Source organism: Benincasa hispida, chromosome 4, assembly GCF_027475165.1.
Source record: "Benincasa hispida cultivar pf3 chromosome 4, pf3_genome.v1.1, whole genome shotgun sequence".
Taxonomy (NCBI): domain Eukaryota; kingdom Viridiplantae; phylum Streptophyta; class Magnoliopsida; order Cucurbitales; family Cucurbitaceae; genus Benincasa; species Benincasa hispida.
This window is the reverse complement of record NC_143481.1, coordinates 53,320,497-53,392,585: the sequence shown is the minus strand read 5'-3', so window position 1 is coordinate 53,392,585 and position 72,089 is coordinate 53,320,497. Positions and strand designations below refer to the sequence as shown.

General features: G+C 36.2%; 3 protein-coding genes across 9 annotated transcripts; 1 reads left to right on the top strand and 2 right to left on the bottom strand.

The window, feature by feature from the left end:
- Positions 1–40,910: 40,910 nt before the first annotated feature.
- On the bottom strand, positions 40,911–45,818 carry LOC150036812 (uncharacterized). The gene is made up of 2 exons (XM_090313241.1): positions 45,525–45,818; positions 40,911–41,024 (listed from the first exon to the last, which is right to left on the bottom strand). The coding sequence occupies exons 1-2, from the start codon at positions 45,816–45,818 to the stop codon at positions 40,911–40,913; spliced, it is 408 nt and encodes a 135-aa protein (XP_090169367.1).
- Positions 45,819–56,033: 10,215 nt separating this feature from the next.
- LOC120076374 (DNA-(apurinic or apyrimidinic site) endonuclease, chloroplastic-like) lies at positions 56,034–57,327 on the top strand. Of its 4 annotated transcripts, none has more exons than XR_016529296.1 (4): positions 56,034–56,310; positions 56,587–56,728; positions 56,821–56,938; positions 57,015–57,327. XR_016529296.1 is itself a non-coding variant. In XM_039030189.2 (4 exons), exons 1-4 carry the CDS (start codon positions 56,261–56,263, stop codon positions 57,207–57,209), a joined length of 339 nt encoding a protein of 112 aa, XP_038886117.1. In that variant the 5' UTR covers positions 56,039–56,260; the 3' UTR covers positions 57,210–57,327. The 4 variants fall into 4 exon arrangements, 2 of the variants coding, with proteins under 2 accessions (XP_038886117.1, XP_038886115.1); XM_039030189.2 differs by having other exon boundaries at positions 56,039–56,310; positions 56,847–56,938; positions 57,155–57,327; XR_016529295.1 differs by having other exon boundaries at positions 56,046–56,310; positions 56,595–56,728; positions 56,847–56,938.
- A 4,683-nt stretch (positions 57,328–62,010) lies between these two features.
- Positions 62,011–65,132, bottom strand: ABCI14 (trigalactosyldiacylglycerol 1). 4 transcript variants are annotated; one of them, XM_039030617.2, is made up of 3 exons: positions 64,811–65,132; positions 63,539–63,647; positions 62,011–63,456 (listed from the first exon to the last, which is right to left on the bottom strand). In XM_039030617.2, the coding sequence occupies exons 2-3, from the start codon at positions 63,583–63,585 to the stop codon at positions 62,448–62,450; spliced, it is 1,056 nt and encodes a 351-aa protein (XP_038886545.1). In that variant the 5' UTR covers positions 63,586–63,647; positions 64,811–65,132; the 3' UTR covers positions 62,011–62,447. The 4 variants fall into 4 exon arrangements, with proteins under 4 accessions (XP_038886545.1, XP_038886546.1, XP_038886547.1 ...); XM_039030618.2 differs by having other exon boundaries at positions 63,539–63,740; positions 64,811–65,054; XM_039030619.2 differs by having other exon boundaries at positions 62,011–63,450; positions 64,811–65,031.
- Positions 65,133–72,089: the final 6,957 nt, after the last annotated feature.

The window sequence follows — 72,089 nt, the reverse complement described above, 5'->3', positions numbered from 1 at the left end:
AGCCCATGTAAGGCCCATGAGAAAACTCTATAAATAGAGACATTATCTCTTCATTTGGGGAGAGGAATTGAAGGCAAAAGCCCTCTGAAGATCTGAAGTCTGAAGCTCCAAGGATCTGAAGAACATAACTCCTCAAAAGTTTTGAAGATCAAAAGACACTAAGGCTTTGAAGATCAGAAGACATATTAAAGCTCTGAAGAACAGAAGACAAAGCTGTGAAGATCAAAAGACATATTAAAGCTCTGAAGATTTAAGCTCCCAAGATCTAAGACTCAAGCTCTCAAGTGTTGAAGACCGAAGCTTCTCAAGCTTCTAAAACTGAAGTTCTCAAATTCTGAAGAACTGAAGATCTGAACTATTTGAAGCTTTAAAGATTAAAGGATTTCAACAAACTGACTGTATCTTCACAACCTACAAGTTAAAGATTCAATCTTCTCAAACCCAAGGGCCAAGCTTAAGCCCACATGTGAACTCTATAAATTGAGAAGCTCTCCTAATTTGGAGGGGTTAGAAATTCTGCATTCCAGAGAGCTTAAAGGGAATTCTCTACAATCAGAAGACTCTTTGACTTCTGAAGCTGACCACACTTGAAGACTGAAATCCTTTGAAGATGCAAGCATTCTAAAGACTGAAGTCCTTTGAAGATTCAAGCATTCTGACCACGCTTGAAGACTAAAGTCCTTTGAAGATACAAGCATTCTGAAGGCTGAAGTCCTTTGAAGATACAAGCATTCTAAACACACTTGAAGACTGAAGTCCATTGATAATACAAATTCTTCCAAGACTCGAAGCTTAAGAACATCCACACGGCCCGCTTCTATACATCAAGCATACACATTCAACCGAGAGAGAATCAGAGGATCAAGCACTAGAGATCAAACCACGTTGCATCAAATTAACATCAACATCAACACCAACTTAAGTTTAACTCCACGAAACAAGTTTCTCCGGAAGTCTCGTGCGAACACTAATCCTCCAAGAAGATCAATAAGCCCGAAGGCCGATCATCTAAGAAGACCATCAAGCTCAAAGGCCGATCATCCAAGAAGATCATCAAGCCCAAAGGCCAATCGTACAAGAAGATCATCAAGACCAAAGGCCGATCATCCAAGAAGATCAAAAAGGCCGATCGTCCAAGAAGATCATCAAACCCAAAGGCCGATCATCCAAGAAGATCAACAAGCCCAAAGGCGATCATTAAGAAGACAACCAGTTTAAAGACTATAGTTTATTTTGAAAGCATCAAAATATTATTTATTAGAGATTGTACTCACTTTCCACAAAATTAATACAAATACAAAGTTCAGTTCCACGAAATAAATTTTTTCTTGAAATCTCGTGCGAACATAGCTCAACAGGGATTAAATGAGAATCAATGTTGGATTAATTTGAATTATTCAAATTAATTGAGGGAATTAATTATCTGTGATATTAATTTAATTTAATTATATATGATATAATTACTATAATGTAGTTGATACATTATAATATAAAGTTTATTTGAGAGGAAATAAATATTTCAATATAATTCAAATATTAATTATATGAATTGCATTCATATACTTAAATTTAGTATAAATGGGATTTATATTAAATACCATGCATTAATGAAAGTATGAAAACTATAGGTTATATTGAATTTTATACAATATTAAACTATATGTTATATGTTATATTTGATATAACATAAAATTTAATGTATATTATATGATAAAATGGTTATCATATAAATATATATTAATGTTTTATTAAAATATATTTTATAATTAATTTAAATATTGAAAAATGATTTTGGGAGGGAGTTGGGACTCCCTCCCCATTTTTCTCTCTACTATGTGCATTTGTGGGAAGGTGTACAGAGGGTGGTTGTCATCTTCTTTCCTTTGGTTTTTACAGTGAAAAATTTACATAAGTTTTTTCTTTTTGAGAAATTAGTTCTTTGTTCTTCCCCTCTCCTTCCTCTCAAACTCAAACTCCCTCTCTTCCTAAATACCAAGAGCCTACAACTTCTTGGATTCTCATGTTAGAAAATACAGAGGAAACCTTCGTGGTAGTGGCCAATTAGGGTTTTAAGTTCGTTGCAATTTTGGAGAAGAGGATTACGCAAAGAAGATTAGATCTTCAAGGGTGAGTTCTTTATCTCATTTTCTTTTTTCTTTTTTCTTTTTTTCTCAATTTCATAATTGGCATGCTGTAGTTGTTGATAATGCATAATATTTGTGTTTGTTTCTATTAAATTTATAGTTCTGTAAAAATTGGGACTTGGGACTAATCTCAACTTTCGCTCCGAATCTTCACCGGTTCTTTCAAACTCTGCACCCTATAGACATATGAACTCAGACCAAATAACTTTGCACCCAAAATATAGACATATAAACTCTACAGATATATGAACTCCAGACATCCGATCTCAACTCAGCGCCTCAAACAACCCCTTAGTAATTTAATTTAAGCGTTGTTTTGTAATCATTTTAATTTTTATTTTTAAAAATTAAGTTTATAAACACTCATTTGAACTCTAAATTTCTTGTTTTATCTATATTCTACTAATGTTTTTTTTTTTAAAACGAAGTCATATTTTGAAAACTTGTTTTTGTTTTTGGAATTTGGCTAAGAATATAACTATAGTAATTAAGAAAGATGTAAATCATGATCATAAATTAGGAAAAATTAAGCATAATTTTTAAAAACCAAAAGTAAAAAATGAAATGGTTACCAAACAGGGGCCTTAGTTGTCAATTTGTATATTATGATTTATGGCTTGGTTTAGGATGAAAATCTGATTGAAAATATCATGTCTATTTATTGAGCATATTTGTATTCATTTAACTTAGATTTTGACTTGGAAAACGAATATTATAAATTTAAAAAAATGGGCAAAATATATTCTTGATCTTTGAAGTTAGAGTTTAATGTCTATTTAATTTTCAACGTTTTGAAATGAACACTTTGGTCTTAAACGAAAGAGATGCCTCCATCTACTCTCTTGATTTTTTTTCCTTTTCTTTGAAACTTTTTATTAGCTCTTCATTGTTTTTAAGAAAACTGAGAGAGTAGATTGAAGCACTTCTTTGTAAAACACATAACTATCTAGTCTTTGAATTTGAACATTTAATAAAAGAATCTTGTGTCTAAGGTGCTACCAAGAAGCAATAAGTTATACATTACTTCAAAAGGGGTTGAACTGCTGACTTATCTTAAAGAATTCCATTCATAAACTCCACATAGTAGCTCTAACTGCATAAGAGTAAAAAATATTATCCTTGTTTTACTTTTTCTTAGAACTCAAGGGCATAGTTATACAACCTATAGAATAAATCCGATTGAAGCAACCAATCTTCCACTCTACACGGTAAGCACATACTAGATATTGAACTCATTTAAAAACCTTAGAAAAGATTTCCCACTATGCAATCAAAACCATTCTTTCTGAGTCATGAATAGAAAGAAACTAATGGAAGTCGATTCCTATGTTTAGGGGTATTTTGTATGGGTGGCCTCAATTTGGAAGTCTAAATGAAAAATGGCCCCCTGTTAAAAAAAGAAATGAAAAGTGACATTTTGCTTACGTCATCCGGGTGCGATTTTATCGCTTCGCCCCTGAGATCCACCCAGCGCACCTGCCACTACCAAGGAACTCGATACTTGATGGCTTGTCACTTGTTCCTCGATGACGAGTCACTCGATAATCAATGCACGATGTATGGTGTCACTCGACACATGCTATATCCACCATACTCGATACTCAATTACTTTATACTTGAGCCTTTTAAACTTTTTGAATTCTTAACTACAGCTTAAAATGTCAATTCATTCCATTATTTCACAACTTCAACTCATTAGCTCAAACTATTTTCACAAGATCTCTCTCGCCTTCTGAGTCTATATCCCTATATGACTATACATCTTGACTCATAATTCTCTCTCGATTCTCTCTGCATCAAGTAACATTAGTCTCTTTGTTTAAATTTTGGTTTAGTGTTCTTTTTTTTTTTGTTTCATTTGCGTGTTCCTCGATACTCGACCCATACAGTTTTTCCCCTTGTTTTCATATCTTGTATGTTTTGCTGAAGTTGGTATTTTTTCCATTTCGATTTCAATAGTTTTGGTATTTCGGACCTTTTAGGGTATAGGGTCTAAGTAACATTAGTCATGAAGGTAGAAAATCAAACCAAATGCTCAAGAATCGACCATCGAGTCACACATAGCATGTATCGAGTAGCATGTATAATGTATTGAGTAATCGAGTATTGTGTATCGAGTAGTGTGTATTGAGTAGCGTGTTTCGAGTACCTTAGCATGCATCAAGTATTGAGTATTTAACAGAATGCTTACTTTTTGGTGTTTTTTTGTTATTCTATGCAATATGACTAGAAAATTCAAGATTTCTCCCTAAGATCATTTCCCAAGCCAAGCGACCAACCTATCCTCTCACATTGGGATGACTAACAAGATAGTGAAAGAAAAGCTTACCCCCACTCACCTTGCCCTCTTCAAGAAGACGATATTTGGACGATTTGTAGTTATGCACATTATCTTTAACAGCCCATCAGTCCACTACATTCTATTAAGGGAGGTTGAAGATGATAGGAAGGATGCAATGATGTTTGATTTGAATGGTACAATTGTAACATTCTCCAAAGAAGAATTCTTGTTGGTGACAGGATTTTGGCGATCATCTAATCTAGTAGTTATGAGGAGGGTTGAAGCACCTAGATCACTACGTAGTAGGTACTTTAGGAGTGATTTTACAGGTAACATTCACATACCTTAGAGTTAGTGTACAACGAGATGGAGTTTGAGAATGACATGGACATTGTGAAGGTGACATTGGTATATTACATTGAATTGGCTATGATGGGGAGGGAGAAGACAAGGGCCAATGTCGACAAGACCTTATTATGTGATGTGGAGGATTTGGATTACTTCAACAAGGTTGATTGGGGAAACATGCTATGAAAGAAAACATTACTTGGACTACAAGGAGAATTGAATGGTAAGGCTGAGAACTACAAGAAAAGGTCCAAGAACAATAAGAGCTACATTTTCAAGTATAACGTATCGGGGTTTTCTCATGCATTCTAGGTAATATCCATTCCTTGGATATTAATTATTGGAGTTTCATCATGACAATATCGATTACTACTTTTTCCTGTTTTATAATTGTTTATTAATTATGGCAGGCATGGGCATACAAGATCATATCGACGATTGTCGGAAAAGTTTCAACCCAATTGAATAGACATGTCGTACCTCGATTCCTATGGTGGGAGTGTACTTACTCACAATCGACCAGAATAATGCAGCAAGACTTTTTTTAGTCCAACGAGGTTAGTGGGTTTTCAAGTCTAAATAAAACCCATACAAAACCTAATGGAATACACAAACATGCAACGGAAGCAAACAGAATTAATAAGTACTCTAATTACATTTAATTTGAGTTCTAAAGCATGCTATTTTAGAAAATCAAAAGTTGGGTTTCAAGTTTCATACCTTTGATGAATTCTCTCGAATCCAAGTTGCTCTTCACGTTAATTCAGCTCCAATAGCCTTGAATTTTAGTGGTGGAACTCGAATTTGAGTGAATTTGTGAAGGCATTTTTCTGGACTTTGAGAGGAAGAAGAAGATGAGTGCAGAAACACTTTTCTTCAGCTCAATCCGCAAACTTCCTCAATCCAACTCGAAAATCAAGAGTTCTATCCACTTATTCAATGCAAGCACTCATCAACAATACAAATTGCGAGCTCCAATTTGTAAACTCTAGTGGAATTTGTGTGGGAATGGATGAAGAACACCTCATGCTATAAAAATGTGGGAAAAACCCACTATCAATTTCCAATATATTTTTCTAATTTCTAATTTAATCAATTCTTCAATTAACTAAAATTTGATTTTGATTAATTCACAATTCATCAAATTTTAAAAACAAAATCCAATTTCTTAAATTGGATTAAAATTGGAAATCAATTTGATATTTAATTAATTAAACACGTTTAATTAATTGATTGATTTAATATCAAATAATAAATTAATCATACAACCTAATTTTAAACATGAATCCTATTCATGTAATTAATATTTAAATCAATATTTAAATATTATAAACTCTCCAATTTCGTTTAATTTCAATAAATTAAACGTTAATTATATCATATATAATTATACAAACCCCAATTCGAATTTGAACCTATTCAAATCCAAACCCTAATTTCATTTGAATATTTTCAAATTGAAATTAAAGTTGAACAATTCAAATTGATATCATTCCAAGTTCACTCAATTTATTAATTCAAGGTGTCATGTTTTACGAGTTAGTAGAGGGACCTTATGGACTTACAGATCATGAGCTCCAATGATTTAAGATTAATTGGCTAAAACTCTTTAGTCCAAATTAATCGGTATTCGTTAACCATCAAGTCACACTACTATAGTTTGATGGTTGCACTCTCCTCACTATAGATGTATTTGTGTCCACGTGATTTAACCACAACCAGTAAGTCGACCTTCACAGGTTGTTCGTAATAACGGTTGGGTCAATATGCTATTTTACCCCCGATATTACGTCTTGCTCCTTAAGTTTCTACTGAACCTCTAATGAATAATTGGTTTATGATCCCATCACTAAACCGGACCCCTCTCGGGCCGGTGAGAGGGTGGGGCTCCTTGTTTAAGACCTGGATTCAATTACTGAAGAGAACAACATTTCTCCTATCCCTAAATCGGGTAGGCGTGAATTCTGCCTTGCACCCTATGTCCCGAGCTATCTATCCAATCTTACCCCTAAAATGGGAGGCTTATTGAGCAAGTGCTGTTGAGCCACCCTCACCCATGCAAATCTAAGGCTAATCCTGAATAAATAGGAGTCATAGTTAGCTCAGGATTGAGATCGAGTTACCTAGGCCATCTAAGCGAAATAGTTAGTCTTAAACTGTAAACAACATTATAAAGTAAGAGTGACTTATTTCTTTGTCCGATCTTATGCAAACTCATTGCATAGGACGCCCCCACTCTTCATGTCAATACATAAACGAATAAGGATGAATTCGTTTGTAGTACCTTTACAATAACTTGTAACCGCTACAGAATAGGCCACATTCAATAGTGTTACTAAAACAAGGCACCCAACCTTATTCGTATACTATAGACCATTTTGGCTATTTACTCGAACTTGATCCATCTTTATGTCTCTACATAAAGTTCAAGTATTCATGTAATAACCATGGATCTTAGTTTATTGGATTTAGACTGTATAGTGCAATTTAAATCGTCAATAACAAATTTATTGAAGAAATGTTGAATAACATCTTTATTGATAATAGAATGTGTTTAACTTTACAAACTGCGAGTTTTAGGACACACAATCTAAAATCAACAACAACTAACCTAAAATATGTAGAAATTGTTCAAAAATTGAACTTACTATGGCTGGTCAGTAGCTCGACGCCCTTCAAAACTCCAACCTAAAACTAAAATACAATGGGCAACAACTTAGTGCCAAAATTTCATGGGTATCAAAGATCCTCAAAGAAAACCCCAAATCTTGCCCAAAATAGTGCCAAAATTCATAAATCTGCAAGGAATGGCCACTACCGATGATTGGTGAGCCTGATGTGGCTACAGATGGTGGGTTCGACGATTGGGCAGAGCTACGAATGGTGAGACGCACGAAACTCGCATGACTGATGGTGCGATTGGTGGACCTGGCGGCACGATGGTGGACCTGGTGACGCAATGTAACTCTTGGTTGACGATCGGTGGAAGAAGAAAGAAGGGAGAGAGAGACAGTGACTCAGTGTCCCTGGGTTTCGCAACTGAAAGGTGCGTCGGGGGGAGGGGGGAGGGGCTAAAGGTCACGTTCATGAGAGGGGGGAAATTTTTTTTTCTTCTTTTTTACTATATGTCGCACGAGGCGGTAACCCTTTTTAAATACAATTCTCCCCGATTAAACCTTAAAACCCAATATAAATATACCACTTTCCCTTTTGCTTATTAATTTCCAAAACGCCTAAATATAAATAAAATGAAATTCTTTTTCTTTTACTTAATATCCAAATCTTCTTTGGACTCTAATTTCAAACACATATACTTATATATATTTCATAACTCTTTCTAAACCCAACTTAAAATTTGTTGGGATTGGTATCCTAATTCTCCCAGAATCTCGTAGTTTGTAAACTGTACACATTGTTATGAATAAAATAAGAGTTATTTTATTTTGCATTTACTCATATCCAATAAACAAAACTCCATGGTTATTGTATGTAAACTTAAGCATATATATGAGATATACAAGTAGATCATGCCTTAAGTGATAACCTAAAAAAGTCTGCAGTATAAGGATTAAGGAGGGATACCTAATCTTGGTGACACTACGGATACGACCCGCTTTGTATAGGTTTACAAGTGTTATGAACTACTATAGATGGTAGATCCTGACCATTCATGTAAAGACTTGTGAGTAGGGGTGTCTTATACAAAGAGTTTGTAGAAGACCAGACCACGAGATGACTAGTCTCTTTATATAGCATCGTTGATACTTGAGACTTACATTTTACCTAAACGACCATAGGTACATGACCTTAATCATGAGTGTTTTGGGAATTCCTGCCTTTGAGGGCGGTCCTTTAATATGGGTGAGAGTGACCAGATTGCCAACTTAACATGCCTACCTTTTTGGGATTTGTCTGATACTCAGTTACACAAGATGGAATTCACTCCTTCCCCGAAGCAGGGGTAAGTAGATAGATTACTCCCTTAAGGGCTGATTTCGGGTCTTGAACATAGTGGCCACAGCTTCTCTTTTGAAGAGAGGACTCAGTCATAGTAAGACTATGAATTATATTCATTAGAGGAATCAGTGGTACTTAAGGAGTTAGATGTAACTACAGGGGCATAACGGTTATTGGCCCAGCTGTACGTACGAGCGATCTATGAAGGGTTATCGTACTGTTGATTGGTTGATATGAACACAAAATATATCTATAGTAAGGAGAGTGTAGCTGTCGGTCTTTAGTGAAGTGCCCGACAGTTAATGGATGGCGGATCTTGTGACTAAAGAGTTTAGTCAATTATTCACGTACCGTTGGAGCTTCAAGCTACAGGTCCATAAGGTCCCCTTAGTAGCTCAATGGATTCAATTTGAGAATCAGTTGTTGGTGTTGATTTGAAATGTTCAAATTGACAAGAGGAAATTCGATTAAATATGATATGATCGGTGTAATGTATGAGATAAATCAACAGGAGGATTAATGTAAATGAGATTTACATTAAGTACCATAAAATAGAAAAATAACTATAGTTTATATGTTTCATGAGATGAAATATTAAAAGTATAGGTTATAAATATAATATGGTAAGTTGGTTATAAAAGTATAGGTTATAAATATAATATGGTAAGTTGGTTATCATATATATTTATAATAGTATTAATTATTGGATAATTATCTATTTTTCTCAAATAATCAATTGAGTGGGAGGTTATTGGTGATTTTATGGTAACCGTGAGATAAAAGGAAAAATGTTTTCCTAAATTTAGTAGAGTTGTCATTCTCGGAAAGTACTCACACAATTGTTGTCAAGTGAATTAGTTTCACTAAACGATAGCTGAAAAGAGACTAAACGATTGTGGAGTGTTACTATACGATAGTTCACTCAGCTGGTCGTAGCTAAACGATCGCATGGCTTTTTCTATACGATAAATTTTCTTCTTCTAAACGATTGAGCATTCATCTATACGATAAACTATTTTCATCTCCCACTTGCTTATCGTTTACACGATTATTATTCCTCCGGTCTCTTCCTCTAACCAAGTCCACACAGAGCCCACACTTCTGGATTCCTACACCGAGAATACCAAGGTAGCTATTGTGGTGGTGTCTGCACTCATCTCGACTGAGTTCAAGGTTTTGGAGGCCGTTCGTTGGGTTCGTGATCTTGGAGATCATTGAGTTCGAGTTTGTTTTTTATCGTGCTGTGTTGCAGTCATAGTGTTTGAGCATTCGTGTGTTGCTGTCTTAGAGACTGAACAAGCGTTCGTGATTGAAGAAGTTTGAAGCATGATTCTTCAAAGGTATGATACTTTATCCCTTGATCTTATTGTAAAACATGTTGTAATTTCGTATTGTGCATGGCTTGTAAGTTTCCATTTCTTGACTGTAATTGTTAGTGTTCAATTTTGAATGGAATTTAGAACGATCATTCCGCTACTCATGAAAATCCTCTTGTCTGATTTCCTTCAAAATTAAATTCCAAATTTTAAATTGCAACTATCTCTCAACAATTTAAATCTACCAATAATAAATCCCAAATAAAATTCCACCAATTGAATTAAATCCTAAAATTAACATAGGTCCAAATTTCCAAATCACTTATCATATAGTTTAAACCCTAAAAGTCAAATTCCATTTTCAATTTCCAACAATAAAATTCCCAATTAATAAATTGAATTTACCTTGAAATTTTGGGATGTTACATGCTTCCCTCCATAAGGACTTTTGTCCTCAAAAGTTCTTACCCTAAAAGAGCTCTAGGTATTGTGTCCACATCTCTTCATCCCATCCCCAAGTTTCTTTCTTACACCGATGATTCTACCATAAGACCTTCATTAGTGCTATCTCCTTATTGCGTATGACTCTCACTTCCCTTGCAAGGATTCAAATCGAACTCTCTTCATAACTTAAATTCTCATTTAGCTGTAAGGACCCAAAGTCTACTACATGGGATGGATCTGTCATTACTTCCTCAACATTGAGACATGAAAAATATTGTAAACTGCAGAAAGAGAAGGTGGCAAGGGTAAATGATAAGCCACAAGGCCGATGTGCTCCAGGAACTTGAATGGCCCTATGAAACATGGATTCAGCTTCCCCTTTCTTCCAAACCTTAGAATACCTTTCATAGGTGCCACTTTCAAGAATACCTTATCACCCACTTCAAACTCCAAGTCTTTATGCCTAACATTGACACAAATTTTCTGTCTACTTTGTGCTATTTGCATCCGAGCTTTAATTTTTGGTATTGCTTCATTAGTAACCTACACCAGCTTAATTCCTAGTAACTTTTGCATCCCAGCAAATGGGAGACCTGTAACTCTTCCTATACAGGGTTTCAAATTGCGACATACCGATTGTGGCCTGATAACTATTATTATATGCAAACTCTATCAGATGTGATTAGGAGTCCCAACTCCCTGAAAATTCCAATGCACATGTGCACAACATATCCTTCAATGTTTGGTTCAAACGCTCCGTTTGACCATTAGTCTGAGGGTGAAAAGTTGTAGTGAAATCTAATCGAGTACCCAATATTGTCTGGAGGCTCTTCCAAAAGCTAGGTGTAAAACAAGAGTCTCTGTCAAATATAATAAACATCGGCACCCCGTGCAATCTTACCACCTCTTTCACATACAGCTTCCCACTTATTCACCGAAAATGTAGACCTTCTAGGAATAAAGTGTGCTAGCTTAGTAAGTCTATCCGCTACATCCCATATCACTATATAACCTTTTGTTATTCTTGGCAAGCCTACAATAAAGTCCATAGACACATGCTCCAACTTTCATTCTAGTACACTCAGGGGTTGCAACAAACCTACAGGCCTCTGTCTTGGGGCTTTCACTTCATGACACACCAGACATTTACAAATAAACTCAGCTACCTCCCTTTTTATATCATACCATCAATAATAGCGTTTTAGGTCCTGATACATCTTGGTGCTAGCAGGATGTATCGAAAAAGAGGAGCTATGAGCTTCTGTCAATACCCCATTCTTAATATCACTATCTATCAGTACACATAAGCGTCCTTGGTATTGAAGACCATTATCTGGAGATATTGAAAACTCACTATCCTATCCTATCTCTACTTAGCAGAATTTCTCAACAAAGTAAGGATCACCTCGTTCAGTATCAATAATTCTCCATCTCAAGGTTGATTGTAATGTCAATTCTGCCAACTATGAAGTGACTTCCTCAACTACTATTGCAATCTCAACTCGTTCACAATCTATACATAGATGGGTCTGTCTAGTAATTAAAGCTATTGAATGGGCTTTTTTCTACTCAGAGCATCTGTCACCACATTGACCTTGCTTGGATGATACAAAATTTCACAGTTATAATCCTTCACTAATTTCAACCATTCGCATTGTCTCATATTCAACTCCTTCTAAGTGAAGAAGTATTTCAGACTCTTATGGTCTGTGAAAATCTATATTCTTATCTCCGTACAAATAGTGTCTATAGATCTTTAAAGCAAAAACTACTGTAGGAAATTCTAAGTCATGAGTAGGATAGTTTTGTTCATGGTTCTTCAACTGATGGGAGCCATAAGCAATCATTTTACCATGTTGCATAAGCACACATCCCATCCCTTTCCTAGAAGCATCACTAAATCACAAAACTTTCTTAACCATATGGTACTACAAGAACCAGTGCAGTTACAAACTTCTGCTTGAGATTCTGAAAACTGTCTTCACAAGCTTTACTCCAGATAAAAGAAACTCCCTTTATGAACAATTGGGTCAAAGAAGTGGCTATGCAAGATAAACCTTTTACAAAATGACGATAATAACCTGCTAACCCCAGAAAACTGCACACTTTGCTAACTGTTGTGGGACAAGGACAATTCGTAACTTTCTCAATCTTCAGTGGGTCCACCATAACCCCTCCTTCGACACCACATATTCAAGAAAGGACACCTATTGTATCCAAAATTCACACTTGGAGAACTTAGCATACAACTTATTCTCCCCCAACGTTTCCAAGACCTTTTTAAGATGTTCCTCATGCTCTATCTAAAGGAACCATGAGGTCTGTAGTAGACGTGAGATCGTTTCCTATTTTAAATATATCATAAAATCAAAATTTATAGAAAATTAATTATGCATCTATACAGTATTTATAACATGTTTATTAGAAAAGAGGGAAGGGGGTTAGAAATTGACTTACACTTGAAGAACCCAAAGTCTTCATGTAATTCCTCCTCTCCTTTCACGAACAACCTTGATCAGGAACCCTTTGAAGATCATGAACAAAAAACCAAAGGGACACCACCAAAAGTGAGCCTTTTGTATTCTCTGTAGGGGACGAAAATCACAGAAGGTGTGGGCTTTGTGATCTTTTGGGTAGAAGGAGAAAGATTTTAGAGAGAGGAAAATTTTCTTACAGTGAGTATTATAGGGAAAACAACCGAGTGTTACCTCTATAGATCTTCTGTGAAGAAGATAAAGTTCTCGTGGAAAAGAAACTGCTCCAATCACATCTAACCTATAGTTTTATATTGTATCAAATACAATATAACCTATAGTTTTTATTTCTCTTAATAATACATGGTATTTTAAAATATATCACATTTTTACTAAATATGAATCATATCCATATAATTAATATTTAAATCATATTCAAATACTTAATTACTTTCAAAATAAACTTTATACTATAATTAATCAAATGCATTTTATTAATTATATCACATATAGTTGATTCAAACTAATTATATCACATATAATTAATTTGAACAATTCAAATTAATTCAAAATTAATTCTCAATAATCCTTGTTGAGCTACAAAGGGGACCTTATGGACCTGTAAATTTAAGCTCCAATGGTACTTGAATAATTAATTAAACCCCTTTAATTAAATTATTCAACATCCATTAACTGCAAGTCACTCCACTAAAGATCAACAGTTGCACTCTTTGCACTATAGATATATTTTTGCGTCCATTGGATATAACTAGTCAACAGTGCAGTGACCCTTCGCAAATTGCTTCTAAGTACATCTAGGCCAAAATTACCATTTTCCCCTATAGTTACATCTAATGCTATAAGTACAACTGACCCCTTTAATGAACAATAAATCATAGTCCAACTATAAACAAACCCTCTCAAGCAAGGAGAGGGCATGGTGCCACATTGTTCAAGCCTCAGAATTAGCTCTTAAGGAAGAAATTTATCTACTTACCTTGACATTAGAGAATAAGTGAATTCCGTCTTGTGTAACTGTGTTCCCAACTCCCCAATCAGACGAATCCCAAAAATGGTAGGCTTATTGAATCGGCGATCTAGCCACTCTCACCCATACAAATCAAAGGACCGCCTTCATATGTAGGAGTTCACAACTCACTCGGGATTCAGGTCATGTCACCTATGGTCATCCTGGTGAAATGTAAGTCTCTACAATTAGCAACGTTATATAAAAAGACTATTCATTTCGTGGTCTGGTCTTATACAAACCCTTTTGTATAGAACACCCCCACTCACATGCCTCTACATCAATGATCAGGATCAGATCATTTGTAGCACTTACCTCAACACTGCATCTATCTTAGAATATACCAAAATATCATCAATAAAAACTATTACTAAAGTGTGAAGAAAATCCTTGAACACTCTGTTCATTAGATCCATGAACGCCGCAGGAGCATTGTTCAAACCAAACGACATCACAATGAACTAAGAATGCCCACTGAATGGAATGCAGTCTTAGAAATGTCACTGTATTTTATCCTCAATGGATGATACCCTGAACGTAAATTGATCTTGGAGAATACCATAACCCCCTATAACTGGTCGAACAGATCATCAATCCTGGGGAGAGGATACTTGTTCTTGATGGTTACTATTGAGTTTTATGTCCTAAAACTCGTGGTTTGTAAACAATGGAACTTATTCTGAAAGTTCAATAAGGTGTTATTGAATAGATGTTTTGCTTATGAGAAATCCAATAAATCTAAAAGTCCCTTGAATATTGGATGAGTACTTGAACTTTATGTGGAGACATAAAGGTGGATTAGGTTCGAGTAAATAGTCAAAATGATGTATAGTATATGAATAAGGTTGGGTACCTTATTCTGGTAACACTATTGGATGCGGCCTGCTCTATAGTTATTACAAGGAGTTGTAAAGTGCTAAAAATGAAGTGATCCTAATTCATTCATGTTGGGACATGAGGAGTGAGGGTATCCTTGTGCAAAAGGGTTTGTACAAGATCGGACCATGAAATTAGTCACTCTTACTTTATAGCGTTGTTTACTGTTTAAAACTGACTATTTCAAAGCGATGGCCTAGGTAACTTGACCTTAATCCTGAGCTAACTATGAACTCTTGTTTATTTGGAATTATCCTTAGATTTGCATAGGTGAGGGTTGGCTCAACAGCGCCGGCACAATAAACCTCCCATTTTAGGTGTAAGACTAGATAGATAGCTGGGGACATAGGGTGCAAGATGAAATTCACTCCTACCCGCTTTTAAAGATAGTAGAGAGGTTGTTCCCTTAAGTGCTAATTTTGGGTCTTGAACAAGGGGCCCCGCCCTCTCACTAACCCGAGAGGGATTCGATTTTGTTGATCGGACCACAAAACAATTATTCATTAGGGGATTAGTGGGGACTTAAGGAATAAGAGGTAATTTTAGGGGTAAAACAGAGATTTGACCCAGCCGTTATTACGGACAACCTGTGAACGGTTGACTTACTAATCATGGTTATATCAAGTGGATATAATATATCTACAGTGAGAAGTGTTCAACTATGGGCTTTAGTGGAGTGACCCATTAGTTAACGAATGAGGGTTAGATCGGTCTAATGAGTTTAGCCAATTAATCTCAGATTGTTGGAGCCCATGTTCTGTAGGTCTACGAGGTCCCCCTACTAGCTCGGAAATGGATTAGCTCTAGAGTAGTGTGATAAGTTAATTTGAAACGTTCAAATTAGAATCAAACAGAATTAGAGAATATATATTTAAATATGATTTAAATATATGAAGATGGATTTGTGTAAAATTAATTTAATATTAGATATTAAATTAATTAGAATTATTTAAATTGTTTAAATAATTATTTGTTAATTTTATTAGAAAATTGATTTATGAAATAATTTGTAAATTAATAAATTTTGATTTTAGAAAACAAATACGATTTTAAAATCAATTTTAGATTTTCGAATTAGAAAAACACAAGAAAGGAAAAATAAGTTTTTCCAAACTTCATCTTCAAAGTATCTAACAAAGAACCCATTATCTTCAACCTTCAATTACTCCAAGCATGAGCTGCATTCTATACAGCATATCTCTTTGCATGATAGTTTGCAATATATTGAAGATATTAGAGTGAAGTTGAAGGGTGGCAACCGAAAGAATTTTTTTGAAAATTCGGGTAGAAGAAGGTATTCTTCATTTTGGGTTGTGCAGTGAGCTTTCTCCAAATTCCCTTTGATTCCAGCTTATTTTGAGTCCCACAACTCAATCTAGAGCACCAAAAGAATAGTAGGGAAGATCTTATGATGGTTTGCACAAAGATTTGGAGGATTTAGCAGCTGAAATTTAAGATTTCAACGATTCTTCAAAGGTATGTCTTGAAATCCATTAAATTCTATTTGAGCATGTTTTCGTTTATGCCAAAATTAATGAATTAGAGTGCTTATCAATCCTTGTCGCTTCTATTGTGTGATGGTACCAATCCAACAGTTACCTTGTTCAACACTTTGTAGTTTATGCATAGGCATAACAGACCATCCTTTTTCTTCATGAACAACACTGGCATACCCCATGGTGACACACTTGGACATATGAAACCCTTATCAAGCAACTCCTGCAACTGGGTTTTAAGCTCTTTTAGCTCTACTGGGGCCATTCTATATGGAATGTTAGATATAGGAGTAGTGTCTGGTTCTAACTCAATAGTGAATCTATTTCTCTGTATGGTGACAATCCTGAGAGATCTTCTGGAAAAAAATCTGGATAATCTCTTACCATTGGCTCAGATGGCAAAGTGACCTTAGAGCCCCTAGTATCAACCACATTGGCCAAGATACTCTAGGTACCTTAGTTAAGCAACTTGTTGGCTTCATAGTAGAAACTACCTTGGGCAAGACCACGATCCCGACCCCTCTAAACTTAAAGCTAGCTTCCACATGAGGGTTAAAAACCACCTTCTTCGGAGAGCAGTCAATACTAGCATGGTTGAAAGCCAACCAATCCATGCCTATTATCATATCAAATCTCGCATGTCCAACACTATTAAAGTCACATTTAATACTTTCAATCTAACATGCTTTATCTTCTCATTTTCTAACATAATTTCTCCAGATGAGTAGAAATTGATAAAATGTAGTTTAAAAGCTCTAGTTCTAGCATAGCATGCTTAACAAACACTAATTATATAAATGAATTAGACGAGCCAGAATCAAATAACACAAAGGCAGAGTGTCCCAAGATTGGGAGCGTACCTGTCACCACTGTGCCTAACTTATCGGCCTCTAGCCGAGTCGTAGTATAAACTCGACCCTACTATTTTTGTCTATTCACATTTTCATGAGGTGTACCCTAAAGGAAATCACAAACAAAGATCTCCATGAGCAGTGGAAGTGGATCATTCCAAATTCCATTCAGATTGAACATAGCCAATTACAGTCTAACCGGACACCAACAGATTATGCACAACTAGAAATTATAGCATGCTATAAGAGAATCAAGGGATAGAGTATGCCTACCTTTGAAGAACCATTCTTCAAGAATCCCTCGAACGAAGTCCAATGCGTCCAAAAATAGCATACGAACGCAACGAGCAGACTGCGACCAACAACACGAACAACTTGATGCTCCTTGAACCCAATCGAGTCCAACTCGATTCACAAACAGAGCAAGGACACCACCACAAGTGTTACCTTGGTATTCTCGGTGTGAGAATCTAGGAGTTGTGAGCTCTATATGATCTTGGCTTGAGGAAGACTGGAGGTATACGATCGATTAAGTGAGAGATGAAACACTGTCTATCGCATAGACGATGTACACGATCATTTAGTAAACTGAAGCCTATCATATAGACTTTTCTACTCGATCGAGTAGCAGCGATGAAAAGAGTAACTATCATATAGTCAACTCTTAAACGATTGTTTAGACTCTGTCAATGCTACCGCTTAGTAAAAAAACAAATTTTACTTGATAGCTTTTTCCGTGAGAATTTTCCAAATGGAACAACCTCTAATTTTTGAAAAACAGTTTTCCTTTTATCTCACAGTTACCATAAAACTTCCAATAACCTCCCACTCAATCAGTTATTAGAGAAAAAAATTAAATATCATATAATTATTATATTATAAATAAATATGATAACCAACTTATCATATTATATTTATAAGCTATAGTTTTAATATTTCATCTCATGAAATATATAAACCATAGTTTTAATATTTCATCTCATGAAACATATAAATCATATTTATATTAATTCCTCCAATCAATGTATCTAATACATCACACTAGTTATGTCACATATAATTGAATTTCCTCTTGTTAATTTGAACACTTCAAACTAACCTAAAATCTGATTCTTAACTTGAATCCATTGAGCTACCAAGGGGACCTTATGGACCTGTAGCTTGAAGCTCCAACGGTATGTGAATAACTGAATAAAATCTTTAGTCACGAAATCCATCATTCGTTAACTATCGGGCACTCCATTAAAGACCAACAATTGCACTCTTCTCACTACAGATATATTTCTGTGTCCATATTAACCAATCAACAGTGTGATAACCCTTCACAAATCGCTCGTAAATACAGCTGGACCACTTTACCGTTTTCCCTTATAGTACATTTAACTCCTTTTAAGTACCACTGATTCCTCTAATGAATAATAAGTCATAGTTCTACTATGATTGAGTTCTCTCTTCCAAAGAGAGGGTGCAACCACTATGTTCAAGACCCGAAATCAGCTTTTAAGGGAGAAGTTTATCTACTTACCCCTGCTTCAGGTAAGGAGTAAATTTCATCTTGTGTAACTGAGTTCCCAGCTCCTCAATCAGACGAATCCCCAAAAAGGTAGGCTTGTTGAGTTGGCAATTTGGCCACTCTCACCCTACTATCAAAGGACCGCTCTCATAGGCAAAAGTTCCCAAAACACTCAAGATTAAGGTCATGTCACCTAGGGACGTTTTAGTGAAATGTAAGTCTCAATTATCAACGGTGTTATAAAGAGACTAATCATTTCTTGGTTCGGTCTTACACAAATGCTTTGTATAGGACACCCCTGCTCGCATGTCTCCATATGAATGGTCAGGATCAGACCATCTATAGCACTTTACAACACTTGTAAATATCTACAAAGTGAGCCGTATCTGTAGTGTCACCAGGATAAGGTATCCCTCCTTTATCCTTATCCTACAGACCATTTAGGTTATTACTTAAGGCATGATCCACTTGTATGTCTCACATACATGCTTAAGTTTACATGAAATAACCACGGATATTAGTTTATTGGATATAAGTAAATGCAAATAAAATAACATTTATTTTATAATAACAATGTGTACAAACTACGAGACTCTAGGAGAATTAAGACACCAATCCCAACATACCCAAAGATTGACCTCCTCCCATCTGAACACTAGGGCATTGGTTGAATGTATGCCTCACTTTCTTACATCCAAAACATGTCCCTGTGCAAGCCAAACAATGCCCTCAGTGGCGTTTTCCACAGGATGTGCATACGGGCCTATCCCTCTAGATCCCTCCGAACTCAGAAGCCTATTGCTTAAAATGCCGCGATGGCCTGTCTAAATTCTAACTCTTCTGTGATGGCTCAAGAGCTTTAAAATCTATCTTCCTTTTCTGGCCCGAGTTAAATTTCCCTACTAATGATTTCAAGAATGCCTTCCTTGATAGGCAACCTACTCGAGCTGCTACAGGAAATGCTGTTGCATAGGTAGTCGGCTCAAAATTTTCCGCATGGAATGCATCCTCCCTAACAAAGATGATGTAACAACTGTTGGGTTTTATGTCCCAAAACTCATGGTTTGTAAACAATAAACTCATTCTGTAAATCAATAAAGTTGTTATTGAAGTTTGATTCAATAAAGTTGTATTGAATATATGAAGTGCTTATTCCGTTTTAGAAATAAATCCAATAGACTGAAAGATCCCTGACTATTACATGAGTACTTGAACTTTATGTGGAGGCCTAAAAGTGGATCAAGTTCGAGTAAATAGTATATGAATAAGGTTGGGTGCCTTATTCTGGTAACACTATCGGATGCAACCCACTCTTTAGTTGTTACAAGGAGTTGTAAAATGTTACAGACGAAGTGATCCTAATTCGTACATGTAGGGACATGAGGAGTGGGGTCGTCCTGTGCAATGAGTTTGCACAAGATTGGACCAAGAAATAAGTGACTCTTACTTTATAATGTTGTTTACTGTTTAAGACTGACTATTTCAAAATGATGACCTAGGTAACTTGACCTTAATCTTGAGCTAACTATGAACTTCTGTTTATTTGGGATTATAATTAGATTTGCATAGGTGAGGGTTGGCTCAACAGCACTAGCTCAATAAGCCTTTCATTTCAGGGGTAAGATCGGGTAGATAGTTGAGGACATAGGGTGTAAGATGGAATTCACTCCTAATCGCTTTCAGGGATAGTAGAGAGGTTTTTCCCTTAAGTGCTGACTCTGGGTCTTTAACAAGGGGCCCTATCCTCTCATTGACTCGAGAGGGACTCGATTTGATGATCGGATCACAAACCAATTGTTCATTAGAGGATCAGTGGGATTTAAAGAACAAGAGGTAATCTCAGTGATAAAATAGCCTTTTGACCCAACGTTATTATGAACAACCTGTGAAGGGTTAACTTACTAATCATGGTTATATCGACTGGACACAATATATCTTTAGTGAGGGGAGAGAAACTCTGGGCTTTAATGGAATGACCCAATAGTTAACGAATGAGGGTTATTTCAGTATGAAGAGTTTAGCCGATTAAACTCGGATCATTGGAGCCCATGATCTATAGTTCCATTAGGCCCTCTATTAGCTCCCAAACAGATTAGCCATAGAGTAGCATGATAAGTTGATTTGAAACGTGAAATTAGAATTAAAAGAATTAGTAATTATATGTGATATAATTACACGTTTAATTTTGGAACTAAACGAAATTAAAGAATTGGTTAATATTTAAATATGATTTAAATATTAAATTCATGAATAGGGTTTCAAGAAGGTGGAATTGGTATTAAATTAATAAAACTAATAAAATTGTTTAATTAATTATTAATTTTATTAGAAAAATTAATTTAGAATTTATTTTTTTAAAAATTAATAAAACTTCAATTTTGTTTTTTGAATTAAAAACTAAAAATATATATTTTTTAAAAATTTTGAAAATAGTTTTCCAGATGAAAAAAAATGAAAAATGAAAAACAAAAAGTGGATTTTCCCCACTTTTGTAACTGAGCACCTTACTCATATTTCCACTTCAATTCCAGCTCAATAATGAAGGTGGAGCTAGAATTCATGCAGAAGGTATGTTGCTTGAATGCCATATAATATTAACTTCAGTTTTAAGTGGAAATCAGGCATGCAAAAGGTTGCAATTTTGCTAAAATCTTGAATTAGAAGTGTTCTTCACACGGTGTAAAACTAGTAACCTCCTCTCCAATTCCCTTCGATTCAACTTTGTTTTCAGTCCTACAACTCAATCTAAGGCTCCAAGAGAATAGTAGGGAAGACCTTGTGGTCGTTCACAACCAAAGGAAAAGAGATTGCAGTTAAAGATCGTGATTCAAGAGGAACTTCAAAGGTTAGTGTTGAAACTCTCATCTTAATTTATGAGCATGTTGAATTTGAAGCCAAAATTAATGAATTATAATGCTTAATGATCATGTTTTCCTTCCACTACTTCTTTCTGTATTCCAACAATTGGTATTAGAGCATGATTTAAGCATTCAATTCGGTTTAATCTTGGTTTGGTGGGTGTTTTTCATAAGTTTTATGAAAATGATGAACTGAATTTTTCTGAGTTTTGGCATTGTTTTCTCTTCAATTATGTTGTAATTCTTGTAATTGGCTCTTGTTTGATGGGCCTTAATGTGTGTTTAAGTGTCTGTAATTTGTTTGTCATCATTAGAGTTGCAATTAGATGTATTTGAAGAAAAAAGTGAAGAAGGTCGAGCAGTAGGAACTGGATTTTCAGCCATTTCCCATTACTCGATGCTCGATGCCCCATACTCGATAGTTTTTTTGTGAAAAACTCGATGCATGATGCCATACTTGATGAGCAACTCGATGGTATTTTGGGAAATACTCGATGTACAATGCCATACTTGGATGGTACTCGATGCTTATACTCAATGGTATTTTGTGAAATACTCAATGCATGATGCCATACTCGATGGTATTTAGTGAAATACTCGATGCACGATGGTGCTTGAGGCCATACTCGATGATCAATGGCATACTTGATGCTTGATGGTACTCGATGAGTTTTGCCCGGTTCAGCCCAATTTTGATCATTGGAGGTCTGGTTCAAGATGTTCGAGTCCAGTTCAAGGCAGTTCAAGCAATCCAGAAGTGTTTTGGAGCCGATTTTTGCAGATTTTTGTAATAATTAGGCCTTTATTTGCTTGAAGATGCCAAAAATAAAACCATATAAGTTTTTATTTAATTATTTAGGCATATGATGTATGTTATAATTAAATAAAACCATATAAGTTTTTATTTAATTATTTAGGCATATGATGTATGTTATAATTAAATAAATCTTGTATGTGCATAAAGTATGTCTTGTAGATTTAAAATCCCACTATAGGAAGCATATTACATGCATTGAAAGTGTTTTATAAAGTGTTATAATATATAGTATGCATGTATAGGGTTTCATATATTTTATTATAAATGTTATATTAAATGTTGAATGCCTTTGATATATGTTATGGATGCTTAGCATGTCTAAAATTTTGTAAGTTGTTATAAAATTGGGTTAGACATTTAAAATCCATAACAAAGATAAGTTGCATGCTCATGTTGTTTTAATAGTTAAAATAGGTCAACATCTCGTAAAATATGGTTACAAACTCAACTGGTATATAATTCTGTCTAAGGTTGGGGGTATTTAAGTTAAAGGTCTACATAACACCCCCTACTTGGGGATTATGGCCGAATAATTGAGTGTTGTTAACCAGTTTTATGAGCAATACATGAGCGGTGTGAGGTTTTAAAACTGGTTTATCACCTAGACATCGGAGGTTAAAATCCAAATATAAACGTTATACTTGGATAAACACTTAGACTTAGGTTGTTTAATTAGCCGGAACATTCCTAAGTAAATATATACCCAAAACAAATGTTAGGACACTTCGTGGGAGTTTAATAGCATATATGATATGTTATTAGAACACTTCAGTGGGAATTTAAGAATGCTTCAATGAGAGATTAATAACACATATGATATGTTATTTTTTGCTCTCACATCCCTAAGAGTTCACAATCGAGATTCATGTTTCGCTTCGTGTCATGCTAGGAGTGACCTCCATTCGGAAAGTGTTTACATGAATCGAGATCTTAGTGAATAGGGGAAGTTGTTCATAGTAAAATCAAAAGTGATGTTTTGATTTTCATTCTCACGTCCTAAGAGTTTCACATCGTGAGATTCATGTGATGCTTTGTGTCACCCATGGAGTAACCTCCATTCGGAAAGTGTTTGCATGAGTCAAGATCAAGGTGAATGAGGGGAAGTTGTTCAATGTAAAATCAAATATATGATATATTGATTTCAACTCTCACATCCCTAGAAAGTTCACACCGTGAGATTCATATGATGCTTCGTGTCACCCTGGGAGTGACTTCCATTCGAAAAATGTTTGTATGGGTCAATATCAAGGTGAATGGGGGAAGTAGTTCATAGTAAGTGGGTGAGAGATATGTGTCAACATATCTTACGATCTCTTCCGTTTGTTTGGACCGTGAGATTCCTATGTTGCGCTTGCTTGTCGTCTTTAAGTCGGCCTTGCTAGTCGTTTAACGACGGCTATCCCCTCGAAGGGTTGTAACATAGGATTTGGAACAACTCAAACTCTAGAAATGGATAGGATTTCTTAGATCATTTTCCAACCTTGACTTTCCAATTCAGTAGCATCATTGGGGCCGACCTCTGAGGTCTGAAAATGGATGGTTACACTTATGGAATTATTAAAGTGTTAGTAAGTTCTAACCAAAAATGGTAGCTAAATGACTATCGAAATATGAGTTATTTGGAGATAGTATTTAGTCAAGAATGCCTTGCTTTAGTGAAGGAGTATTTGACTGCCCCTTGGTAGCACTTATTCTGACTCACTATAGTATCGTTGCAAAAATAATGAATCTTGGGTACGTTATTACTTTGCTAAAACATGACTGGGTTTAAAAGCAATTCATTAATTAAATTTGTTTATATTTTTTAGAATGACGAGTTCTTTAGTATAACTATTGGCTTGTGATAAACTTACGGGGATAACTACGCTACGTGGAAATCAAACTTAAATATAATACTGGTGATAGATGACTTATGGTTTATTTTAACAGAGGCGTGTCCTCCCGTTCCTAGCTCAAATACAAATCGAAATGTTCAGGATGCATATGACGATGGGTCAGGGCCAACGAGAAAGCCCATGCCTATATTCTCGCCAGCATATCTGATGTATTGGCAAAGAAACATGAGAGCATGAGTACTGCCAAGTGGATTATTGAATCTCTGTATGGGATGTTTGGATAACCGTCCTTCTCCCTAAAGCATGATGCAATCAAATATGTTTAAAACTGTCATATGAAAGAAGAGGCCTCTGTTAGAGAACATGTCCTGGACATGAAGGTCCATTTCAACATGGCAGAAGTAAATGGTGTTGTCGTTGATGAGAAGAGTCAAGTTGGTTTTATTCTTAAATCTCTTCCGAAGAGTTTCTTGCAGTTTTGTACGAACGCACTGATCAATAAAATAGAGTATAACTTGACTACGCTTCTCAATGATCTTCAGGCTTACCAGACCATGACGAGAGCAAAAGAACTGGAAGTAGAGGTAAATGTTACTACTATAGAAAAAAGAGAATCGTCCTCTAAAAAGCCTGAGATTGCTTCTTCTTCAAAGAATAAGAGTATTCCAGTAAAGAAGAATAAAGGGAATAGGAAAAATAAAATTACTAGGAGAAAGGGCAAGGAAAATGTTGCAGATAAAGGAAAATGTTTCCACTGCAGTGAAGAAGGGCACTGGAAGAGAAACTGGCCACAATACCTTGCGGAGAAAATACCAGAGAAAGCAAGACAAGGAAACTAGTTCCTTGTAAACTCCATGTTTTGAACAAGGGTGAATTTCTCAGAGAAACCAGTGGGAGATGTAGTTTCTATTAAAAGATAAACTTGTTTACTTTTGTTATTGTAATGAAAGTTATTTTATCTTTTGTAAAGGACATATTGCATAACTTTTGTTATAAATGAAATGTTCATTAGCAAAAGTTGTACCTGCTCTACCCTATGACAACTTCTGTTAGAACCAACCAAGTTAAAAGCCATTTGCAAATATTTAGATATTTAAAAACGGCTAGAAGTCAATAAAGGCAAATAGTTATGTAACCTAAATGATAAGTTTAGAACACTTGGAGAGTTCAAGGTGTATAAAACTTGTTAGGTAAAATAAATTCAAAATACTTCGATTGGATCAAAGTAAAGAATATAGAGAGTTTGAGACACTAGAAGAATTTCGGGCTTTAATGTCGGTTGACAACCGACATTAAAGATAGTGTTATTAAAGCTCTTTAATGTCGATTTTAAACCGACATTAAAGGGCTTTAATAACACTGTCTTTAATGTCAGTTGCAACAGACATTAAAGCCCTTTAATGAAATTTTCAACCGACATTAAAGCCCAGAATCTATCCATTTTATCAATTATTGTCCATTTTTTTAAATTCCATTGCCGAATCCATTTTTTTGGTCAAAAAGTATAACATGACACATCATCATCGAACACTATGACTATGACATATTATTTATGTATGGATTGCAAATCTATTACATTTAATCCACAAATTCTGCTATAAAATTATATTTAAAAGGTCGTACAATAATTCAGCCCTTGAAAACACAAATTACAGGTAATACAAACATTATGAGTTTACTGTCCCTCTCCAATTGGTAAATATGGATCCCTTCATAATTCTTCTTGAACAGACCCCCCAGCTTCAGCAGTGTCTGGTTATAGACATCTTTGTCTGACCACTGTTGTTCAAAGGATCACAAACAAAAAAGGTTTAAGACAAAGGATTGAAAGTGAAAATGTGATCAGAATTCGTATTCAACTAACCGTGTTTATTGGGAATGTGTATAAATATTACATTCAAGGAAAAATTCTTTACTAGAGTTCCCCAAGAAAAAGCATAAAGAGGACATGATACTAAATCTTTACTTCTTTGTTGCACCTGCAAAACAAGAAAACTCAATAGTTGAATAAATGAAAGAATCTTCTTTTTTAAAACTGTGAATCATCAACTAAAACTTATTAAAACTGTGAGTCAAACATTCTTTTAGTGTATTTAATTAGCATAATGCACATGTTCTCAAGCCAATCAATCTTTTAGTTCCTACATCTATCGCTTAGCTCCAGCGTCCCATCGTGTAGCTCAATCGTTTAGTAAATGATCTCGCGCATAGGTTATCGTTTAGCTACCGCACCCATCGTTTACCTCCATCATTTAGCGCTGACGCCTTATCGTCTAACACATTTGCCTATCGCTTAATGTCATCGCCTATCCCTCAGCATTCTGCCTATCATATAGCGTTCATGCCCATCGCAGAGCACCATAGTGTAGTCTATCGTTTAATGCCCGTGCATCTGCTATACGATCGTCCAACGCCCGCCTACACGATCGTCTAGCGCCCGCGCATCTGCTATACGATTGTCCAACGCCCGCCTACACAATCGTCCAACGCCCGCGTATATCTACACGATCGTCTAGCGTATCGCTTAGCTCCGTGCATCTGTTATACGACCGTCTACCTCATCGTTTAGCTCCCCGCATTGCTACACGATCGTCCAGCGCCCGCCTACACGATTGCTTACCTTATCGTTTAGCTCCCCTCATTGCTACACGATCGTCCAACGCCTGCCTACACGATCGCCTGCCTCATCGTGTAGCGCTACCTATTTTCTACACGATCGTCTACCTAGTGCCTTGCGCTCAACATTTCGCTTTCACTGCTCTTGCTCACGCATACCAAATGCAGGAGCAACTCTTGGAAACGCCTCTTGCCAATACTTCAACAAATGTATCATATACAACAAAACCATTAATCAAATCAAATTTCAAAGGCCATAGACACATGAGAGGATAATGGACGAATGAGAGGATCTACACCACGGACGATTGGGTGCGACTTCAGATCCGAGCCAGATCTACACCATGACAGACTTTTCACCCACGATCGACGGACAAATGGCAAGGGTTTGGAAGAGAGAAGTGAGAAAGAAGAGGGTCTGAAGAGGGAAGTGTAAGAATGAGAGGCAAAAGAAAATAGGGGGAGAGTGAAGAGGGAAAATGAAAAAAATGGGGGGGGGGGGGGGGGGAATAGAAAATAGAGGGAGAGTGAAGAGGGAAAAATTAAGAGGGTCTTTAATGTCGGTTTAAAACCGACATTAAAGATTTTCTTTTTTTTAAAAAAAAAAAAAAAACAAAACTAACATTATACATCCGATTTCACTTTTTTCAACCGACATTAAAGCCCAAAATTCTTGTAGTGAGATTTCTAGGGCTATTTTGATAGAACATAAAATCTAGTGAAAACTCTCTACACCTAGTTGCCTTAATTGTTTTGAACATCATTCTAATTTTAAGGTATTTTCTGAAACTCCATATGAGGTATGGAGAACTCATAAAAGTTGTTTAGGATATGGAAAAGATGTTTACATAGCTCAAAAATCTTAAAGAGATCCACATATGTGTTAGTGTCGAAACCTTAAGTATTGGAATATCGTTCAAATAGTATGCCTATTTGTAGGCAACCCAAAATTAGTATATTTTTCAAGAAGATGAAAATCAAGTGTTTGTGTTGGAAAATACCAAATTCTCTGAAAAAACATACGAGATCATCATGTATTATTTAGTTTCCACAAAAAGCAAAGTGTATATCAATAAGAGTTATTGATTAAAGCTGACATTTTAACAAAAGTTGTTTAAACAGGTCATATGCATCTTATTCAAATAGTTTAGCATACCTTGATGTAATGGGAGGAATGTATAATAGCCTAGCCATTATTTGGGTTTAGTGGAAACTCAAATCTTCATGTCTCAGTGATGGTATCGAGAAACAAAGAGTTGTGAAAATAAGATGCATTCCCTATATAGTTTAATAAGAAATCCATAGTATACTAAAGTGTTTACAGCAATCCTCTCGACCAAAGTGTTTGAGGATCACCTAGTGCGACTAGGATTATGAGTTGAATAACATAGGGCAAGCGGGAGAAAAACCCATGGGTATGTGATACCTAAGGATGGGTATGTGATACCTCATTCAAGCAACGATACAGAAGAAGAACGAAACGAGGTGAGAGGCCAGGAGAAAAAGAAAAACCATGGGTATATGATGCCCTAGTTTATTGTATTTCTCCATAAAACTCAAAAACTTGGCATATATATTAATATGTATGTTACCATTGAAGTTTTAGTCTAAATGGGAGTTTGTTGAGTTTTATGTCCTAAAACTTGTAGTTTGTAAACAATAAACTTGTTGGATCGATATGGCAACCCTAGAGGGGGGTGAATAGGGTATGGGAGTTTGTTGAGTTTTATGTCCTAAAACTTGTAGTTTGTAAACAATAAACTTGTTGGATCGATATGGCAACCCTAGAGGGGGGTGAATAGGGTTTAATTAATTTTTTTCTAAATTAACCCAATTAAACTAATTAATATACTTTTTATAAATAATAAGAAAAATTCAATTTATGCAACAAATAAGATGACAAAAAGTATGGTAATTTAATTCTATCAAATTTTAGCAAATAAATAAGAACAAACTAAAACATACAATAAATTGCTTAAATTAATTGAAAAAATAAAAAGGAAAGAGTTAGAGAAGAAGACACCGTAATTTTTTTATAGTGGTTCAGTCAAACTCGACCTACTCCACTCTCCAAGTGCCTCTTGGGAATTTGAATAAAATCTTTCCGACTCTTTTCACGGATTAGAGCCCAACCATTACACCACCGCTCCTTTTACGAGTTCAAGAGTAAACCCGATCCTTTCCACGATTTAAGATCAAACCGTTACAAATGTTGAAATTTTTGAAGAACACAATACAACTCTCACTAGAGTGGATTTATAAGTTTAAGCACTCAACAAATTTATCCTCACAATACAATAACACTCTCTCAAGAATAAGATGAAAAGAAAAAATTGGGAGCTTAGAGAGAGAAACAATGGAGACTTTTGAGTTTTGGAGGATTATGAAATGTAAAATTTGTTCATACAAAATTTGGAGAGGAAGATGGTTTATATAGAGATGGAAAAGAAAAAAACAATTTAGAAACCACAATTAATTTGGACCATTGGATTTTGGAAAAAAAAATCAATGGTGGAGATTTTAAAGTAAACTAGTCGTTAGATACAAACAAAATATAATATTAAACTCCTTTTCTTTTGAAATTCATTTTTTAAAATTAATCCAAAAAATAAAAAATATACCATGTGTCAAAAACTAGCCGTTAGACACAAACATAAAATAATATTAAATTTATTTTTCTTTTAATTTATTTTATTTTTAAATTCATTCTTTTTAAAGTCAATCCAAAAATAAAAAAGCATACCATGTGTAAAAAACTAGCCGTTAGACACAAACATAAAATAGTATTAAATTTATTTTCCTTTTAAATTTCTTTTAAATTTCATTTTTTTAAATCAATCCAAAAATCAAAAGTCCATCATATGTTAATCTCTTAATGATCCACCATTCAACCAATATACTGCCACATGTCTACATGCAAATGGTCTGGTTATGCTACATCATCCACCACGGTATTTTATCTATAGATTTGTTTCGGTCATATCGTCTTTGTTTTAGCTCCGATTTGAGTGATTCAAGAGGTGTTGGAATCGTTGTTCCGAGCTCTATGCTATGGACATATTAAAACACTAAAATTTTTAGTAATTAAAAATTGAGTTTGTTATCATCAAAATATTGATTAATTAATTAATTTGAGATTAAGGGCCAAAAAGCCAACAAAACTCATTCTGTAAATTAATATAGTAGTTATTGAAGTTTGATTCAATAAAGTTGTATTGAATATATGAACTGCTTATTTTGTTTTAAAAATAAATCCAATAAACTAAAAGATCCTTGACTATTACATGAGTACTTGAACTTTATGTGGAGACATAAGTGTGGATCAGGTTCGAGTAAATAGTTTAAATGATCTAGTATATGAATAAAGTTGGGTGCATTATTCTGGTAACACTATCGGATGTGGTTCACTCTGTAGTTGTTACAAGGAGTTCTGTAAAGTACTACAGACGAAGTGATCCTGATTCGTACATGTAGTGACATGACGAGTGGAGGCATCTTGTGCAATGAGTTTGCATAAGATTGGACTAAGAAATAAGTCACTCTTACTTTATAACGTTGTTTACTGTTTAAGACTGACTATTTCAAGATGATGACCTAGGTAACTTGACCTTAATCCTGAGAAAACTATGAGCTTCTGTTTATTTGGGATTATCCTTAGATTTTCATAGGTGAGGGTTAGCCCAATAGCGCCGGCTCAATAAGCCTCCCATTTTAGGAGTAAGATCGGGTAGATAGTTAGGGACATAGGGTGCAAGATGGAATTCACTCCTATCCACTTTCAGGGATAGTAGAGAGGTTGTTCCCTTAAGTGCTAACTCCGAGTCTTGAACAAGGGACCCCACCCTCTCATTGGCTCGAGAGGGACTCGATTTGATGATCGGATCACAAACCAATTGTTTATTAGAGGATCAGTGGGACTTAAGGAACAAGAGCTAATCTCGGGGGTAAAATAGCCTTTTGACTCAACCGTTATTACGAACAACCGGTGAAGGGTTAACTTACTAATCATGGTTGGATACAATATATCTATAGTGCAGGAGTGCAACTCTGGGCTTTAGTAGAATGACCCAATAGTTAACGAATGGGGGTTAATTCGATGTAAAGAGTTTAGCTGATTAATCTCAGGTCTTAAATATTCGAATTAGAATTAAGAGAATTAGTAATTATATATGATATAATTACATGTTTAATTTTGGAATTAAACGAAATTAGAGAATTGGTTAATATTTAAATATGATTTAAATATTAAATTCATGAATAGGGTTTCAATAAGGTGGAATTAGTATTAAATTAATTTAATATTTGATATTAAATTAATATAATTAATTAAATTGTTTAACTAATTATTAATTATTAATTTTATTAGAAAAATTAATTTTGAATTACTTTTCTAAAAATTAATAAAATTATCGTTTTTTTTTAAATTAAAAACTGAAAATCTTTTTTTAATTTTGAAAATAGTTTTCAAAATAAAAAAAATGAAAAATGAAAAACCAAAAGTGGATTTTTCCCACTTTTGGAACCAAGCACCTTACTCATATTTTTACTTCAATTTCAGCTCAATAATGAAGGTGGAGCTGGAATTCATCCAAAAGGTTTGTTACTTGAGTGTCATACAATATAAACTTCGATTTTAAGTAGAAATCAGGCATGCAAAAGGTTGCAATTTGGTTGAGAATTTGAATTGAAGAAGTGTAACACCCCACACATTTTTATTTAATAATAATGTAATTTTCAGTAACTTTATTATTTGGAAATTCAGTAATTGTCCTAGTTGGAGGGTATGTTGGGAATTTTGGATTTGAAGTATAAGTGCGAGAATTGAAGTGTTGGCATAAATTATTCAATTTTGAAATTCAATTTGAAAATTACTGACAGGAATTAATTTTATTTGGAAAAGGAAAGAAATTAAATAGTATAAAGTGGAATAAGGAAATGATTTAACTATAATTATACTATTTTCCTTTTTTTTTATTATTATTATTTTAATAAAAAGAAAACCTATCTCCCTCCCTCACGCACGCGATCTCTCTCTCCCAAAAAAAAAAAAAATTCTTCCTGCCTTCACGTGTCATACCTCCTTTCATTGCCAGATCCGAACGTCGTCGCGCCTCCTTCACTGCCCAGATCCAAACCCCATCGCCGCTCGTTAGCCGGTTTCTCCACCGCCGTCGAACGGTTGGCCCAGCCGATTTCTCCACCGCTGTCGCACCGCTAGCCCAGCCGATTTCTCCACTGCTGTCGAATTGCTCGCCCAGCAGGAGCCATCTAAGTTGCTACTGATCTAGCACTCAAACCACCGCACGCCGTGCCGTCTTCCAATAGCTTGACTTTTAGCTTTTGGGTAAGATCTATTTTTGGTGGTTGGGTTTCTTGAAAGACTTTGGATGCCCACTAAGTTGGATTAAGGATTAAATTAGTCGTCTTATTTAATTTCAGATTTGAACTTGGGAAATTACAGCAGCGACTGTCCAGAGATTCAAGATCGTTCGACAAGAGTGTTGGTAAGAGTTTTGGTCCTTATTGTTGGTTTGTGGGCACGCTTCGGTTACTGAATTAAGTTTGACTTAACCCTTGTATCTTTAAGGTTCCAAGTCGTCGTCCATTGGGATTTAAAATCTGTTAGCAGGAGATTTTGGAGTCAAAATCTTGGGAGTGGTTGTTGATCAAGTTCTTTGGGTAAGCTTTTGGGTATGTGGATTTGAATATGAGATTTCGCAATTATTGTTGGACTGAAATTTAATGGATGTATTCGTATGTTAGGGTCGTTACTTCAAACCGCGGTCATCGTTTGGTTGTCTGAGTTTATCTGTGGAATTTTGATTAAGGTAAGTAATCTTACTACTGAAACTGCCCACGGGCCAGGCTTTAGTTGTATGCTAGCATGATGAGTGTATGTTATGGCAAATGTTAGCATGATAAATGATAGTATGATCTGAACCAAAGTATGTTCTCACACGAGATCTGAATTGTTGAAATATGCACATAGAAACTTGAAGGTTAGTATGAGATGGTATGTGTTTCCATATGATTGTATATGATCTATTGATGTTGGGGCATACATGTATGTTGTAGAACTATGATGTTAATGTATACTTGAATGTTGTAGAGCATGTTGTTGAGGTATATGTGTATGTGGTAGAGCCATGGTATCGAGGATTACATGTATGTCATAGATTCGTACGGTGGTGATTTTGATGTTGAGATCGTGTGACTATCCTTACTGATTACTTAGATGACCCTTTGGATTTTTTGTTTCCTTCGGGATTCACCAGTTTGTGTTTCCTTCGGGATTTACCAGTTTGTGTCTGCTTCGGGATTCACCAGAGGTAGAGGGCATGCTTAACTACAGTAGAATAGGACTAGGTCTCTTTCTTGTTTCATGTGTATATGTGCCATACGTGAGTATCTAGAGGACATAGATGCCCAGCCTGACCCCAGTAGTGGGGTTACTTACTGAGTATTTTATACTCATTCTTTCTCATATTGTTGTTTTAGGTAAGGGTACAGATGCACCGGCAATGGACAAGCGGAACCCGTGATCGAGCCACTGGGACTAGTTTTTTACGCTTCCGCATAAAGTGATTTAATGTTCTTTTCATATTTCCCTTAATGTTAGTTCTGATGTTCGAAGTTGTTAGTAAGAATTGTTTTTCATATTTATTTATTAACCTTTATGATTTATGGGTACGCTAATCTTGTTTTCGACGTTTGCATTTAATAAAGAACTTTTGAACTTCCTTATCTATTTAGCATTTATTTCAACATAAAGGAGTGTAGTTTTAAGTGACATGCATACATGTATTTTAGTAACGGCCTTACTTAAGTCCTAAGGGGTCAGGTCGTTACAGTTGGTATCAGAGCCCATGTTTTGAGTTCTGTAGACTGACTTACTACGTAAGTCTAGATAGTCCCTGTGGCCCAGTAACGGATTCCTCGTCATCGCCAGGTATGTTCTACTAACGAAAGTTTCAATGCATATCTTAGAACAGTAATGTAGTGTTTTAAATACATGATGTCTGAGAAAGACCCATAAATAGTTAGTTAACATACGAATTTATGATAGGACATGGCACAAAAACCTAGAACAAGAAAGATAGTTAGAGAAGAAAAGCAAGCAGAGAGAGTTTAGAGTAGCCAGACTACTTCGGCAGCTCCAAATCCGTCTGTGACCCAAGTTGATGAAAAGGCGATGGAGGCCAGAATTAGTGAAGCTGTTGCAACCGCTCTAATGGGAAAGCTGTAGGAATTAATTCGTAGCACGATGGTAGGGCATCCTGCCCAGACTTAGGCTCAGGAGGAACCGGTGCCACCCGAGCCGTTACGTCAGACCCGATCGCTGGACAAAGACGTGCAGGGCCTGTCACTTGAGGCCAAACATCTAAGGGATTTTTGGAAGTATGACCCCCACCCCTTTGATGGATTGTTGGGGGACCCCATCAATGCAGAGATGTGGCTGTCATCTATTGAGACAATATTCCATTTTATGACGTGCTCGGAAGAGCAAAAGCTTCAATGCATAGTCTTAATGTTGACTGGTAATGCGAAAATCTGGTGCCGTTCAGCAGAAAAGATGATTGATACTGGTGGTGAACTTGCAACCTGGGAGCAGTTCAAGGAATGCTTTTATGAGAAGTACTTCTCGGCCAACACCCGATACAATAAATAAGCAGAATTCTTGAACTTGAGGTAGGGGGTTATGTCGGTGGAGGAATACAAGCAAGAATTCAATAAGCTATCTCGCTTTGCTCCTGAACTAGTAACCACTGAGGCAGCGAGGACCGAGAGATTTATTCGGGGCCTGAGAAGCGGACTACGGGGGATGGTGTATGCCTTGGATCTCAAGACATATGTTGTGGAACTACCGGCCGCCGTGAGGATTGATGTCGACTCCCAGGTGGGAGAGGAATACAGAAGGTCGCTCGGGATTGGGACCTTCGCAAGGCAGAAAAGGAAGGCCGAGCACAGGGCTCCTGGACATCAGCAAAGGAGCTAGAACGCAGTGAATGCTCCATGTTTCCAGGCTGTAACTGGCAGGGAGGACAGGCCGATAGAAGGGGCATATGTCAGATAGATGCCCAAGGAGGAATGTGCCTGAGCATAGGGACCAGCCCGTAAGCTCATTCTAGGGAGGCCCGAGCCGCCAGCAACAACAGGGAAGGGTATTTCTACCACTCGATGTGAGGCCGAGAAGTCAGGCACCGTGGTGGCAAGTACACTTCCCATTTTGGGACACCATGCTCTTGTTTTATTTGACTCTGGCTCTCCGCACTCGTTTATATCTGTTGTATTTGTGAGGAATGCCATGTTAGACTCAGAACCTTTGCCATTTGCATTGTCCATTTGCACTCCATCAGGAGAGATCATGTTAGCTACGGAAAAGATAAAAGCATGTTAGGTAGAGGTAGCCAATCGCGCATTAGATGTAACCCTGATAATTTTAGATATGCGTGATTTTGATGTTATATTGGGCATGGATTGGTTAGCTGCTAACCATGCCAGTATAGATTGCTCCGTAAGGAGGTCATCTTTAACCCTCCTACAGGAGCCAGTTTTAAGTTTAAAGAGGTTGGGACCATAGTCCTTCCCAAAGTGATATCCACATTGAAGGCCAGTAGGCTATTCAACCAAGGAGCCTAGGGCTTTATGGCCAGTGTGGTGGACACCAGAGAGAATGAAGTCACCTTGACTTCGAAGCCAGTAATGAGGGATTTTCCAGACGTTTTTCCAGAAGATCTTCTGAGACTGCCCCTGCAGCGGGAGATAGATTTTGCCATTGAATTGGAGCCAGACACAACCCCTATTTCGAAGGCTCCATACAGGATGGCCTCGACAGAGTTAAATGAACTGAAGGTCTAATTGCAGGAGTTATTGGACGAGGGTTTCATACGCCCCAGCGTGTCACCATGAGGTGCACCTGTTTTGTTTGTGAAAAAGAAGGATGGATCGTTATGCCTGTGCATTGATTATAGAGAGCTGAACAAGGTGACCGTCAAGAATAAGTACCCCCTTCCCAGGATCGATGATTTGTTTGACCTGTTACAGGGAGATACGGTATTCTCTAAGATTGATCTCCGGTCAAGATACCACCAGCTGATGATAAAGGATAGTGACATACCCAAGACAGCTTTCCGTTCGAGGTATGGACATTATGAGTTCATAGTGATGTCATTCGATCTAACGAATGCACCAACAGTGTTCATGGATCTGATGAATAGGGTGTTCAAGGAATTCCTCGACACTTTTGTGATGTTTTTATTGATGACATCTTGATTTATTCCAAGAAAGAGGCCGAGCATGAGAAGCATTTGTGGAAAGTCCTGGAGACGTTGAGGCCAATAAGCTATATGCTAAGTTTTCTAAATGTGAATTTTGGTTGAAGCAGGTGTCCTTTCTAGGGCATGTGGTATCCAAGGAAGGTGTCTCTGTGGATCCTGCAAAGGTTGAGGCAGTTACGGGTTGGGCTCATCCAACCACAGTCAGTGAGGTGTGTAGTTTCCTGGGGTTAGCAGGCTACTATAGACGATTTGTAAAAGACTTCTCTCGCATAGTCGCCCCATTAACTCAGTTGACCCGGAAGGGAGCAGGATTTGTTTGGAATGAGGCTTATGAAAACAGTTTCCAGGACCGAGGCTAGTTTCAGCCCCAGTTCTTACAGTACCAAATGGATCAGGCGGTTTTATCATTTACAGTGATGCGTCCAAGAAGGGGTTGGGATGCATATGGATGCAGCAAGGTAGAGTAGTTGCTTACGCTTCACATCAGCTGAAGAAGCATGAACAGAATTATCCCACGCATGACTTGGAGTTAGCAGTGGTGGTTTTTGCTCTTAAGATCTGGAGAGATTACTTATATGGAGAGAAGATACAGATCTTCACCGACCACAAGAATTTGAAGTACTTTTTCACTCAGAAAGAGTTAAACATGAGGCAAAGAAGGTGGTTGGAACTAGTAAAGGATTATTATTGTGAAATTTTGTACCACCCGGGAAAAGCAAACATAGTGGCAGATGCTTTAAGCAGAAAGGTGGCCCATTCAATAGCTTTCATTACCAGATAGACTCACTTGTGCATGAAACTGGAGAGGGCAGAGATTGCAGTGGTTGTGGGAAATGTCACGGCACATTTAGCACAGTTGTCGGTGCGACCAAGCCTAAGGTAGAAGATTATTGATGTGCAGCGAGACGACCCTTATTTGGAAGAGAGAGTTCGTAGGTTGGAGTCAGGCCATGACGATGAATTCTCAGTTTTAGCGGAAGGTGGCCTCCTTTATCAAGGGTGTCTGTGCATGCCAACAGTTAGTGACATTAAACATGAGTTGTTGTCAGAAGCTCATAGTTCCTTATTTTCGATTCACCCCGGCAGCACCAAGATGTATCAGGACCTGAAACGTTACTACTGGTGGAATGATATGAAAAGAAAGGTTGCAGAGTTCGTCAGTAAATGTTTGGTGTGCCAGCAAGTGAAAGCCCCAAGGTAGAAGACAGTAGGCTTGTTACAGCCATTGAGTGCACCAGAATGGAAGTGGGAGCATGCGTCTATGGACTTCCTCGTGGGGTTGCCTCGGACAGTCAAAGGTTTCACTGTGATATGGGTCATTGTAGATAGACTTACGAAGTTAGCACATTTCATACCTAGAAAGCCCACCTTTTCAGTGAATAATTGGGCACAGATATACATGAAGGAGGTGGTAAGATTGCATGGAGTGCCCGTATCCATTGTGCCGGACAGAGACCCTCATTTCACGTCTAATTTCTGGAAAAGTCTCCAGGCAGCTTTGGGGACCCGGTTAGACTTCAATACAGCTTTCCACCCTTAGACTGATGGGCAGACAGAGAGATTGAATCAGATACTGGAAGACATGTTGCGTGCCTGTGCCATAGAGTTTTCAGGAAGCTATGCTCAATTGCATTTAATGGAGTTTGCTTATAATAACAACTACCAGTCCACTATTGGGATGTCACCCTTTGAGGCCCTATATGGGAAGAGTTGTAGGTCCCTATGTGTTGGGATGAGGTAGGAGAGAGGAGATTGTTAGGACCTAAACTGGTGCGGACCACGAATGAGGCAATACAGAAGATCAGGGCTCGTATGCAAACAGCCCAGAGCAAACAGAAGAGCTATGCTGATGTAAGACGTAAGGACCTGGAATTTGAGACTGGTGTGAAAGTGTTCTTAAAAGTGGTACCCATGAAAGGTATTCTGAGGTTTGGTAGGAAGGGAAAGTTGAGTCCAGGATTCATTGGACCTTTCGAGGGCCTGAAACGAGTTGGCCCTGTAGCTTACCGTTTGGCTTTGACCCCAGAATTGTCTTCAGTACATAATGTCTTCCATGTTTCGATGCTAAGGAAGTATGTGACATACTCGTCCCATGTAGTTAACTATGAGCCCTTACAGTTGAAGGACAACTTGAGCTATGAGGAGAAGCCCATAGAGATCCTCGCCAGAGAGGTAAAAACATTGTGCCGCCAGGAAATTGCTTTTGTGAAAGTCCTGTGGCAGAACCACCAGTTCAGGGAAGCCACCTGGGACCAAGGATGAACTTTCAAGGACGAAAGTTCTTTGAGGGGGGAAGAATGTAACACCCCGCACATTTTTATTTAATAATAATGTAATTTTCAGTAACTTTATTATTTGGAAATTCAGTAATTGTCCTTAGTTGGAGGGCATGTTGGGAATTTTGGATTTGAAGTATAAGTGCGAAAATTTAAGTGTTGGCGTAAATTATTCAATTTTGAAATTCAATTTAAAAATTAATGGTAGGAATTAATTTTCTTTGGAAAAGGAAAGGAATTAAATAGTATAAAGTGGAATAAGGAAATGATTTAATTATAATTATATTATTTTCCTTTTTATTATTATTATTATTTTTTAAATAAAAAGAAAACCCATCTCCCTCCCTCACGCACACGATCTCTCTCTCCCCCCCAAAAAAATTTCTTCCTACCTTCACGTGTCGTGCCTCCCTTCACTGTCAGATTCGAACGCCGCCGCGCCTCCTTCACTGCCCAGATCCGAAACCCACTGTCACTCGCCAGTCGATTTCTCCACCGCCATCGCACCGCTCGCCCAACCGGTTTCTCCACTGCCGTCGCACCGCTCGCCTAGCAGGAGCCGTCTGAGTCACCGCCGATCCAACCCTTTGACCACCGTGCGTCGCGTCGTCTTCCAACAGCTTGACTATTAGCGTTTGGGTAAGATCTATTTTTGGTGGTTGGGTTTCTTGAAAGACTTTGGATGCTCACTAAGTTGAATTAAGGATTAAATTAGTCGCCTTATTTAATTTTAGATTTGAACTTGGGAAATCACAGCAGCGACTGTTCAGCAGATTCAAGATCGTTCGGCAAGAGTGTTGGTAAGAGTTTTGGTCCTTATTGTTGGTTTGTGGGCACGCTTCGGTTACTGAATTAAGTTTTACTGAACCCTTGTATCTTTAAGGTTCCAAGTCGTCGTCCATTGGGATTTAAAATCTGTTAGCAGGAGATTTTGGAGTCGAAATCTTGGGAGTGGTTGTTGATCAAGTTCTTTGGGTAAGCTTTTAGGTATTGTGGATTTGAATCTGAGATTTTGCAATTATTGTTGGACTGAAATTTAATGGTTGTATTCGTATGTTAGGGTCGTTACTTTAAACCGCGGTCATCGTTTGGTTGTCTGAGTTTATCTGTGGAATTTCGATTAAGGTAAGTATCTTACTACTGAAACTGCCCACGGGCCAGGCTTTAGTAGCATGATGAGTGTATGTTATGGAAAATGTTAGTATGATGAATGATGGTATGATCTGAACCAAAGTATATTCTCACACGAGATCTGAATTGTTTAAATATACACATAGGAACTTGAATGTTAGTATGAAATGGTATGTGTTTCCATATGATTGTATATGATCTATTGATGTTGGGGCATAAATGTATGTTGTAGAACTATGATGTTAATGTATACTTAAATGTTGTAGAGCATGTTGTTGAGGTATATGTGTATGTGGTAGAGCCATGGTATCGAGGATTACATGTATGTCATAGATTCGTACGGTGGTGATTTTGATGTTGAGATCGTGTGTCTGTCCTTACTGATTAGTTAGATGCCCCTTTAGATTTTGTGTTTCCTTCGGGATTCACCAGTTTGTGTTTCCTTTGAGATTCACCAGTTGTGTTTCCTTTGGGATTCACCAGTTTGTGTTTCCTTTGGGATTCACCAGTTTGTGTTTCCTTCGGGATTCACCAGTTTGTGTCTCCTTCGGGATTCACCAGAGGTAGGGGGCATGCTTAACTACAGTAAGATAAGACTCAACCTCCTTCTTCTTTCATGTGTATATGTGCTATAGGCCATCTAGAGAACATAGATGCCCAGCTTGACCCCAGTAGTGGGGTTACTTACTGAGTATTTTATACTCATTCTTTCTCATGTTGTTGTTTTAGGTAAGGGTAGAGATGCACCCGCGATGGACAAGCAGAATCTGTGATCGAGCCACTAGGACTAGTTTTTTACACTTCCGCATAAAGAGATTTAAAATTCTTTTCATATTTCCCTTAATGTTAGTTCTAATGTTCGAACTTATTAGTAAGAATCGTTTTTCATATTCATTTATTAACCTTTATGATTTATGGGTACCCTAATCTTGTTTTCGACGTTTGCATTTAATAAAGAACTTTTGAACTTTCTTATCTATTTAGCATTTATTTCAACATAAAGGAGTGTCGTTTTAAGTGCCATGCATGCATGTATTTTAGTAACGGCCTAACTGAAGTCCTAGGGGGTCAGGTCGTTACAAGAAGTGTTCTTCACACTGTGTAAACCTAGTAAGATTCTCTCTAATTCCTTTTGATTCAAGCTTGTTTTGAGTCCCACAACTCAATTTACGACTCCAAGAGAATAGTAGGGAAGACCTTGTAGTGGTTCACAACCAAAAGAAATGAGATTGCAGCTGAAGATTGTGATTCAGGAGGTACTTCAAAGGTTAGTGTTGAAACTCTCTTCTTAGTTCATGAGCATGCTGAATTTGAACCCAAAATTAATGAATTAGAATGCTTAATGATCCTATTTTCTTTCCACTGCTTCTTTCTATATTCCAACAACAACTTCCCCAGTTCGTGCTGCCATTGCCTCCTCATCAACTTGGGCATCATGTGGGGTTGGAGCTATCGGAAAGTTTCGCCTCCCATTGGCTCCACCCTCCTGCCATCCCAACATAGAAGGGTCCTAAACTTGGGGATCCTATGCTTGTGGAGGCGCAGTCATATTCCGAGTTCGGCTTCTTCTTGAAAACCTTGGCAACCCTGACCCAGAAGGGTCACTAGGCAGTGGGGAATTCACTCTAACAAGAATATTATGAACTTCAGGGTTCTGAATCTGGCCCTCATCATTTCAACCACAATTACCTCTTCCTCTAGTACGTACAATTTCCTGATAGCCACCATCAGTCTACATGCAACTATTAAACACATAAATAATGAAATAAGTGCATGATTCACTGGTACAAGAATATTTTGAACTTCAGGGTCCTGAATTTGGCCCTCAGGATTTCAACCACGATCACTATAGTTTTGACCCTTAAATGAAGACATGTCAATTTAAGAAAATAAGTGAAGAAGCAATGTCAAGTCCCAAGGCCTGGTCACGGATTCCTCTTTTCATTCTTCATTATGTCCTTTCCTTCACCTAAAAAAATATAGATAGCAGAGTGAGTATAAATATCCCAATAAGTGACCCACGACTGGGCCCACTAGGTGTATATAAGTTAGTATCCCTACCAAGTATCCCTATCAAGACAAATGTGATCATCCTGGTATAGGCATAGGCATAGGCATAGGCATAAAGGACAAACCTGAAGGCACGCTTTGATAGAAAGTGACTCCAAAGGGACATAATAATATAATTGTAAGTGGCAATCCCATAAGGATGTCGAAACATACTCAAGGGTTGAACATAGTCGGATAGGGGTGCTAACAGCCACCATCAATCTACATGCAACATACATCGTTCAAGTTCATATCAAGCCACAAAAAAATATATAGTAATCATGGCAACATATTTCATGCGTTTTTAGAATAGTCTCAACAGTTCAACCATAGCAAGTTATAGCAATTTAACCAAAAAAAATAGATTCATGCTTTTAGTGAAATCACAATCTTAATACCAATCTGGATTTAAGGGCGAACAGGTAGTAAATTACTTGCCTCAATTAAACCCAAATAAAATAGGCAATTGAATCCTACTCTTAGCCTGGTTAGAATCTTGGATTAGGTCCCTGTCAAAGACCATATTTATATTTTATTTCATCATTTAAGACCCTTAACCATGCTGCAAATTCACCCTCAAGTGATCCTAAGAATTTACCATATCAAAACTTAAATAAACAACTCAAAGGATGCCGAAGCCTTATAACTTACCTAAATCACCAAATTCGCGCAAAGCTTGAGTCTAACACCGAAGGCCCATGAACAATAGTAAATCAACCCATAAGTCAGTGGGTTTTCCAGTCTATATAAAATCCATATAAAACCAACAACAACTAACCCAAAATATGCAGAAATCCTCAAAAAATCGAACTTACTATGGTTGGTCAGTAGATCGACTCCCTTCAAAACTCCAACATAAAACTGTAATTTAATCGGAAACTACTAATTAGTGCCAAAATTCCATGAGTATCAAAGATCCTCAAATAGAACCTCCAAATCTTGCCCAAAATAAACAACCTCTTACCCCAATTCATAAGACCACTACCAACGACTCGTGAGCCTGACGTGGGTACAGGTGACGGCTTCAACAAACAACTCTGCTGGCTCGGCGGAGCTATGAATGTTAAGATGTGCAAACGACTCGCATAACGGGTGACGTGATCAACAGACCTGGCGGTTGTTCGGACTCAAGAATTGATGTCGTTATGCAACCCAAAAATCGAACAAAATTTTAATTTATTTCCACCGATCTAAGACTTATACCACAAACTTAGCAAAGCGGTAAGATCGGGGTCGAATCCACAGGGAGACTGTTAAATCAATCTAGGACAATTTATGTATTAGTTATTTTTTCCAATTATGTAAACTCCTCGACCTATTAGAAATTCTAATTGCCCAATTAGCCAATTTTTGATAAAAATCTAAATCAGCCCTAATTTAGTTAAAAACATTCCCTTCTTAGCGATGCCCAAGTTAAAACTGAAAAGCATTAAGAAAGGGTTCAATTGTTGAGACATTCAACAAGTCGAAAAGCCATATCTTGTTGCATGATTTATTTAGGAAAGATTATATTAGGACCCACATAAACTTCGCCAGAAAAAGTCTAGACCTCAACCATGCGATCCTAATATTTGCAACTTAATCGATCAACAATGCATAAGATAGAAAGATTTTGCAAACATGAAATTTAACAAATCAATTTGTCAGAAAAATTTATTGAATTCAATTAAAAATAAAACAAATCCCCCAAAGAGTTCATAACAATTGAAACTAGATGGCCTTCAAGAATTAAGGCATACAAACTATCCCAAGGAAATAATTGAGCCTCTAAAATGCATATTCAGACTACAATGATAAAAAATAAAAATAAAAAAATAAAAAAAAAGTAAGAATCGAGACTAACTATACAAATTGACTCAATCACTCAAAAACTAAACAAAAACTTTCAATTTCTCTTTATTTGGGCTTATTCTCGAGTGTGTAGTGGCTGCCTTCAAAGCTGACCTTGAGGGTCCTATTTATAAGATCCTCGTAGCGTCTCGACGCTAGGGTCAAGCGTTGATATAATTCGTGTGCGCCCTTGGTGTTTTGTAAATGTTCGCAGCATTGCGACGCTCTAGGAGAGCGTTGTGACACTACACTTTTGTCTTCCAGTGTCAGGCTTCAGCGTCAAGGGGCGTTGCAACGGTGGTGGTGACTCAAATTCGAAGCATCGCGACGCTTTGGACAGCATTACGACGCTGCCCTATTCCTGAAGCTACTTCCTTTCAGCATCGAATGAGTGTTGGACTAAGGCTTGAGATGACTGTTGTGACGCTGGCGCAGGGCAAAATTGTCCTTTTTCAACTCAACTTGATTTAGTGCATTTAGACTCCAGTTTTTTCACTCTTTTGGCTTGATTCTTTGTCTTTTTCATGTGTCGGCTCCATAGGGTTAATTTTCCTACAAAATAAGACAATAGAATCCAAGAATTACCCAAATATAGAAAGTTAAAGGTATAAAATTAGCTCTTTTTGAGAGCTAACAAACACCCCCAACTTAAGATTTTATCATCTCAAGCAAGATAAAATTCAGTCATGGATTTCAATAAGAGAATGTTCACTCTATTTAACAAATCCTTTCTCCAATCTCAACAGTCCATAGGGTCGCATAATAAATCAAACCAAATAATCAGTCAATTGAGACATTTTATAAAAAAGTTATTTTTCAATCAAAACCATGTACAAAGGAGAAAACTAAGAGGATTTTTTTTTCGTTAATCGTAGAATGCCCAGAAAAGTCTTATCCGTTTCCTAATTCATCTTCCCTCTACTATGGCTCGGTCATCAGCTAAAGACATGTTGAAATTGCTAATCAAAGAGTAACACTATCAAGGAATGCCCAAAACTCACGCACACAAAACATAAAAGACATTTATTTTACCTAGAGGGCTAGCTTTCACACTCCACTGCCGGGAACCTATCACTCTTTTCTCACGGACCTTAACAGAACACAACAGAGATAGCTCTTTTCACCTCTATCCATGCACACACACACACTATATATTCTCTTTTTTTTTTTCAGCAGAGAAAGGTAACTAGTATATTTCTCTTTTATTGTTTTTTTCTTTCACACACTAGGCTTTTTTTTTTTCTATCTAGTTTTACTCTCTGGCACTAAAAGTTACTCTCAAGCCAATAGAGAGTCTTTCGAGGTGACAATGAAAATCTGAGATAGATAATCCGTTTCTAAGACTTTAAAGGATTTAAAATCGAAAGAAAATTTTCAACTTAGGTTCATTTTACATGGATCTCATGGAAAAAAAATACTTTATAAAAAGCTCAGAATTATGAAAATTACCCTTTTTAGAACAGGCAACCCATTGAGTGCATCATCAATAAATCATTGAAAGGAAATAGCAAACAAAGCGAACAAAAAATAGGCACACCATGACACAATTAATTTAATTTTTAATCCTAAACATGCTTCGCCAACCCCCAACTTTAAAAATATGCATTGTCCTCAATGCTATGGACAAAAAGAGAAAGGAAAAAAGGGAACATAAAAACTCCCTTGGATTTTTAGGCTTTGGCATATTCATCTTATATCTCAAGAGTCAAAATTGCACATCTCCTATAAAGAAGGGTAAATGTAGTCAACCTATATTTTAAATGAAAAAGAAAATATAAAAGAAAGGAAAGAAAAGCAAATAAAACTCCTGGCTGCCTCCAGGTTGCGCAATGTTTAACGTCTTTTGCTAGACGCCTGGTGATACGGGCTCAAATGATGGTAGGTGGAGCCAACAGGAACTTGCACTAACACGATTGACCTCTCCTTCATTGAAAATCTTTAAGCGGTGCCCGTTCACTTTGAATTCCTTCCCAGTTTCTAGACTTCTGATTTCCACAGCACCATAGAGAAATAAATTAATTACCTCAAAGGAACCAAGCCATTTAGATTTCAGTTTAGTAGGCATAAGTGATAGATGAGAATTTTAAAGTAACACTTTCTGCCCAACCCGAAATTCTCTTCTCAAAAGGCCTCTATCATGAAATAGCTTTGATTTTTCCTTGAAGATCCTTGAGTTCTCATAGGCCTCCAAGCATAATTCCTTCAACTCTTGTAGCTCTAGGAATCTCTGCTCACCGGATTGGGCCAAGTTCATATTACACTGTTTGATGGCCCAATATGCTCTATGCTCAATCTCGACCAGTAGGTGGCACACCTTGCCATAGACAAGCTTAAAGGGCGTTGTTCCAATAGGTGTTTTGAATGCAGTCCTGTACGCCCAAAGAGCATCGTCAAGGCGCATGCTCCAATCTTTCTAGTTGGGTTCACTATCTTTTTCAGGATATTTTTGACCTCTTGATTTGATATTTCAGCTTGTCCGTTCGTTTGAGGGTGATACGGAGTGAAAATAGTGTACTCCATATTTCCTCACGAGTGCCTCGATGGTCCGATTGCAAAAACGAGTACCCTGGTCATTGATTATAGCATGAGGTATACCAAATCTAGAAAAAATATTAGCTCTTAAGAAACCTGAAACCATAACAGCATTATTAGTCTTGGTGGGGATTGCCTCGACCCACTTCGAAACATAGTCAACTGCTAAAAGAATGTATAAGTAGCCAAATGAAGAAGGAAAAAGGCCCATGAAATCCATACCCCATACATAAAAAAACTCATATATAAGAATAGAATTTAATGGCATTTCATTCCTCCTAGACAAAGATCCTAACCTCTTATACCTCTCACAAGATTTACAAAATACAAAGCAGTCAGCGAACAGAGAATTCCAAATCAACCCACTATCTAAGACTTTCCTAGCAGTTCTCCTAGAACTAAAATGCATTCCACAAGCCATATCATAACAAAAGGTAAGCACTGAGTCAAACTCTTCATTTGGGACACACCTCCTAATGATTTGGTCAGAACAAATCTTCCAAAGGTATGGTGGTTTCAAAGCAAAGTACTTTGAATCACTTTTCAATTTGGCCCTTCTAGAACTAACCATATCTTAAGGGAACTTACCTATTACTAGAAAATTAACCATATCTGCATACCATGGAATGGGTGTGTCGATATGGAACAAGAATTCATCTGGAAAGTCCTCACGTAGGGGCATAGGGTCTTCTTCTTGTACTATCCTACTCAAATGGTCAGCTACCAAGTTTTTTGCACCCTTTCTATCTTTGATGGTCAAATTGAACTCTTGGAGAAGGAGCATCCAAAGGACCAATCGGGGTTTTGACTCCTTCTTGGTCATTAGGTACCTGAGAGCAATGTGGTCAGTAAAGATAGTGACAAGAAACCCAAGGATGTAAGAACGGAATTTATCTAAAGTAAAAAAAATGACCAAAAATTCTTTTCCAGTTGTGGTGTGATTAATTTGATTGGGGTTTAGGGTCCTTGATGCAAATCATATGTCATGGCACTTCCAGTCGACCCTAGCACCACTCCCACAGCTAGATTGCTAGCATCACACATGATCTCGAACGACACATCCCACCTTTAAGGTGCCGAAAGCCTCTTGACACTTTTTGTCAAACTTAAAGGGAACATCTTTCTGCAATAATGTCAATAGAGGCAATGCCAACTTCGAAAAATCCTTGATGAATTGCCTGTAAAAACCTGCACTTCCAAGGAAAGAATGAATTTCCCTCACACATGTTGGATAGGGGAGGTTAGCAATAACATCCACCTTAGCTTTATCTACTTCAATTTCTTTTACAAAAACTAAATGTCCTAGCACAACACCATGGGAAGCCATAAAGTGACATTTTTCATAATCTAAAATAAGATTAGCCTTAATTCATCATTTCAAAACTAGACTAAGGTTATGCAAGCAATCCTCAAAAGACTCTCCATAAACTGTAAAATCATCCATAAACACTTCTATGTACTTTTCTATAAAATCTGAAAATATGCTCATCATACTCCTTTGAAACGTACCTAGGGCATTGCAAAATCCAAATGGCATACGCCTGAAGGCATACGTACCATAAGTGCACATGAACGTAGTCTTTTCTTGGTCCTCTTAGGCGATGGGATTCGGTAAAATCTAGAAAATCCATCAACAAAACACAAAAATGGTTTTCTTGCGAGCCATTCCACCATTTGATCCAGAAAAGGAATGAGAAAGTGGTCTTTTTTGGTTACCTCATTTAATTTTTGAAAATCAATGCACATGTTCCATCCATTTGCACACACATTGGCACCATCTAAGGTCCATCCAATGGCCTCTTTATAAGTTTTCAGAATGTCGATCAAGGATTTCTCTTGGGCCGGTGTCAATTCTCTAGAAATTATGACTGGAAGGGTATTTCTTTCTCCCAAATACACATATTTCAAGTGACTAGGGAGAGCTTTCAACTCAGTCCCTTGTACCTGCAAGTCAAGCATATCAAAGTTAGAAGAAGGTTCATCTATTTTGGTAGTATCAACAACAGCAAGAGACAAGTCATGTGAGTCTATATTACATGGAGCAATCAACATGTTTACATCGTTATTTTCATCATGCAATATATCATCTACAAAATCATGTGCCTCAATCAAACATACAGACAAATATTCCTCAAAGAAATTTCATGGCATCATACATGTTAAAAGAAACAACTTCCCCATCAAATTCTACAGATAGTAAAACCCTATCTACATCAATTTTTGTTTTAGCTATTTTCATAAAAGGTCTACCAAGCAGAATTGTAAAAGATAAAGGGAGAACAAATTTCATCCATCCTTAATATGTAAAAAAAAATTGGGAAAATTAAGTTCTTTACTTGCAAAAGTACATCTTCAACTATACCTAATGGTTGGATATAAGATCTATCAGCCAGTTGGATGCACACAACAGTTTTTTGTAAATCATTTAATTTTAGATCTTCATAAACATGATGAGGCATGGCATTTATAAAAGCTCCAAGATCTAACATGGCGTGACGGATTACTCTATTACCAATTATACAGGGCAAAGTGAACATACCTAGATCTCAGCATTTTTCAGGCATATTATGTTTTAGGAGAGCATATATGTTCTTACTTACCACTAGCCTTTCCTTGTCCTTACCTTTTCTCTTATTGGTGCACAGCTCCTTAAGGAATTTAGCATACCTGGGTATTTGTTGAATTGCATTCAAGAGCAAGATGTTAATTTGAACCCTTTTGAACATCTCGATCAGCTCTTCGTCCCTTTGTTCCTATTTTGGCTTTGCTAGCCTGCTAGGAAATGGAGCTTTAGGAATGTAAGATTCAAAAGAAGGTTTAGGAGGATACTTACCCTAGGTGGTTGTGTCTCAAAATCACCATCATTCTTTTCAGTTTCTTCGTTTGTCTTATCGATTGAAGCAGGATTGTCAGAGGAGGTCTTGGGTGATGAAGCTTCTTACCACTTCTTAGTGTTATAACAATGACGCTGGCGAGGTCTGGTTGGGCAGTAAGCTTTCCAGAACTTTTGTTTTCAATTCGATTTATTGCAGCAGCTAGTTGTGTAACTTGAGTCCCTTGGCCATGCTTGCTCTGGTCTCTTGTTGATAGACCTTAGTGTCTTGAGACAATTGGAGTGAGTCTTTCTGCAGCTACTGGAGTTTCTATTGAAATTTAAAAGAATTATCAACTAAAGACTTAACAATGTCTTCTAAAGACATACCTAAGGAAGACGATGACGATTGATTGGAACGATTACAACTGTTATACCATTGTCCTTGGGCTCGACCTCCCCACTTAAGGTTAGGGTGACCATACCAACCTGGGTTGTAAACTGGGCCATGAGGGTCGTATTTCCTCTAGTATCCCCCAACTGCATTTACTTGAGCTTGAGGACATGCTTCAGATGTGTGTCGAACTACTCCACAGGCTCCACTAGCCTTAACTTGAGCTACTCCTCCCTGAGCCAATTGTGTCACAAGAGAAATTAAATTAGAAATTTGATTTTTTAATTCTTTAACTTCTGAATTACCAGATACATCAAATTCAGTGGCCCTAGTGCCAAAATTTTAGTTATTCTCCGCCATTCGAGATATCAATTCTTGGGCCTCCTTGAGGGTCTTGTCAGCAAGAGCGCCCCCCCACCCCCCCCACCCCCCCCAAGCTGCTGGTCAATTGAATTCCTATCATGGGTAAGCAAACCACTATAGAATATTGAATTAGTAATTGGTCATAAATTTGGTGATGGGAAAAACTAGCACTTAAACATTTATAGAGATCCCAATATTCAGATAGAGATTCTCCTACAAACTGTTTTATACCATAAATGTCTTTCCTTATGGAATAGGCCCTAGAGGCTGGGAAAATTTTTTCAAGAAATTTATTTTTCAATTCATTCCAAGTACTAATTGATCCAGGAGCCAAGTAGTACAACCAATCCTTGGCGTCGTCCTGTAGTGAAAAAGGAAATACCCTTAGGTTTAGTTGCTCTTCTATGACTCCATGGGGTCTCAAACTTACACAGACCATATGGAAGTCTTTAATGTGTTTGTGGGGGTTCTCCCTTGCAATCCCTCTGAAAGTTGATAATAAATTGATCAATTCTGGTTTCAATTTGAAAGGCACCGTGGTTGGTGGAAATACGATGCACAAAGCCTGCTGGTCCATGTCAGGCTCCGTCTACTTCCTTAAGGTCTTCTCACGAACTTCCTCTCCCATTGTTGTGTTTTCAACAACTTCTTCTCTACATCTCCTTTGGATTCTCCTCTCCTCTTGGTCTATATCTACAAGAAAAACGAAGTCTGGTCTCCCAGAGGAGTGGGTCATAAAACAAAGGGTAAAATAAATATATATTTTCTTTTTTTTAAAAAAAAAAGGAGTTCACAAACTTTCCTAGGCTGATTGCCAAGTCTCCTCGGCAATGACACCAATTTTGTTTGGACTCAAGAATCGATGTTGTTACTCAACCCAAAATTGAACAAAAATTTAATTTATTTTCACTGATCTAAGACTCATACCACAAACTTAGCAAAGCGGTAAGATCAAATCCACAAGGAGACTGTTGAATCCGTCTAGGACAATTTATGAATTCCAAAAAAAAAAGGATTTTGATTGTTTTAGTTTTGATGAGGGAAATCAAACAAAAAGAAAAAAGAGCAAGTGCAGGAAAAGTTGGTTTTGAATCAAATTCCGGGAAAATCTTGGGTATGTTTTCTATTTTCTATCCTTAGGTACTAGTTATTTTTTCCAATTATGTAAACCCCTCGACCTATTAGAAATTCTAATAGGCAATTAGCCAATTTTTGATAAAAATCTAAATCAGCTCTAATTCAGTTAAAAAAATTTCATTCTTAGCGATACCCAAGTTAAAACTGAAAAGCATTAAGAAATGGTTCAATTGTCGAGACATTCAACAAGCCGGAAAGCCATATTTTGTTGCATGATTTATTTAGGAAAGATTATATTAGGACCCACATGAACTTGGCCAGAAAAAGACTAGACCTCAATCATGCGATCCTAATATTTGCAACTTAATTGATCAACAATGCATAAGCTAGAAAGATTTTGCAAACATGAAATTCAACAAATCAATTTGTCAGAAAAATTTATTGAATTCAATTAAAAATAAAACCAATCCCCTAAAGGGTTCACAATAATTGAATAAAATAAACTAGATAGCCTTTAAGAATTAAGGCATACAAACTATCCCAAGAAAATAAATTAGCCTCCAAAAGGCATATTCAGACTACAATGATTAAAAAAAAAAAAAGAAGTAAGAATCGAGGCTAACAATAGCAATAATTTCCTAGCAAATTGACTCAATCACTCAAAAACTGAACAAAAACTCTCAATTTTCTCTTTATTCGAGCTTATTCTCGAGTGTATAGTGGCTGCCTTTGTAACACCCTACACATTTTTTTAGTAATAATGTAATCTCAGTAACTTTATTATTTGGAATTTCAGTAATTGGTATTAGTTGGATGACATTTTTGGAATTTTTGACTTCAAGTGTAAGTGCGGGAATTTATTGTTTGTGTGAAATTATTCAAATTGGAAATTAATGGCAGGAATTAATTTTCTTATGAAACGGAAAGGAATTTAATAGTATAAAACGGAAAGAAATTAAATGTAATTATATTTATTTTCTTTTTTGTTTTATTATTATTACTATTGTTTTTTTTTTTTATAAAAAGTCAAACCCCACCCCCCTTTTCTTCCTCATGTTCGTGAGCCCGTCCGACGCCGCCCAAAGCCACCGCGTCAGTTTCTTCTTCATGACCTCCATCCACCACTGCTCAAGCGACGTTCGCTTTTTCCGTCACTAGATCTATCAATTTGGGTAAGATTTCTGCCGTTTGGGTTTGTTTTCGGTTGATTCTTGAATACTCATTTACTTTTGGCATCAATTGGTTAATACCCATTGTGTTTCAACTTTGGATTCAAGTTTGTGAATGCATTGAGGTTTTGTTCAGTGAAGTTGGAGTTTGTTTTTGCGAGTTTTGGTAAGTTTTATGATTTGATTACCTACTTGTGGATTAATTTTGGTTGTTGAGAAATTTTGGTAAAGTCATTTGGAAGTGATTTTTTCGATGAAGCTACATATGGATAATTTATTTGAGACATTGGTAGTAAAGTATGTATTTGATTCAAGCTTTAATCATATAAGCCTAATTTCAAATTATGATTAGGGGTTGATTCAAGAATTTCATTCAAGATGAAGAAGAGTTTTGTTTGCTAATTATTTGGGCTTAAAATTGGAGGTTTTGAAGGTGAATTCGAATTGGACCACACCTTAGGTAAGGTTATCTGGAAATATTTTGTATAATATTTGGATGTTTGGAATTTGGCCTTAACTATTAATTTTAAGCTTGGTTTATGTTTAGGCTTGATTAAGGATTCAAGAATTTCACAAAGATTCAATTGATTTTTGGTTCGACCTAATATCAACGTAAGTAATCTTACTACTGGAACTGCCCACGGGCCAGACATTAGATATATGCTAGCATGATAAATGTATGTTATGGCAGAATGTTAGCATGATAGACTGATAGTATAATATGATCAAAGTATGTTCTGGTACGAGATCTGAATTATTTATTTATGTACATAGATACTTGAATGCTAGTATGAGATGATATGCGACTCCATATGGTTGTATTTGATCTGATGATGTTGAGGTATACATGTATGTTGTAGAACCATGATGTTGAGGTATATGTGTATGTTGTAGAGCCATGAGGTTGAGGTTTATATGTATGTCATAGATTCGTACAGTGATGATTATGATGTTGAGACTGTGCAAATGTCCTTACTGATTAGTTAGATGCCCATTAAAGTTTATGTTTCCTACGAGATTCACCAATTTGTATTTCCTTCGGGATTCACCAGTTTTTGTTTCCTCGAGATTCACCAGTTTTTGTTTCCTTCGGGATTCACCAGTTTTTGTTTCCTTCGGGATTCACCAGTTTTTGTTTCCTTCGGGATTCACCAGTTTGTGTTTCCTTCAGGATTCACCAGTTTGTGTTTCCTACGGGATTCACCAGTTTGTGTTTCCTACGGGATTCACCAGTTTGTGTTTTCTTCTGAATTCACCAGTTTGTGTTTCCTTCGGGATTCACCAGTTTGTATTTTCTTCGGGATTCACCAGTTTATGTCTTCTTCGGGATTCACCAGAGGTAATGGGCATACTTAACTACAGTAGGATAGGACTCAGTCTTCTTCTTGTTTCATGTGTATATGTGTCCCATGAGGACTAGAGTAGTTTATATGTTTCACTAGAGGTGGGTATTTAAAGAACATAGATGTCCTGCCTGACCCCAGTAGTGGGGTTACTTACTGAGTATTTTATACTCATTCTTTCTCATGTTGTTGTTTCAGGTAAGGGTAGAGATGCATCGACGATGGACAAGAAGAATTCGTGATCGAGCCACTGGGACTAGTTTTTACGCTTCCGTATTATGAGATTTAGAGTTCTTTTCATGTTTCTCTTAATTTTTAGTTTTGATGTTTAAAACTTACTTTTAAGAATCGTTTTGCAGACTTATTTATTATTCCTTATGATTTATGGGTACCCTATTATTGTTTTAGTATTTGAATTTAATGAAAGTCTTTTGAACTTACCTTATTTAATTAGCATTTATTTCGCCATAACCGAGTGTCGTGTTGAGTTCCATGCATGCATGTATTTAGTAACGTCCTAACTTAAGTCCTAGGGGGTCGGGTCGTTACAGCCTTCAAAGCTGACCTTGAGGGTCCTATTTATAAGATCCTCGCAGCATCGCGATGCTAGGGTCAAGCGTTGCAATGCTTGGTTGCGTCGCGTGCACCCCTGGTGTTCCGTAAATGTTTGAAGCGTTGCGACGCTCTAGGAGAATGTTGCGACATTGTGCTTCTGTCTTCCAGCTTCATGCTTTAGCATCAGGGGGCGTTGTAATGGTAACAGTGACTCAAATTCGAAGCGTCGCGACGCTGTTCCTGAAGCTACTGCCTTTCAGCATTGAATGAGCGTTGGACTAAGGCTTGAGATGAGCATTGTGACGCTGGTGTAGGGAAAAATTGTCTTTTCCACGTGTCAGCTCCATAGGATTAATTTTCTTACAAAATATGACAATAGAATCCAAGAATTATCCAAATATAGGAAGTTAAGGCCATAAAATTAGCTCTTTTTTAGAGCTAACAGCGGTGCGATGGTGAACCTAGCAATGTAATAGTACTCCTAGTTGACCGCCAGTGGAAGACTAAAGAGGGGAGAGACAGAGATAGCAGCGACGACATTACTGGGTTTCACATCTGAAGGCGTGCGTCGAGGGGGGGCCCAAAAGGTCTCGTTTATGAGAGGAGGGGAAAAAATAATTTCTTTCTTCTCTTTTTTTATTACACACTACACGAGGTGTTAAACCCTAAAACCTAATATAAATATACCTCTTTCCCTTTTCCTTATTAATTTTGAAAAGTCCCAAATGTAAATAAAAATAAATTCCTTTTCTTTTACTTGACATCAAATCTTCTTTGGATTCCGATTTCAAACACATATTCTTATATATATTTCATAACTCTTTTTAAACCCAATTTAAAATTAACTTTCAAATTTTAAATTGCAACTATCTCTCAACAATTTAAATCTATCAACAATATATCTCAAATAAAATTCCACCAATTGAATTAAATCCCAAAATTAACTTAGGTCCAAATCTCCAAATCACTTATCATATAATAAACCCCAAAAGCCAAATTCCATTTTTAATTTCCAAAAAATAAAATTCCTAATTAACAAATTGAATTTACCTTAAAATTCTAGGACATTATAAGTACGTGTCGAGTTGTGGGCTGATTAGTTTTTTATTAGATCTTACTATGTAAAGTTTGATATTATTTGTAAATGTATGAACTTGTGAATTTTATATGAGTAAATGTAATTTTTATGAGCAAATTATGTATATCTAATTTTGTATATTTCCACATTATAAGCGACTGTAAGTTTATTAGGTTACAAGGTTGTGTAACGATGAACATGCATCGAGTATGAGTAACATGCATCATGTATCGAGTAATGTTTATCAAGTATTATCGAGTATAAAGTAATTAAGTATCATGTAACGTGTAACATGGATTGGGTAGTAAGTATTTAACAGAATGCTTATTTTATTGGGAGTCCAACGTCATTACAAAATGAAAAATCTATATTGCATAATAGTAAACAATCTAAATCACCATATGCTATACATTATTTGTCGCCTGTGCCTGTATCGATTGTGTTTGGGCCCTTGAGTCTCGATCCATGCTCGTTTCTTGCATTTGGACGTATCAAGTGATTTGTTGCATTTTTGTCTATTATGCCCCAGTAGGCCACACCGACCACATTTCTTTAATATGACATTTCTCCAGCAGACAGTATCTTATTTACCCTTTATCTACCAACCTATACAACCCTTTTTGGTGAGAGTATTTTTACATTGGTATACCCTAGTGGCTTTTTCCATCCGGATACATGACCAAACGAGTTTATTAACTCCGCGTATGCTAGTACTAGAGAATCAACACTATATAATCTGCTACATAAAGTAAATGGATTGATGTTGCGCTCTCTAGCTACGGGAATAGTGTGCGAACATGGAATCTCCAAACACTGAAATTGTATGCAACTACATTCTCGAGTGTTAAGGCTGATGAAACTGTCCAATCCACCAACCTTGACATGAAATCTATAACAATCGATTGGATTTACTCGGTATCGCCTCGTTTTGTCACACTCTAAACCCAATGTTCCTTCTGCATACTTTGAATGTGTCGATGTACTATTAGACCACTTTGTTTGCCGCTCATGAAACCACCCTTGAAGTAGACCTCTTATGTATTCTAGCAATCACTACAAGAATTTTGGGCTTTAATGTCGGTTGGAAAAAGTGAAATCGGATGTATAATGTTGGTTTTGTTTTTTTAAAAAAAGTGGATCTTTAATGTCGGTTTTAAACCGATATTGTAGGGGTACTGTTAATGTCGATTTTAAACGGACATTAAAGACTCGATTAATTTATCCTCCCACTTTCTATTTTCCCTCCATTTTTTTCATTTCCCTCTTCACTCTCCCCCTATTTTCTTTTTCCTCTCATTCTCACACTTGAAGAGACCCTACCTCTTGAGTTGTTTACCCATATATATATCTCAACACTCTCAAGTTCCTTCTGAGTTGGAATTTCTTCTTGTTCTTCTTCCCCTCTGCTCGTCTTTGCCGCTTCATTTCTCTGCTTCTGTAAATCTTGTTTTTCTTCTCTCAAAGTCTCACCGTAACGCATTTATCCCTCTGCATACTATTTTTCTATCTCATATTTGTCAATGAAGTCAGTTTTGCAATTGGGGTTTAGGAGTTTCCTTCATCCCTCCAGGTTTGCCCTTTCACCAAATTTCTTCTCTTTTTTTATTTTGCTGTATCCATCTTTGTTCATAAGTTAAGGAAAAGTAAATCAAGTCTCTTCAATTTGAATGAAAGTTTTGCTCATTTCATATATGAAAAACAAGTGTTAAATTCTTAGGAAGAGTGAGCTCATTCTCTTGACTGAAATGCTCTCTGCATCTCCTAACTAGAATATGGTTTTGTTACTTGTACTAGTAGTATTTCAATTCACTCATTGTTCATCTGGACTAACCCGGACTCCCCTTAGCCTTGTAGTGAATCAGAGTAGGTTGAGAGTTGCAACATTGATACCTAATATGCAAAGGAATGTAATGGTGTCGAATCAATCCTCTATAACTTTATCCACACAGAATTCAGAGCCTGGCGGGACAAGGAGAGATATAAGTCTGGTAACAAATTTCGGAAGAGCCTGTTGTGAGATGGTTTTTGTTTGAGTATATTTCAATTACCTATTATGCTTCTCTTCTTTATTCGGATTTAGGGCTTTTACTCAACTTTTACATATAGGAAAATGACTGTAAAGTGGACATTCAAAGTTTTAAGGATGACCCGTCGAGAATTGAGGCTATGACGGTCCAAGAACTGAGAATGACATTGAGGTAATAAGAGCTTTATCTTTGAAGTAACATGTTTTGATGCGTTCCCCCTATTGAGAATTCTTCATTGGATTTTCAGTTTGGATATTGGCTTGGAGTTTATGTGCTGCAGCTGCTGGCTGCTGTGTCTCGGCACAAGTGCATTCCAGTTCCATATGTAGTTTGTAATAGTCTAATAGAGCTCGAGCTTACTTTATCATTTATGTTCACATTTTTCAGAAGCGTAGGTCTTCTGGCCAAAGGGCGTAAGCGTGAACTTGTAACTGCACTGTAATGCTTTGTGGAGAATAAAAAAGTTGGTACACATTACTTGTCTACTACTTAACATGGCTAGAGAATGGATGTATTGACATGAAACAACAGTTGGTATAATTTATATTCATATAATCATATCTCCTCTTTTTGGTGTCGGTTTATTTATGAGGCTCAAGAAGAGAAGGGAAGGGGGAAAGAGGACAAATATTTCTAGTCTAGATATTGTGAATGGCTATGATGTATTGACATGAAACAACTGCTGAAATTAAAAGGGCTTTATTTGATTCTTGGGCTTCAGTTGCAACCGAAATTAAAGGGTTTTAATGTCGGTTGCAAATTTCATTAAAGTGCTTTAATGTCAGTTGCAATCGACAATAAAGGGCTTTAATGTCAACCAACATTATGCCGTTACTACTATATGGTACATTTACGGATTTTGGCAAGACATACACCCAACAAAATAGCCAAAATCGTTTGACAGAATCAAAGCTGGTTGTTCTTCATTCACAACGGAAAGACCACTTCCTAAAACAATCGAGGTTGGTTGTTCTTCATTCCCAACCTCTTCTTCTTCTATCTTCACATTCTAATTTACACAAGTCTCAACTCCACTGCCATTCCCAACTTCTTTTATTGTCACATTCGGATGCAATATGTTCGCTATATTAACATTGATATTGTCGTTTTCAATGAGACACCCGATAGAGAAACATCATGCTCATTGGCATCCGCCCCACACATGGGTTATTCTTCTCTCTTTGTGTAATCAAATGTTGTCTCGCGATGAATTTCTTGAATTTCCTCAAGACTTACAAATACCTGAGGTCTAGTACGATTACTCTGAGGGGAGAAACTGGACATCAGCATCGTTCACTAAGCATACTAGAGGAGAATTAACATCTATCTTATATGTCACCCCCATTATAATCTTGAACTCTGTCAAACTAACTTGCATGATCTCATATACTAGATTTACCAATTCATTATACATCAATGTGCTCAAACTAGCAAACCCTTCAAACTATCTCCATATAACGTTCTTCTGTGTCATTCCATGTACCACCATAATGTTGGGATTGGTGTCCTAAATCTCTTTATAATCTCGTAGTTTATAAACTTTATATAAACATATTGTTGTTAATAAAATAAGTGTTATTTTATAAGCATATACTCAATCCAATAAACTAAGATTTGAGGTTATTTCATGTAATTTAAACAAGTATGTAGAGACATACAAGTGGATCTTGTTTAAATAATAACCTAAACGGTCTGTAGTAGATGGATAAGGTTGGGTACCTTATTCTGGTGACACTATGGATACGGCTCCCTTTGTAGGTGTTACAAGTATTGTAAAGTGCTACAAATGATCTGATCTTGATCATTCATGTTGAGACATGCAAGCGGGGGTATCTTATACAAAGAGTTTGCATAAGACCGGACCACGAAATGATTAGTCTATTTATATAATGTCGTTAATAATAGAGACTTACATTTCACTAGGATGACCATAGGTTACATGACCTGAATCCTGAGTGAGTTGTGAACTTCTGCTCATGAAGGAAGTCCTTTGATTTGTATGGGTGAGAGTGGCCAGGTTGCCAACTCAACAAGCCTTCCATTTTGGGGATTCGTCTGACTGAGGAGTTGGGAACTCAGTTACACAAGACAGAATTCACTCCTTCCTTGATACAGGGGCAAGTAGATAAATTACTCTGTTAAGGGCTGATTCCGGATCTTGAACATAGTGGCCACACCCTCTCCTGGCTCGAGAGGAACTTGGTAATAGTGGGACTATGACTTATTGTTCATTAGAGGAACCAGTGGTACTTAAGGAGTTAACTGTAACTACAGGGAAAAAAATGGTATTTTGGTCTAGCTGTACTTACGAGCAATTTGTGAAGGGTCATCACACTGTTGATTGGTTATATCTAATGGCCATAGAAATATATCTGTAGTGCGAAGAGTACAGTTGTCGGTCTTTAGTGTGTGCCCAACAGTTAATGGATGTGAATAATGTAATCAAATAGTTTAATTAATTATTCATGTACCGTTGGAGCTTCCAGCTACAGGTCCATGAGGTCCCCTTAGTAGCTCAAAAGAATTTAGTTGAGAATTAGTTTCAGGATTAATTTGAATTGTTCAAATTAATAAAGGAATTTAATTATATATTATATATTAAATTATTTCAATTATATATGATATAATTGTCATAATGTATTTGATACATTATAGCTTAATGAGAGGAAATAAATATTTGAATGAGATTCAAATATATATTCTATGAATTGGATTCATAGTTAGTAAATTTAATATAAATATGATTTATATTAAATGTCATATAATAGAGAAAAGAAACTATAATTTATATTGTATGTGATACAATATTAAAACTATATGTTATATTTGATATAACATATAATTTAATATAAATATAATTTGATAAGTTAGTTATCATATTTGTTTATATTATATTATTATTTGAATAATAAGGAAGGGAATTACAACTCTCTTCCCCATCTTTTCTTTCCATTGACTAATAGTGGAGATAGTTATCTTTTATGGCAAGAGGAATAAAAGAAAAATAGTTTTTTTTTTCTCTTCTACTATACGTTTTGCTAGTTGAACGATTGAGAGAAAGTTTTTACAGAAAAGTTCTGTGAGTTTGTCTTATGAGAAAGCTCTCAATCTTCTTCCTCCACACATAACCTTTCCCTCTAAACCAAAATAGTCAGAACCCACCACTCTTAGGTTCTCACCCTGAAAATCCTGAGGTAACATTGTGGTTCTGTCCAAGTCTTGGTTTGAGAAATTCTTGAAGAAGGTCTTCAAGTTGTTCATGACTGTTCGAGGGAGAAACGCGAAGACAAGTTCTTCAAAGGTGAGGTTTCTTGAAACCCATTTTCTTTATAAAGCATACTGTAATTTATTTTTGAATGCATATCTATTTGTATGTTTACTGTAAACTTTGTATTCGATAATTAATGAAATTTGGTTGATCCGCTTTCGCTCAAGGTTCTCTTCATACGAGTTCCCTCACATAATTGATACTTCTCCATCCTTCAAGAAAAACAATACAGAAAATGAGCAGTTAGGAAAATAGGTTTTTGTTGAATACTTAATCCTTGCTACTCGACACTCGGCATGCAACGCTCGATACTCGATACTCTCCAACTCGATGCTTATTATTTCATAGTTTTCTCTCCTCTCATTCTCACTCCACTGGGAGTTACTCGTTTGTCTTAGTGCACACTCACAAACTCACACTCACTTGTTCTCTTTACTATGTTCTTAGGCCTCTCACAAAATGTGGAAAAAGTAAAAAAAAAAAAAAAAAAGAGCAAAAAACTAGCACACTTACGTACTTGACGTCTGAAACTGGTTATCTACAATGATCTAAATACCTTTATAACTTTATTTTTGTCAATAAGTTCAGATTTTGTGAAGTGGGTTTTTTGGATGGAAAGTGAGCACGATTTTCTCTTTTATGTTTTAAATGTTGTGTTTTTTCTTTGTTAATAAAAAAAAAAAAAAAAAAATTGCTTCACTTTTCAAGAAATTGATTTGTAAGAATTGTGAGAATTGTCAGAAAATTGCCCAAGTTGTATATGTTTGTACCTAAATATTAACTACAGAGCAGGATGAACATGGTGCAGGTAATTCAAAAAGATCGAGTATAAAGTTATCGGGTATCGAGTATGGCATGACATGATCGAGTATGGTGGATATAGCACGTGTCGAGTGTTGTCGTACATCGTACATCGAGTATCGAGTGACTCATCATCAAGGAACGAGTGACAAGCCATCGAGGATTGAGTTCCTTGGTAGTGGAAGGTGCATTGGGTGGATCTTAAGAGCAAAGCGGTAAAATCACACGTGAATGATGCAAGCCAAAGGGCACTTTCCATTTCTTTTTCAACACGTGGTTATTTTTCATTTGGGCCTCTAAACTGAGGCCATCCGTAAAAAAAACCCCTATGTTCAACTCATTTTAAATCTTGTTCATGGTGTTCTCTTACTAAAGCTTTAAAGAGTTTCTACTCAAGACATTAATCGTTGTTGGGAGAGTTTTACTGTTCCTCATCAATTAATTTTTTCGTATGTATTTTGTTTAGTTTTTGTTAAATACTACTTTTGTTGTCCTTATATCTTGGAAGGTTCAGTCTATGTTTGTTCTTTTAATGACAAGTGTGGTATCATTTCCAAAGAAATAAAAAAGGTTTTCCACTCTGCATCCAATCCTTGAGGCAGAATCGGACAACCTCACCTTGATAACATTTATGCTTATAAGAATGAAGTTTTCTAAATTAGTTCATAACACGATACACATGAAAATTTTAGTTTTATTTTAATATACCAGAAAAGGAAAGTCTAAAAAATTTGTAATTAATATATCAAATGACTTTTTTACATTGTTGAGCTAGATCGTTGCAACTATTTGGAGATTAAAAAAAAAACAATCTAAGAATTTTTGAGACTTTAAACGGTAAAAGACGTGATTGTTCGTTCAAACATATCTTTAATGTTAGATATTGTTGTTTCATATCTATATAAATCACTCATCAATGAGATATGCCACTTTGACCTAAATAAGTAAATACTGTGACTGTCTATTCAAACATATCTCTACTATTCCATATCTATAGCCTACATCACACTACTTCGACTCGAACAATTGTAATGAATAAAGAACATGATTGTCCATTCAAACATATCTCTACCGATCATGATGTTTTATACGTATGGTCTAGATCACATTCGTACATAAAAGAATACACCCAGTTTGGAATTGTAATAAAGGACAAAATAAGAATCATGAAAAGTGGTAGGAAAAAATGAGGATATTAAGATTCTCTATTGTAGCCTTTATAGATTGTCACAAATTTTAAATTGTAAAACCTAGGTAACCAAATGTGTGCTTTTTAGTGACCTTCCATCTAGGGTTAAAATCATGATTTGTCAAAAGCTCTACTGACAAAAACATGAGCTGAGATTCAAAAACTAATCATATGTGGTAGATAATGTGGACGGTTCAAATCCTACGTAAAAATGGCAACTTTTTTGCTAGACAATAAGAAAACTATGAGAGAAAAGCCAGATTGTTCTTGTTTCAGCCTAAAAGAAATGAAACTAAAACTCACACATGCCTGCAATGGTTTCCCATTTGTTAAACTTCTTGGAGTCATGTGTGTTGTAAACAGCAGATTCTGTCATGCTCTTTTTCCCAACTGAAATTTTTAAATGTGTGGGCTCAATGAATTTACATACAGTTCTTAAGGGAATCTCCAGCTCCCTGAAAGAAGAAACAAGAAAGGGTGAAATCAGCAATAAATATGCCCACAAGAGAGATGACAACGGCTGAAGTTGTGGATTCCCCGACCCCCTTAGCGCCCCCCAAAGTAGTAATACCCCAAGCGCAGCTTACAATCGAAATAATAGCACCGAAAACCTGCGATTTGATCATTGCACTGATAATATCCCATGATTTTAGAGCTCTCAGAGCTGAGTCAAGGATAATGTTGATGCTAACACCATAAACACTGTCAGCCAAAAGGGCACTTGATGCCATCCCAACTGTGAAACACATTAAAGTTAGAATTGGGAGAGCAATGCAGGACGCTAAAACTCTTGGAGTGACGAGATAATCGACAGGGTTCGAACCCAAGACTCTTAACGTGTCTGTTTGCTCAGACACTTGCATTGTTCCTAATTCTGCAGCATATGAACTTCCAATCCTCCCTGCAACCACAATGGACGTGATCACAGGACTTAGCTCCCTGGAGAATGCCAGAGCTAATACACCACCAACAGACCTGTTTAATCCTAATCTAGTAAATTCTCTTACAAACTGAATAGTAAAGGCCATGCCAACAAATGCAGATGTTAGAAGGCAAACCCCCACAGATCTTGGCCCTACTCTCTCTAGCTGTTGGAGAGTATTTCTCCAATGGACTTTACCCTTCAAAGTCCTCATAATGACCTGCCCAGTCAGAAAAAGAACTGATAGCCCCCTCCATAGGTATCTTGGAGGCGACCATTTATTCCACAACTCTCCTGCCATAGAATCAAGCACGGGATTCGAATTGATGTCCTCCGACATTGAGGCAGAAGGGTGCCCATCTTCTGCATTTGGGATTCCATTCAATCTATTTTTGCAGAGAGGCATAGCGAATTTATGGGTCTGAGGTTCCACAAATACAAGCTTAACAAAGTTTCTTGAATGCAAGTTTTGTACATTCTTCCATCCATCTTGTCTTTTAGAGCTGCTTCTGCATTTTGGATTAAAATATCAATTTACAGCCAAAAATTAACAATGAGAAGTTTTGTCCACGAGGGAGAGAAGAAAGAGACCTGACAGAGAAGTAAACCAGTGGATGGGGTTGACAAGCTATTAGCATAGTGTGTTCCTGCTGTGGAACAGATGGTCCAGTTTCTTGGATTCACGTTGAAAATCAGGGCACTAGAAAGAATGGAGATTCCAAATCAATGTCATACACATTTCTTGAACTCAAACTTATAGAAGTGGGAAAAAACAATTACATGGAATAGACTCCTGAAAGATGATATGACCAAAATCATTCGAGTTAAAGAGATGTGATGCTTAGTAACTCTGAAGATGCAGTATTTATCACATAAAAATTTCACTCTGAAAACAGAATTTCATCACATGATAAAGGCACCATATCAACACATTATTATAATAATCGAACATTTCAAGCAAGGAAAAAGATGGAAATGATTGGGTACCACCACCCTTAGAAATGCATTTGGAAAACATTTCCTCGGTTTATTTGGTTTGAACTTATTAAGGCATATTCTTGGTGCTCTCCTTCCAAGTCTTTTGCCAGATTCTCTATTCAAGATTTATGTTTAATTTGGAATGTCATTGTTCTCTGATTAGTTCTTATGCTCATTGGTTGAAAGTATTATCATTTTCTTATTATCGTCCTTGTCATTTCATTGTTTCAATGAAAAGCTTTGTTTAAAAAACAATAATAAATAAATAATAAAAAGTGGAAAAAGAAATCCTGATCACCAAACCATTTTCCAGTATCCCACAAGCAGATAATAGCAGCAACTTCTTTCCAGAAGGCATGTCATAATATTCAATGCAGAAATAAATAAATAAATAATCATATACAAAAACTAGAGAGAAAGGAAAATTCTTCTTTAGAAAATGGAGTGCAAATGTTAAAGAGTGAACCTCAAATTCCCCATCTTGGAAAATAATTTCAAACTGTGGAAGTTTAATTAAACCAACATTTTGTAGGAAAGAGGCTAACAACAAAACAAGCATTCTCATTATTCCACAACCATGCCCATAAAAATTAAAGTATCACTAAGGACACAAAAAGCCTCATCCTCCAAATGAAAAGAACAGAGAGTTGAAGTCCCAAAACCCCCAACAGCATTATTGAAGAGTTTATTAGTTCAATATAGCAGAAATGTAACACTCCATTTTTTTTTTTACAAAGTGAAAGAAAACTTGAATGAAATCAGAAAAGGCACGGCGATTGGAATCAGAAGATTACAAACAAAATAACATATATAAAATTTCATATCGCATATTGGGGAGCGAGGGGAAATTACAAATCAGATTTTGGGTTTAGAAGCGAAATTGACCTGAGCAGCTCAGACTTTGTTGATTTGAATCGCTCTCCTCTTTGACCTGTTTCAAATGAATCAAAGAACACAAACAAACGCAGCTTTGTTCGTTCTGGATGAGGATGAATTCTTCTCTGACGTAGAAGACCCACCAAATCGAAGGGAAGAATTGAAGGAATCGAAAGAGAGAGACGAAGACTGACTCAAGTCTGGGTTTAACTACAAATATTTTTGTTTTCGCTGTGAGAAATACCATCTATTTAAGTCGTGGTATTAAATTTTGGTTGAATTATAAAAAAGGCCCCTAAACTTTAAGGTGGAAAAAAAAATTACATATATCATTAGTTTCGGATGAAAATCGTTAAAGTTTTATTTCAAAAATATGGTTGAACTTTCAAAACGTTTTAAAAATACTCTTAACTTAATAAAAATTCAAAAAAATACCTCAATTGTTAGTATTTAAACAAAAACTGTTAATTTTTCGTGATAAAAATGACTTTAAAAATAAAACATTAAAAAATGTTCTTACGGATCAATTTGTTTGAAGTTTTAAGTTTGAAAAGAACCAATTTTAAAATAAATTATATAGTTATCCTCATTTTTTCATGTAAGTACTCTCATATTTCTCTTAATTTTTTAATTTTTAGTTTACACCAATTTTCTCAGCAACCAAAATAAAAACCAAAATTTTAAGTTGAAACATAAAATAGCACAAATTTTACAAAATTTCAAAATCAAAATCTTCTCTTGAAACATACTTGTGATAAGTAGTCAAATAAAAAGAGTATATTGACTATTTATGATACATATAGGTACTTTTACATTTCTCTTAATCTAATTCCTACCTTACACCAATTTTCTCAACAACCAAAACATATCAAAACGCTATGACGCTGAAGACCCCCTCATGAAGCGCCTTGGAGAGTAAATTGGAAGGAGTGCCTCTTCATGCGTGCGTATCAAATGGAGAGCATTGAGGTGCCCCAAGGCAGCACTGCAATGTTTGTCTAGCAAACTGTCTCTGTGAATGGCATGAGGCACAAGTGTCATAGCATCTGCGCAACCCGTGCCTCCCCTTGCTCGATTTCACCATTTTGTCTCCTATTGCTTGCTAATTGCTCCATTTAAGCCCAAATTGTATCCAAAACATCTCAGTGCCTTCTTTTGCTTGATAACCTATCTAAGAACTAAATACTAAATTCCTAAGAACCAACACGATATAGGCTGATACTTTTTTTTACTTGACTATTTATCGTTTTTGTATGTTTCAAGAGGAAATTTTGATTTTGGAATTTTGTGAAATTTTGTGGTATTTTATGTTGTAGCTTCAAATTTTAGTTTTTATTTTGGTTGTTGAGAAAATTAGTGTAAACTAAGAATTAAAAAATTAAGAGAAATATAAGAGTACCTATATGAAAAAAAAAATGAGGATATCTATATAATTTATTTTAAATTTGGTTCTTTTTCGAACTTAAGAAAACTTCAAACAAACTGATCGATAGGAGCATTTTTTAATTTTTCTATTTTTAAAGTCATTTTTGTCGTGAGGAATTAATAGTTTTTGTTCAAATACTAACGGTAGAGGTACTTTTTAACTTTTATTAAGTTAAGAGTATTTTTGAAACCTTTAGAAAGTTCAGGGGTATTTTTGAAACAAAATTTTAATCATTTCCATCCAAAACTAACAACAAAGGTATTTTTTGAACTATTTTTGCAAGTTTAGGGGTATTTTTTTAACTTTTGAAATTTCAAAGACATTTTTGACACAAAGTGTAAAGTTCAAGGGCATTTTTTTTTTATAATTTAACCTTAAATTTCTCATTACATTGTCTCAAAAAAAAAAAAAGAAAGAAAGAAAGAAAAAACTTCAAATGTAAAAAAAAAAAAAAACAAATATTTTCAAATATAGGAAACATCGAGAAGATTTTTCAATTTTGAATCCGCTCTTTCTATCATATTATTTTAGTGCTATTGGATGAGGGAAATAACAGAGGAAAAAAGAACCATCGTTTTTCTTTCTCACCCCATTACCAGGCATTGTACTAATTTCTATTTCAATAAGTTGATTGTAACGACCACGTTTGTCTTTGGAAGGAAATGCTTATAATTCCATCTTCTTCCCTTTAAATGTTTTGTTCTCTTTTTTCAGATCACAACCTCCCTTTTTCCTTTTTCTACAAGGTCATCGAGCAACGAGATCGACAACCCATTGAGAAGAGGAGAGATTGATAATCTCTTGTGACCAAATTGTTTTGATTTGCTTCTTCTTCAACGATTTCTTCTTTATAAAAGAAAGAATTTGGGTTACACGGGGTTTTCCCTTTTTTGAAATTTATTAGTGACATATACAGAAAAAGAAAAAAGAGAAAAAAAAAACTAAATGTTGATGTCTATCACAACAGAATTTCTTACTCAAAACAAAAATTGGAAGAAGGAGAGTTGGAATGGAAATCAGTGATGGTCAAATGAAAAAGATGGATCGCGTGTTTCTTTCGGGTTGAACGCGCATGTCTACTTATTTATTAGAGAAATTGCAATAGGTACCAAAAAGCATAAGCTTATCTTCAAATATAGTAATGATTTTCTAAAACTGCAAATGTGGCAAAAAAATTTAAACTTGATTACTGATTTTTTGATTTACGATTTAACTCTTATTTGTGTACCAGTAGGTGTATCTGATATACATTATATTTTGGTATATCAGTTGACTGATATATTTTATATTTGATATATTAATCAATAAATATACTTTATTTAAAGAATATCATTTATACAATTGATATATCATTGTTGAGGTTGATGCCCTAAATCTCATAGGGTCGTATAGTTTGTAAACCTTGTATGAAAAAACTTGTAAGTGATTTATAATATATGATATTTTATTCACGTTGTCTATGAAATATGTGATATTTTAGTTGCATTAACCACAAACAAATAAACTAACATCCAAAGTTATCATTGTAACTTAAACATGTATGTGGAGACATACAGGTGGATCATGTTTAAGTGATAGCCTAAATGGTTTGTAGTATATGGATAAGGCTGGGTACCTTATCCTGGTAACACTACGAGTATGGCTCTCTTTGTAGATGTTACAAATGTTGAAAAGTGCTACAATGATCTAATCCTGATCATTCATGTATTAGACATACGAGCAGGGATATTCTATACAAAGGAGTTTGTATAAGACCAGACCATGAAATGTTTAGTCTCATTATATAACGTCGTTTATAATAGAGACTTTCATTTCACTAGGATGACCATATGTAACATGACCTTAATCCTGAGTGGGTTTGTGAACTTCTGCCTATGAGGATGGTCCTTTGATTTGTATGGGTGAAAGTGGCCAGATTGCCGACTCAACAAGCCTACTATTTTGAGGATTTATCTAATTGGGGAGCTGGGAACTCAACTATACAAGATGGAATTCACTCCTTCACCGAAGCAGGGGTAAGTAGATAAATTACTCCCTTAAGGGCTCATTCCAGGTCTTGAACAATGTGGCACCATACCCTCTTTTGGCCCAAGAAGGATTTAGTCATAGTAGGACTATGATCTATTGTTCATTAGAGGGATCGATGGTACTTAAAGGAGTTAGAGATAACTATAGGGACAAAACGGTAATTTGGCCCAACTATACTTATAAGCAATTTGTGAAGGGTCATCGTACTGTTGATTGATTATATCCAATGGACACAGAAATACATCTGTAGTGCGAAGAGTGCAGTTGTCAGTCTTTAGTGTAGTGCTCGACAGTTAACGGATGGTGGATAATGTAATTAAAGAGTTTAATTAATTATTCACGTACCGTTGGAACTTCAAGCTTCAGGTCCATAAGGTCCCCTTGGTAGCTCAAAAGAATTTAGTTGAGAATCAATTTTAGGGTTAATTTGAATTGTTCAAATTAATAAGAGTGATATAATTAAATTCATTCAATTATATATGATATAATTGACATAATGTATTTGATACATTATAGTTTAATTGGAGGAATAAATATTTGAATATGATTCAAATATATTTTTTATGAATGAGCTTCATAATTGTTAAATTTAATATAAATATGATTTATATTAAATGCCATAAAATAGAGAAAAAGAACTATAGTTTATATTGTATATGATGCAATATTAATACTATAGGTTATAAATATAATATGATAAGTTGGTTATCATATTTATTTATATTATTAATTATTTGGATAATTAATTCCTTTTTTCTCTCTAACTACCTTGGAGGTTATTTGGTTTATATGGGAAAATGGAATAAGTAAAATATGATTTTATTTTTCCATAACAACATTACACGATTTGCAGAGCCTATATAATAGAGCTTGAGATCTACACGATTGAAGAACTTGGCTATATGATAGAGTGTGTTCTTCTTTAATTGTCTTCCTCCTCCAAACTCACAAACTCCCTCCTAACCAAAATAGTCAGAGCCCACCACTCCTAGGTTCTCATCCTGAGAATACTGAGGATACCAATTGATAATGTCATTACCTTCTGTCGAGGAGTTCATGATAGTTCGAGAGATTTACGAGAATAAGTGTTCTTCAAAGGTATAATCACTTTAACTTTTTTTCTGGTTTAAAAGCATACTGTAATTTTTGTTAAAATGCATAATCTATGTATGTTTTACTGTAAACATGATTTTTCAATCGAAATGGGATTTGGATGCTCATGGAGCTATTTTGTCGGTACTAAGCAATCATGAGGTAGAATTGGCGATTCGGGGCCGAACGAGGTTAATTTGAAGCAATTAGGATTTGATTTAAGCATCTGGACTTCAAAAGAGTTGAGATCGCCAAATTGCCATCGAGTACGGTTAGCTATCGAGTACCATCAAGTCAAATTCTACTAAGAAAATAAGCATTGAACACCGAGGAAACAAGCTATGAGCATCGAGTAAGCAAGTAGCGAGTAACAAGTTTCAAGCAAAACACTCCGCATTGTAACGCCTCTTCCAAGCGTTGCAACGCTGTGATGATTGACAAAAAATTGTTGAATGCGCGACGCAAGCAAGCGTTGGACGCAATGTGCGCTACAGTGTTGCAACACTATTTCCCAGCATCGCGACGCTACGCACAACTTATAAATATTGCATTGGTGTTCAACATTCGACACATAGAGAGAGAAGAGTTCAAGCAGCCTTCTAATGCATTTCTATTGCTAAATACTTCCAAATAGAGTTAATTTTGAAAGTCTAGTTCAGTTTTGGGAGCCACTGAAGCTAAGTTGCCGACTGATCATCGTCATAGTCTGCCTCGACTCTTTCCTTTGATCATTGTAATTCCAATATGCCTTTTAGAGGCTAGGTATTTTTCTTGGTATAGTTCGTATGTCTTAATCTTGAAGTTTACTATTTAATTTATTCAATTTTTGTGAACCTTTTGGGTGGATTCGATTTATTAGCAATAGAATTTCGATGAATTCTTCTGAAAAATTAATTTATTGAATTTCTTGTATGCAAAATCATTCTAGCCTGTGCATAATTGATTGATTAAGTTGCATGTAGTAGGATCGCATGTTTAGGGTCTAGACTTTTTCTGGCCAAATTCATGTATGCCCTAGTATAATACTTCCCAAATAAATCATGTTATAAGATATGGCTATCTGGCTTGTAGTGTGTCTAGACAATTGAACCCTTAATTAATGCTTTTCAGTTTTAACATGTATGTCGCTAAGAAGGAAAAGTTTTAACCCAATTAGAGCTGAGTTAGATTTTTATCAAAATTGGCTAATTGGGCTATTAGAATTTCTAATAGGTTAAGGGGTTCATATAATTGAAGATATTAACGAGTATCTAATGATAGAAAATAAAAAGCATATAAACTAATCCCAAGATTTTCCATCAATTTGATTCAATCCCCCTTTCTGTGCTAGCTCTTATATATTTTTCCTTGTTTGTTTGGTTTTTAAATTATTTTAATAAACAAAAATCAAGAATCATCAAAACTCTTTTTATTTGGAATTCATAGATTAAGTTAATTCGATAGTCTCCCTATAGATTCGACCCTGATCTTACCACTTTGCTATGTTCATATTATAAGTCTTGGACTGGTGAAAATAATTTATCTTTGCCTGGGCTGGGAGTGATTATGGCACACTAGTCCCAGAGACCGAACAAAATTGGCACCGTTGCCAGGGAGACTTGGCAATTAGCCTAGAAATTTTTTTTAATTTCTTTTAATAAAAAAAAGAGAGTGTTTAGTACCCTTTAGTTTATGACCCGCTCCTCTAGGAGTACAGATTTTGTTTTCCTTACAGATATTGACCAAGAGGAGAGGAGAATCCGAAGGAGACGAAGAAAAGAGATTTCAGAAGAAGAACATCCAGGAGTTGCTGATAACACAACAATGGGAGAGACGGTTTGTGAGAAAACCTTGAGAGAGCTAGCAGAACCTGACATGGACTAGAAACCCCTGTTCATCATATTTCCACCTACCACGATGCCATTCGAACTCAAATCGGGGCTAATCAATCTACTGCCAACCTTCAGAGGCATGCAGGGGAGAACCCCCACAAACACATCAAAGACTTCCATATGGTTTGCGTAAGTATGAGACCCCGTGGAGTCACAGAAGAGCAACTAAACCTTAGGGCGTTTCCTTTTTCGCTACAGGATGACGCCAAGGATTGGTTGTACTACTTAGCTCCAGGGTCAATTACTACTTGGAATGAATTGAAAAATAAATTTCTTGAAAAAAAAATTCCAACTTCTAGAGCCCGTTCCATAAGAAAAGACATTTATGGCATTAAACACTTTGTAGGTGAATCTTTATCTGAGTATTGAGAGCATTATAAACAATTATGTGCTAGTTTCCTCCATCACCAGATTTCTAACCAATTACTGATTCAATACTTCTATAGTAGCTTGCTTACCAATGACAGGAACTTGATCGGCTCATCAGCTGGAGACACTCTTGCTGACAAGACGCCTAAGGAGGCCTAGGAATTGATATCACACGTGGTTGAGAATAACCAGAATTTTGGCACCAAGGCCATTGGATCTGATTTAATTGGTAATTTTGAGGTTAAATAATTAAAAGCTCAACTTTCTAACTTAATTTCTCTTGTGACGCAGTTGACCCAAGGAAAAGTTGCTTAAGTTAAGGCTTGTGGAGCCTGCGAAGTACCAGGACACGCCTCTGAAGCATGTTCTCAAGCACAAGTCAATGCAGTTGGGGGTACCAGAGGAAGTACGACCCACATGGCCCAGTATACAATCCAAAATGGTGTGATCAACTTAATCTCAAATGGGGAGGTCGAGGCCAAGGACAAGGGCACGACAGTTC

Coding starts and splice junctions, on each gene's coding strand:
- LOC150036812 (XM_090313241.1), bottom strand. CDS start 45,818: ATGCGCCTTGACGATGCTCTTTGGGCGTACAGGACTGCATTCAAAACA. Junction 41,025..45,524: donor TTTTGAGAAGAGAATTTCGG/GTTGGGCAGAAA, acceptor TTGGGATGGCAG/GAGGGTGGAGCCAATGGGAG.
- LOC120076374 (XM_039030187.2), top strand. CDS start 56,261: ATGAAGTCAGTTTTGCAATTGGGGTTTAGGAGTTTCCTTCATCCCTCC. Junction 56,311..56,586: donor AGTTTCCTTCATCCCTCCAG/GTTTGCCCTTTC, acceptor GACTCCCCTTAG/CCTTGTAGTGAATCAGAGTA. Junction 56,939..57,014: donor GAACTGAGAATGACATTGAG/GTAATAAGAGCT, acceptor TTGGATTTTCAG/TTTGGATATTGGCTTGGAGT.
- ABCI14 (XM_039030617.2), bottom strand. CDS start 63,585: ATGCTAATAGCTTGTCAACCCCATCCACTGGTTTACTTCTCTGTCAG. Junction 63,457..63,538: donor CTGGTTTACTTCTCTGTCAG/GTCTCTTTCTTC, acceptor TCCAAAATGCAG/AAGCAGCTCTAAAAGACAAG.